The sequence below is a fragment of the Lepus europaeus genome, chromosome 6 (genome assembly GCF_033115175.1).
Source record: "Lepus europaeus isolate LE1 chromosome 6, mLepTim1.pri, whole genome shotgun sequence".
NCBI classification, from domain to species: domain Eukaryota; kingdom Metazoa; phylum Chordata; class Mammalia; order Lagomorpha; family Leporidae; genus Lepus; species Lepus europaeus.
The window spans coordinates 80518537-80588889 of NC_084832.1; the positions used below are offsets into that span (position 1 = coordinate 80518537).

At 48.1% G+C, this 70353-nt stretch overlaps 3 protein-coding genes and 1 long non-coding RNA gene across 4 annotated transcripts; 2 read left to right on the top strand and 2 right to left on the bottom strand.

Annotated features, from left to right (window-relative positions):
• The first annotated feature begins 5938 nt into the window (after positions 1–5938).
• MTIF3 (mitochondrial translational initiation factor 3) lies at positions 5939–18144 on the top strand. Its single transcript, XM_062194442.1, has 4 exons — positions 5939–6041; positions 11752–12212; positions 14996–15153; positions 17893–18144. Exons 2-4 carry the CDS (start codon positions 11753–11755, stop codon positions 18109–18111), a joined length of 837 nt encoding a protein of 278 aa, XP_062050426.1. The 5' UTR covers positions 5939–6041; position 11752; the 3' UTR covers positions 18112–18144.
• Positions 13790–28334, bottom strand: GTF3A (general transcription factor IIIA). Its single transcript, XM_062195187.1, has 10 exons — positions 28195–28334; positions 27756–28062; positions 25845–25945; positions 23251–23347; positions 22499–22587; positions 21478–21551; positions 20261–20341; positions 19473–19702; positions 18575–18628; positions 13790–18344 (listed from the first exon to the last, which is right to left on the bottom strand). The coding sequence occupies exons 1-10, from the start codon at positions 28332–28334 to the stop codon at positions 18186–18188; spliced, it is 1332 nt and encodes a 443-aa protein (XP_062051171.1). The 3' UTR covers positions 13790–18185.
• A 24256-nt stretch (positions 28335–52590) lies between these two features.
• On the top strand, positions 52591–55082 carry LOC133762388 (uncharacterized). The gene is made up of 3 exons (XR_009866274.1): positions 52591–52657; positions 52790–52902; positions 54267–55082. It is a non-coding gene; the product is annotated as an uncharacterized LOC133762388 (long non-coding RNA).
• Positions 55083–58193: 3111 nt separating this feature from the next.
• LOC133762130 (ubiquitin-conjugating enzyme E2 N-like) lies at positions 58194–58904 on the bottom strand. The gene has a single exon (XM_062195188.1). It carries the CDS (start codon positions 58770–58772, stop codon positions 58194–58196), a length of 579 nt encoding a protein of 192 aa, XP_062051172.1. The 5' UTR covers positions 58773–58904.
• Between the last annotated feature and the right edge of the window lie 11449 nt (positions 58905–70353).

A 70353-nucleotide genomic window follows, 5' to 3' on the forward strand; every position in this document is an offset into this window, starting at 1 on the left:
TTCTACTGCTTTCCCAGGCCATAGCAGAGAGCTGGATCGGAAGTGGAGCAGCCGGGATCTGAACAGGCACCCATACGGGCTGCCGGCGCTGCAGGCGGTGGCCCCACCCGCCATGCCACAGCGCTGGCCCCAGTACTTGTTCTGCAGCAGCTGTGAAGCTCTCAAAAACATATTCATTGTGGAGCCAGGGTTGTGGTGTAGTGATTAGTTAAGCTGTGACCCTGGCATCCCACATGAGCTCCTGTTCGAGTTCCAGCTGCTCCACTTCTGATCCAGCTCCCTGTCAATGGCCTGGGAAAAGCAGTAAAAGATGGTCCAAGTCCTTGGGCCTCTGCCACCCATAATGGAGACCTAGCCAAAGCTCTTGGATCCTGGCTTTAGCATGGTCTAGCCTGGCCATTGCGGCCATTTTGGGAGTGAACTAGCAGATGGAAGATCTTTCTGTCTCTCCCTCTCTCTCGGTAACTCTGCCCTTCAAATAAATAAATGTCTTTTAAAAAATATATTCATTATGATGCACCACTCAATTTAGACAAATTTACTTGGCTTGTTCATAACCACTATCCATTTTAATAATTGGTGCCATCATTTTCTGAAGAGAGGAATGGTTAAGCTGGGAGCTAACATGATGGAAAACCCTACTCATGGTAAAGAAACTTATCCTGAATGTGATAACAGTTTGAGAGAGCACGAAGGGTTCTGAGACAGGCATGGTCACCAGGGACCCAGCCCAAGTAGCAACAGGACAGATTTAGGTCCATCCTAAGATCCCCAAGTCTTGTAAAACACTAAGTGAGGAGCTAAATCTGACCTAGAGTTTTTTTGTTCTGTTTCGTTTTACCATGTGTAGACATGTATCTGTAGGGAACGGATTAATCACAATCCCTGCGAAGATAAATGGAGAGTCCAGAGAAGGATCCCAGCTTTCAACAGCTGTGGTACCAGGCACGGAGCACTGGGCTGAGAGCTGGTTCAGGAGGTTCAAGGTCAGTCACTGAGCACTCAGCCAAAGCCCCTCCCACATCTTACTCTGCACATCCCTTTGGACAAACCTGTAAACGTAAACTGAAGACAGCACAGGTCCTCCCAGCTGCTAAGCTCTTGCTGTCAAAAGATGCCGCCATTTAAGGCAATTGCTCTCAGGTGGCTTTAGTGGCCTAACCAGGATCCCACACATAATAGTCTTCAGTTCCCTATTATAGCACATTTGCCCTGATATAACTTTATCACTTTATAGAGGTAGAGTGTATATATAAACATAAACTAACTCTAACCCATGAACATGGACTTATTGTTGAAGAATGTGTTGAATAGTTGGAACCACAGAGGTCTTGCAGCATTTACATTATTTCAAAATAAACCCAAGACTTTGATTAAGGTTAGCTTTAAAAATTGTTACAGTCACCGCAGCATTGTAAGCTGTGCCATAATGTTAGTAGCTTCTCCAAGAACTCACCCCCATGGGAGCAGGCATCCAGCCTAATGGTTAAGATGCCCGCATCCTCCACCAGAGCGCCTGAGTTCAATTCTCAGCTCTGGGTCCTGACTCCAGTTTCCTGATAATGCAGACAGCAGTGGAGTTGGTTCAAGTGACTGGGTTCATGCCAACCTCCTGGCTTCAGCCCTGGCCCAGCCCCAGCCATTGCAGGAAATTGGGGAGTCAACCAGCGGATAAGAGCTCACTCTATCTCCTCTCAAAAAAAAAAAAATCACCCATAGGATAATTCTTCCATGGAACAGACATAATTGTACTTCAGTGACCCAGGGCTAAGCTCTAACTCCCTGTTTTGGAAGGTTCTCTCTGTGTTGTGGAAAATCAAAAGCATTTCGAAAGCTACTGGGGGTGGGGACACACTATAGTGCAGCGATTAATGGCAGCACCTGCACTGCCATCATCCCCTATGGGCACCGGTTCGAGTCCAGCTGCTCTACTACTGATCCAGCTGACAGAAGACCTCTCTCTCTCTCTCTCTGCTTGTCGCTCTCTGTAACTCTGCCTTTAAAATAAATAAATAAATCTTTAAAAAGAAATAAAGAAAGCTAACAGGCAAGGATAGGGACAGAATACTTCCATTAATTTTTACCAGAGCAAAACACCAGTGTATGCATTGAGTGAGAAAGTTCGTGCACCTTTCTTAGGAATTACAACAAGAAGTCTTCAAAAAGCTCATGAAAAATGTGTATGATGAAAATTTCAAAAAATTGCCCCCAAATAAACTAAAAAACCTTTATTTACTTTTTTAAAAAGATTTATTTTACTTATTTGAAAGGCAGGTTACAGAGAGGCAGAGACAGAGAGAGAGGTCTTCCATCTGCTGGTTCACTCCCCAGATGGCTGCAACAGCCGGAGCTGCACTGATCCAAAGGAAGGAGCCAGGAGCTTCTTCTGGGTCTCCCACATGGATGCAAGGGCCCAAGGACTTGGGCCATCTTCTACTGCTTTCCCAGGCATAGCAGAGAGCTGGATTGGAAGTGGAGCAGCAGGGACTCGAACCGGCACTTCAGGCCAGGGCTTTAACCCGCTGTGCCACAGCGTCAGCCCCAAAAACCTTTATTTACTTTCATTTATGTATAAGACAGAGAGACAGAGACAGAAAAATTTTTTCTGTTGATTCATCCTCCAAATGCTCACAACAGGTGAGGCTTGGTCTGGCTGCAGCCAAGAGCTTTGAACTCAATCCGAGTCTCCCATGTCAGGGGCAAGGACTCAACTATTTGACCCATCACTGGCTGCCTCCCAGACTGCATGTCAGTAGGAAGCTGGAGCAGAAGTGGAGGCAGGACTAGAACGTAGGTGTTCCAATATGGAACACAGGCATCCAAGTGGTGTCTTAACTGGTGCACCAAACCACCACCCCCTATAAACCTCTATTTTTTAATTTATTTAAGAGGCAGAAAGAAAAAGCATGTAGAGTAAGAGCTAGAACTAGGAATCAAACCCAAGCACTCCAATATGGGACACAGGTGTCTTTAACTGCTAGGCCCAAAGCCCACTTCTCCATGAATGTTTTGAAGTACTTTCATGTGTGGTACAAAATCTAGACATGTGAGAGCTAGTTGGATTTGTCTTAAATGAACTGTATGAATTTTTGTTTCTGTTTTTGGTAAATTATGGATAGAAATGATCAAAATTGGGAAAACTCCACAGAGGTCTGAGTCCTCGTCTAATGGATCAGTTTACAGATTTATGGCATAGTAACTCCTTCCCCAAACCAAAAAGTGTGCCCCAACAAGTAGAGCCACAAACTCAGGAAGGCAGCCTGAAAACTCTCTTTCTTTACAGGTCTTCAAAATCTGCCACCACCAGACTTAGCCCAAGGTTCTCAATGACTTCTTTTTAATATTTATTTTTTATTAATTTGAAAAACCAGAGTGACGCAGAGGAGGGAAAAGGACAGAGAGAGAAACAGAGGGATCTTCCCTCCACGGATTGACTCCCCAGATAACAGCCAGGGCTGGACCAGTTTGAAGCCAGGAACCTGGAACTCTGTCCAAGTCTCCCACGTGGGAGCAGGAGTCCAAGCACTCGGGATATCTTCCACTGTGTTCGCAGGAGCATTAACAGGGAGCTGAATCAGAATTGGAGCAGCCAGGACTCACTTGGACACTGCATCTAACATGGGATGTTGGCGGTGGCTTAACCCGCCGCACCACACTAGTTCCCTCTTTGACTCTTTAAAAGCTTCCCTGTCCAATATTGGTTCAAGATTAAAGCAGAATTAAATAGACAGGGGAGAGCTGTACCCAGACTCTCCATCTGCGGGTGCACTCCCCAAATGGTTACAACAGCCAGGGCTGGGCCAAGCTGAAGCCAGGAGCTTCATCCAGGTCTTCCACGTGGGAGGCAGTGACCCAAGGACTTGGAACCATCTTCCACTGCCTTCCCAGGCTCACCAACAGAGAGATGGATGGGAAGTGGAGCAGCCAGGACTTGAACTAACACCAATGATGTGCCAGCGTTGTCGGCGGCAGCTGAACCTGATCCACCACACTGCTGGCCCCTAACATTTTCATGGACTGTAACTCTACTGCTTCCCCTGCTATTTTAGTGCATTTATGTAAGGACAAATCTAGGAGTAAAAGCACGTTTTGTACCTGGCTATTTGGGTTTTCTGTTTGTTTTATAACTTCTTGATTCTGTCCCTAGTTGTGTAACTTTCTTTGGAAAAATTCTTTTTCTATGATTCAGTTCCCTCATTGTAAGATGGGTAATACAGTTTGAGTACCCCTTATCTGAAAAGCTTGGGGTCAGTGGTTAGATTTTGGATGTTTTTCAGAATCTGGCAATTTCTGTATACATCATGAAGACTCTTGGGGCCAGAGCCCAAGTCTAAACACCTAATTCTTTGCTGTTTCTTGTATACATAGCTCCGTTTTGACTGCAACCTGTGCCGCGGTCAGGCTGGAATTTTCTATGTGGCATCGCATCACGGCTCAGAAAGATTCAGGTGTTGGAAGTAATAGTAATTAGCTCGCAAAGTTCTCCCGAAGTTGAAACAACTCGATATACATTAAGTGCTTAGCCCGTAGTGTGGCGCATAGCGGACATGCTAATGAATGTGGCCACCTGTGCTTGCTACCACTTCCCAAGATCCGGTTACTCCCTTTATCCCCTTGTCTACACCAAACAAGGATGCCTCTTGGTGCCAGGGGTAATTTTGGTGGAATCAAGTGCACCTTCAATGCATCCTGCTGCTCTTGGACATTGCAAGCGCCGTTTCAGGGCCGACCTCTGTTTCCAACAGCGGCTGCCTCACCTGGGGAAGGCACTCAGTGCCTGTCTTCGCTCTCAACCGGCTGGTTGAGGCCCAGCAAAAAGTTTCCTTTTTGGTAATAACACAGGTCAGATTCAAGGAGTTAATGCGAATTTAGGACAACGTGTTGCAGGGGAGGAAAAAGCGGTGGTAACGCTAGGTTCCCTCCCCAGGAGGAAGGACGGCACGTCCCCGCTCGGCGGCATCTCCACCAGGCCATCGCCTAGGGCTCCCACGCTGCCTCGGGACGTTTCCCACGGAGCTCCAGCGCCGGGGGCCCCAGGAGCACCGCCCGTCCTGCACCTGAGGATGACCCCGACAGAGCCAGAGCAGGTAGGCCTCTTCCTCTGAGTGCGACAGCCTGCAGCCTGCTCCCCTGGGAACCGGAGGCAGTTCTACCAGCCAATGCGCTGCCTCACCTGTAAGTCAAGGCAGTGTTGCCTAGCTCACAGTGATTATAAAGGACGTTTATAAAACATTTCACTAGATTTTAAATTATCTTAGGAGACTGCTGTTAACGTAACGTTCCTGGTGGAAGGGATGCTCTGAAAGCGAACACTTCATCTCACTTCTGGAAGCGGAAGGAACCTTTCCCACCAACTCTGAACTTTTTGTCGGAGGAAAAGCCGCAGCTCCCCTTTCCTTTAAAGAGGCAGCCCGAAGCTCCGCCCAGTACGGAAAGCGAAGGGGCCTGGGGGAGGAGCGTGTTCGCCGGCTCCTTCTGGCATACCTTAGAAATCGCCGACCCCAGTGCAAGTAATGCTAAAGGTGAGGTTCCTGGAGGGGGGACGGGGACCCGCAGCGGGGCACGTGGTCTGAGGGGACGTGCCCGCAGAGGAAGCAGCAGTGCGCTCGGCTGTGTCCCAGGAAGGTCGGCGACACCCTGTCCCGCCAGGCCGGGGGCGGCCCTGCCCTCGCAGACCCTGTGGCGGGGCCTGTGAGGTTCGGCCGTGCAGTAACGCCGCCTTCGGGCTTAAGCCGCGGCCCGAGCTTCCGCAGGCCACCAGACCTAGACGCACCGCCGCTTCCCCGGTGCCCTTCTCCTTCCGCCCCGACTTGCCGACCCGCCGGACGCGCGCGTACGCACGCACGCTGTGCGTCCCGCCGCGCGCTGTGGGCTCCGGCGGCGGGTGGGGCGTGGCCGTCACCGCGGCACGTGACCGGATCAGCCCCGCCCACGAGCGCTGGCCGCGCCGCCGTACCTGTGCCCGCGTGTAGCTGGAGGAGAATGTGCAGGGCGAAGGGCCGGGCAAGCGCGTGTTTCGTATTGCCTGCTGCCGCCTGAGTGTGAGATTTTATTTTATTTATTTACTTTTTACCTCGTTTACCATTATGCAGGGAAACGTGTTTTCTTCCTGAGCAGCCGCAGGTCCCTATCCGTGTTAGGAAAGGCCCCAGGCCACGGGGGTGGAGGGCATGAACTGCCAGCCAGCTGCTGTTGTATTGTTCAGGCCCAGCGCGGTAATGAATAAATGTGGTTTCACAGAGCTTGCTGTGTGGTAGGGGGAGCTGTGGTAATGACATCGTCGTAAAGTTACAATTGTGCCAGGTGGTGTCCAGGAGTGGACCGTGGACGCCTGGGTGTTGGGCGCAGCAATGGGGCAGGAGGCACTGATCTGGCCCCTGGAACACCGAAGGAAGAGGCGTGTGTGTGGTGGCAAGAGATGGCCGCTGTGGCCATGGGTGTGCCGAGAAGTGGTGGGCTCGAGCGGGATTTGGGGAGTCCCACTCGTGAGACTGGGTGTTTGTTCAGCTGGACCATGATGCTGGTGACAGAGAGGGAGTCCAGGACGAGCACGTGACCTGCTGGGCGCCTAAAAGTCCAAGCGCGAACACTGAGTTAGCTCCGAGTGTAAGTGTTTTAAAAAGATTCTTTCTAGATGGTTATGAAGTAATTTTAACTTTGCAGCTGCAGACTGGGCTGAAGGAATTGGCTTCTTTCCAGCGTTCTAAACGGAGTCCTAGCGTGGCCTCACCATGGAGAGCGCCTTGTGCTGAGTGTGGAGGAGCAGAGCCAGAGCCCAGTGAGCGCAGCAGGGAGGCCCGGTGACCCTGGGCTGGTCCTGGGGAGTTGAGGCTGTGCAATTCAGGCCGCAGTGGGGCAAAAGGGACAGTTTGCAGGCAGAAGCAAGGGCTTTAGGAAACTTGTTTGGAAGGTGTGAGAATTCTATAGAGTTATAGGAACTGGCAAAATTAAATTTCACAAGTATTTAGTCTACTAGAATCTTTGTAAACTTTTTGCAGATTTATTTGAGAGGCAGAGAGGTAGATAAATACAAAGTGAGATCCCATCTGCTTGTTCAGTCCCCAATGCCCATGACAGCCAAGGCTGGTGGGGCCAGACAAAACCAGAAGCCAGCTATGCTGTCTACATCGTCCATGTGTGTGGCAGGGACCCAACTACCCGAACATCACCTGCTGCCTCCCAGGGTCTGCATCTGCAGGAAACTGGAGTCAGGAACTGGCCATCAAACCGGATGTTCTAACCCGGAGTGCGGGTGTTTTAGCTTCTAGGCCAAAAGCCTGTCCCAGAGTACCTTTGAGCCAAACTCCCTAGAAAGAATGGCTACCAATATGAGCTTATGACTATCAGCTACAGGAAAGAACAGGGAGTGAATAAATAACAAAAGTTATTTGCATCTCTTCAGTCTACACAGTTTCAAAAAGCATGCAAACAATTTAACTTCTTAAAGGGTGGTGCTCCCTACCTGGTCATGCCTTACGACCATATCCACTGGAGTTCTATAAATCCTCTCCCCGCAAGTTTCCTTACAGACACGTTAGAGTACCATGAAGAAGAGAAAATAATGTATCATGAGCATGCAGCTGTCCTTTGTAGCAGTAACCGAGAAGTCGCTTCCAGGTGGTTTAAGAATGTTCATGGCAGCTTCATTTAAGCCAAAAACTGGGAAACTAGATTTTTAAAACTGTGCTATGTTCATATACTGGTGACACTTTCAGTAATAAAAGGGAACACACTAATGCTACATACAACATGGGTGAATCATGAAAACATGCTGAGATGCCTTACAACCTTTGATTCTGTTTATCTAAAGTCTTAGAACACACAGTGCTAGAAAAAGAACAGTCTCGCGCTTCCTGGTGGAGATAGAGAATGACTTTGGAAAAGGCACGGAGGGAATTTCTGGATCATGGTGTTCTTTGGGTCAGTAGGAGTTTTGATTACAAAAGTGTATGTGCTTTTCACAACTAATCAGTCAAATGCTATGTTTAAGATTTATCTCGTAAGTAGATTTTGCCTCAAAAGAAACAAAGAATCATAAACAACATTGAGCTCTAGCTAATGCTTTGCATTCTAAAGTGTTTGAGGATGAGGGGTGCTGATGTCTGTAACTTGTTCAGAAATGTGTCAGAACAAAAGTAAAATGAACGGAAAGAGGAAAGAATAAGTGGACAAAGCAAGGGGAGCAGTTAGTCCTAGGATCTTGGTGGCAAGTGTCTGTTCACTGTGAAGACTTGCAGTTTATCTATGTGTTTAAACATTTTTGCAATGAAATGTTGGGGGAAACTGTCCCCCAAATAATGTTCGTTCATTTTAGACAGCTGAAGACTAACATGAAAATATAAAACGCGGGGCTGGCACTGTGGCGCAGCAGGTTAACACCCTGGCCTGAAGTGCCGCCATCCTATATGGACACTGGTTCGAGTCCCATCGGCTCCACTTCCTATCCAGCTCTCTGCTGTGGCCTGGGAAAGCAGTGGAAGATGGTCCAAGTCCTTGGGCCCCTGCAACCACATGGGAGACCTGGAAGAAGCTCCTGGCTCCTGGCTTCAGATCGGCACAGCTCTGGCCATTGTGGCCATCTGGGGAGTGAACCAGAGGACGGAAGACCTCTCTCTCTCTGCCTCTCCTCTCTCTGTGTAACTCTGACTTTAAAAAAAAAAAAAAAAAAGAAAAGAAAATATAAACCACACACTCCTAAGCTCACCTGAAATACACAGTATATGAAGATAGACACATATTTCATAATTTCTCACTTTATGACTTAAAATCCTAAATCATTTAAATTTTTATGAAATATGTGGATCAAACAGTAAAACTACTCTTATGTGATCGTGTGCTTTTGGAATAATTCAATTGGCATTTCTTGTTTATCATCCTAGAAAAGTTAGCAGTGATGCCAGAGGGGCGTCTGCATTCCTTTTGGAGATTCTCAGTGATCCAACCTCAGGGAAATAAGGAACAGGTAAAATTGTGTATTTCCTCAGTGTGGCGTCAGCTGCTGAGCCCAACCAGGACATGCAGACTCGGGCGGTGCAGCATGGTTTTGATAGGGTCCGAGTCATCATCAAACAGATATCTCATCAGATCTGTGCATTGTAAGTAATTGGCTCTTGAGATAATCAGCTTTTGGAATATTATGATGCCTCCGAGAATATAGTTGTGGAAGTCAGAATGCAGCGAGTACCCCACTGTTGTGCTAAGAACGCAGCGTCGTTACTGTGGTTGACCCACCGGGCTCTTCAGCCTGACGAGGCCATCAAGACACCCACTGCCTCAGAGCTCATGGCTTCCTAGTTTACAGCAGCCTAGAGAGCATACCGGTACTGTGTGCGAGCGTAAACCATCCGTGAGCCCACTGACAGTGCTTTAATGCTCACTCACTCAGATGTCATTTTTGTTGGTTCCTCCCAGGAGAGGCGCGAGGAGGCACGTGTGTTTGATGCTGAAGGCCCTGGTGGAGACAAGCTAGTGCCTGACTGACCGCTAAGTGGCCGGTCCCACTGCACACCAAAACTGTCCCCGTTTGTGGTGCTGAGACACCTTTAAACTTTGCTTTGATAAAAACCAGGTGGAGAAACAAAGGCAGTATGTGAGTGTATGACCAAAAAATTCAGGATTTTATGTTTATGGAGCTCATTATTTATAGATCACTTAGACATAAGCTTGAAACTAATGCAAGAGATATGTTTTTTAAGATGCACAAAGCCAGAGTGCTGATTTATTAAATTACAGTGAAATACAGGACTTACGTAGACTGGAATACTCACTGGTGTTACTAGTGGATTTTTTTCGTTCTTCCGGGCTATTTATAATTATGAAAAAATGCCAGCTAGTATCAAAGTTTGCTTGCCATAAACTGCCTTTTTTTTTTTTTTTAAAGGAAGGAAGGAAGCAGAAAGCTTTTTTTCTTCCATTTAAAGTACAGCGGGAATGATGGTGAAGGCAGAAGCATAGTGGGTGCAGGCAGGTCACTGAGGAACAGGCCATCCTGTGGGCCTGGCCCTGAGCAGGGGGCGTGGTATAACACAGACGCTTCACAGGTTCTGCTGGGTGCAGCGGCAGAGGCAGAGGCAGAAGTGGGGAGAGTTTGCTGCCTCTGTGATTCATTAATGAGAAACGCTGGTGGTTAACAGCAGGGTGGTGGCGATGGCGCTGGTGAGCAGTGTCTGGGTCCTGGTGTATGTTATAGACTGCTCTGAGCACTGGGATTGCTGATGTGTTGCTGAGGGAACATGAAAGGTCAAGACTTTGAGCAAACAGAAGACTTGCCGTTGTCTGACACAGGGAGGACTGAGAGCAGGTGAAGAGCAGGTTTGGGGTGGAAGGTCAGGCATTGAATTCTGGATGCGTTCACTTCAGGAGGAGAGATTTGCTGGAGCCACACTCCCAAGTGTCGGGTGTTATGCTAGGTAAGGAGGGAAGTGAGAATAGGCACTTCCATCACTGTTCAGTTCACTGTATTTCTTTGTCATATTACTCACCAGCGTGAGTGGTGAGGGGTCAAGATGGGGTAGGATTAGTGGGATCAAAGCCAGAGACGGGGAATTTCCAGTTGCAGACACCACAGGTGACAAAGGGTCCATTCTCAGGCACCGCCTTTTTCCCTCATTCACCTTTGACAAGTCACACCTCTCAGTCTCTGCCTCTCTCAAACTTCTCAGCAGACCCTAGGTGAGATGAGTGGATCATCTTGTCACCCCTGCAGCCTGTGCCTCTGAGATTTGCCAGATGTGTGCACTGAAGGAAAGAAACTTCACTATGATAGTGAAGCAACTGGAGAGTCCAAGTTTCATTTACAGGCTTTGAAATTCAGTCTTAACAAGCATGGAGCAAAGGCAGTATCACCACATATATCTGAGCTCATTTAACATCCCGCTTACCTGAAGTGTGATCTTTATATTTCATGAGGCTGGAAGTTTATTTCAGGGTATCTCTTCTGACAGTCTCAATTAGGTGTGTTTTGTTTGTTTGTTTGTTTGTTTGTTTTTAATTTTTATTTGAAAGGCAGAGTTACAGAGAGGCAGAGGCACTCTGGTTCATTCCCCAAATGGCCACAACTGCTGGAGCTGAGCTCATCCAGAGCCAGGAGCCAGGAGCTTCTTCCAGGTCTCCCCTGTGGGTGCAGGGCCCAAGGATTTGGGCCATCCTCCACTGCATTCCCCAGCCCATAGCAGAGAGCTGGATCAGAACTGAAGCAGCTGGAACTTGAACCGGCGCCCATATAGGATCCAGCACTGGAGGCAGCACCTTTACCCACTGTGCCACAGCACTGGCCCCTCAATTAGTTCTTCCTGTGGGTCATCTTCCTTCCTGGAAAATCCCTTTTCCTATAATAGTGTTCTTTTGTGTAGCATCAGTTATTGATAACTTGGTAGCAGGTAATTGTGTTGGAAGCTTGTGCCTTGGTGTTTATGAACCACCAAGCATTTTGTGTATACTGACTCTTTATAAGTAAACCCTGGGGATGGCATTTGCTTTTGGAGTGGACACTGCAAGATCCTTGGGAAATACAGTTGCACGAGACAAAAATGTGTGCACATCTGGCTGATGGTAGCAACCGCTTGTGCTGGGGACAGTGCCACCACGAACCCGGCTGGCCAGGGTCACCCAGCGTCCACCCTCTGAAGAGCATGTCCATAACCTTCACAGGTGACGTATTCTTCACAGCCTCCTGCATGCCCTGCCATGTACCACAGTACCAGATCATGGGGAGAAATTCATGTTAATTAACTTTTCTCACTGTGTTCCCAGGATGGCTGCTCTTCTCAAGCGGTTGATACTGCAAACCGTGAAATCTGAAAATAATTGCATTAGAAGATGCTTTGGTGAACACTTGATGCAAAAGACAGACCCAGCACAGTTGTCCCTGATTGCTTCTGCCCCAAGACCATCCTACCTACCTCACGCAAAAGCTTTTAGTACCGCTGAAGACACTCAGGCTGAGAGAAAAAAGACAAAAAAGAACGAAACTAGTTTTAGTAATGTTGGAAGAAAAATTAAGGAGCGAATCATCCACGTCCTTGATGAGAAGGGCAATGACTTGGGAAACATGCACCGAGCCGATGTCATCAGGCTCATGGACGAGCGAGACCTGAGGCTGGTACAGAGGGACGCCCACGCCGAGCCCCCCGAGTACCAGCTCATGACGGGCCTCCAGATCCACAAGGAACGCCTGCGGCTCCGCGAGATGGAAAAGGCTCAGCCCAAAGCTGGTAGGTCTCCTGCTGTTTGCACCTGAGCCCTTGACTGCAAGTCAGCAGCTTAAATTCTCTTTGCCCAGGAACCTGTGACAGTGAAGAAATGGAAAACCGGAAATTCAGAAGACACAGGGTTCCACCACCAATCCCAGTGTCTTTTCCTTTCATCCCTCATTTATTTCCTTTCCTGTTTCCCTTGATACCCTTTGTCCATTCTCTCTTCCTTTAAACCTGCAAAAAATGAGGGAGAAACAAGGTGAAGGCACCAGGGTGATGGAAAGTTCCCCCTTGTCTCCAATGCTGCAGCTGGCAGCAGAGCTGAGGGAGTGATGACCTGAGTCGGAAAAGGTGGCTTCAGGCTCCTGTCCCATCTGTGCCACTCACTCACCCTCTTTTTCTTTGTTTCCCGCATGTCTGAAGTTTTGGTCCGTGATATGGAAGCACTTTTTAAACTCTGAAGTGATGCTCAAGTGTTTCATTGCAATATGGGTAGTAATGCTCATTGACATATTTGGTCCATCACCTGATGAGACACTTGTTATTTAAGTCTGTAGAAGTCAGGAATTAGATATGAAATGTTTTTCTTCCATGGTTCCTAAAAAGTGCTGCCTGAGAAAACCACATATGTGGCTCACTCCTCTAATGCCACATCTAACAAGGATACCATCTGAAAAAAAAAGAACTTTTCTTAAGACCAACCAGGGGGATAAGGACAGCAAACTGTGTCATACTAAAACAAGCTGAACAGACTGGAGAGGGTGGAAGGCATTACTTTGTTTTGATGGGGAACTAGGGCCAAGTTGTAGGAGCTCTAAGGAGGCAATAACTGGTTGTCTTTTTTGTTGTTGTTAAAGATTTATTTATTTATTTGAAAAGTAGTTATAGAGGCAGAGAGGTCTTCCATCCACTGGTTCACTCCCCAGATGGCCGCAATGCTGCCAATCTGAAGCCAGGAGTCAGAAGTTTCTTTCAGGTCTCCCATGCAGGTGCAGGAACTCAAGGACTTGGCCATCTTCTACTGCTTTCCCAGGCCATAGTAGAGAGCTGGATTGGAAGTGGAGCAGCCCAGACTTGAACCAGCACCTATATGGGATGCCAACATTGCAGATGGTGGCTTTACCTGCTATGCCACAGCGCTGGCCCCGCAATACCAGTTTTTAAAATTTTTTGTTTACTTTTGAAATTAAAAAACTTATGAAAAAAATACACCCATCATCCAAAATGAACAAGAATTAACACTGTTCTATTTCAAAAAATGTTTGAAGATTCATTTATTTGAAAAGCAGAGTGACAGGAAGAGAGGGAAAGAGAGATCTTCCATCTGCTGGTTCATTCCCCAAATGGCCACAATGGCCAGGGCTGGGAGCGGCTAAAGCCAGGAACCAGGAACTTTGTCTTGGCCTCCTGGATAGGTGGTGGGAACCTAAGTCTCAGACCATCTTCTGCTGCTTGCCCAGGAGCATTAGCAGGAAGCTGGAGTGGGAGCGGGGCAGCCAGAACTTGACCCAGTGCTCTGATGCAGGATGCCTATGTTGCAAGTGACAGCTTTACCATTGCACTACAACACCAGCCCCTTCAGATTTTCTTAAATAAAACATTACAGAAAAGTTATGGTCCCCACCTCCCTCACCCCAAGGGTGTACTTGCTCACTCTCATGGGGTTAAGGGTGTAAATCCAGTCCATCATTAAACTCAGCTATATACAAGTATATTCATAAATGGCACATAGATGTATATATGTGAAACAATACAAATGGCATACTGTTATTTTCAAGATCCATCGGTGTTATAATTACCATATTGCATTTCATCATGAGATTCAGATTTGTTACTCCATCTCCATGGACACTGTTTCTCAATATTATGGACATTTTGTACATACTTTAGCCTCTGTAACTCTAACCTATCAGGTTCAAACTGCTATCAGCAACAGCCTGTGAAATTCCTTGCTCTACATCCTTACCTGTACTTGGTACTGTCAGATTCTAAATTTTTGTCATGCCAGTGGATGAGAAATAATAGCTGTTTTATTTCCTTTTCACTATTTGAAGTTTTTCTTCCAAGTTACCTATTTATGTTGCTTTACTTTTTCTGAGGTGGCTTTTCTTCCTGATTCAAGTATAATGCAAAAAACTAATCAAAAACTTTCTACCTCTCTCTCTGCCTCTCCTCTCTCTGTGTAACTCTTTCAAATAAATAAATAAATCTTAAAAAAAAAGGGGGAGGGGGGGCGGCCGGCGCCATGGCTCACTTGGCTAATCCTCTGCCTGCGGTGCTGGCGCCCTGGGTTCTAGTCCTGGTTGGGGCGCCAGATTCTGTCCCGGTTGCTCCTCTTCCAGTCCAGCTCTAACTGTGGCCTGAGAGTGCAGTGGAGGATGGCCCAAGTGCTTGGGCCCTGCACCCACATGGGAGACCAGGAGAAGCACCTGGCTCCTGGCTTTGGATCAGCGCAGTGCACTGGCCGCAGTGGCCATTGAGGGGTGAACCAATGGAAAAGGAAGACCTTTCTCTCTGTCCACTCTGTCCAAAAAAAAAAAAAAAAACCACAAAACAAACAAACAAAAAACCTTTCAATACCTTTACTTGGTAGGTTAAAAAAAAAAATGGTGCCTTTATGTCTGTCTCCTCAGTTTAAGAAAGCCTTTATTTGAAACTGAAAGTCAGCTGAGGCTAGGGAGAGCCCTGCAGCAAACCTGAGATCTTAGGAGATGGACACAGCATGGGGTTTGCCGGAAGAAGAGTTGATTTCACTGGAAACTAGAAAATGGTCCCAGCATCAAATCTCTGTTTCAAACTAGGACCAATCCTGACAAAAGAGCTGACTTTCTCTTCAAATATTGGACAACATGATTTGGACACAAAGAATAAACAGATTCAGCAGTGGATTGAGAAAAAATACCAAGTTCAAATTACTATAAAGAAGGGGAAAAATGCAGATGAGCCAGAAAACAAAACGGTAAGTGGAAACAGGTATGCCAGTTGCTTGTGTTTCCTGGGAAAACTTAAAACCAAAACAGTGACTGGAAGTTCTGCCATTTAGTAATGGTAATAGCTTACCAATGTGTTTTTCAAAATGCAGGCACATTGTGCATACATTTCTCAAATGGAAACATTCTCTAGTCTGTAATTTAACAATTATATAGTGCTCTGATATACAAACTGAAGAGTAGCCAACCCTCACATGGAAAACTGGAAACTGGACACATCGTGTCTCTTCTAAGTCTTATGGGCATTTCAGAGACTGTCTTCCAGAGAGCATCTATGGGTTTGTAATCCCAGGATGTCCATGGAACACCTACTTTGCTTTTAATTGGGCAACTTATCACTCACTAAAGGTAGCATTAGTCCAGTGGTTTTGAACCGTAATCTATGTTAGAATCACTTCAGCACAGGCCCAGAATTTTTGGAGCACAGGTCTCTTTTCTTAATCACCCCATGTGATTCTGTGTTAGTGTTGCAAGTATTTTGAGAGGTACACTAGCTGACAGTTTCAGGGAATAAGGAGATACTTTGTCAAGGCTCAGCTTTGGGACTTTGTGCTTGTTTTTGCAAGAGCATTCTAGGGCCAAAGATAGCCCCTTTCTGCTGTGACAGTGGAGATTTAGGACCTCAGAGCCTTCTGTGTATTAGTTACATGGAGCTGCTGTACAGAGTCCAATCAACCAGATATGTATGAGTTAATTAGTCACTTAAGTGGCAGCAATTAAAGGCAGTTTTTTTTTAAGGACAAGGGTTTATTGGGGGAAACTCGACAGACCGGAGGCAAGGGGTAAAGAAGGAAAAGAGGAGAAGGAGAGCATGAAAGAGAGATCAAAAGAGAGAATTAGAGAGAGATCGAGAGAATGAGCTATGTGTTCAGGAACAGGTCCTCTTAAAACTTTGGGGGGGGGGGCGAGCGCTAAGGAAGTAGGAGCAGCAAATACTATTAGGATGGGGGTAGAGCAGACACCGGTGGTTAGGCCATGGGGTCACCTGGCTTCCAGCCATGGTGGCAGGGGCTAGAGCCTAGGATGGTGTCCGGGGTGTAGGTTGTGCCACAGTTAATACTCTGCCATTTTACTGACATTCCATCCTTTTGTTTTTTATAAAGCAAGAGTGTATGGGATTATATTAGCTCCAGAAGTCCAGGAAGGGCAGAGGGACGATGATCTGTCTTTAGAGCTACTTCCTGCTGATATGGGGCGATGAAGTACTCTCTGCTGTCATTGGGTGATGTCTCAAGCCACTGTCTCCTGGGTGGGGAACTGAGTATATCCCTGTAGCAGTATTTGGTTGACTGACTGGCTGGTGAAGGCCTTGGTTCATTCCATTATCACCTCCTGTAAACACTTAAACACACGCTGGTATAAAAGGGTGAGAACAGCAACCAACGGTCCTAATAGTGGTATTAACTAAATAATGAGAGGATTTCATAGAGGAGAGGAAATTGGGGGGGGGGGGGGGTCCTCTGGACCCTTGTGAAGACTGATGGATGTAGTTTAAAGCTGATCTCAACCAAGACTGGGAGAAAGGCCATTCATATTTTGCAGGTAGAGGGGTTTGAGGAGAAATTCTGATCACAAAACATTAAGTGGGGGAGAGGACCATCAGTACACACAGGTTGGGAGTAGAGCCATTGATGTAAAAGTAGAGGCTATGATTACAAAGGAATGAGGCCCCAAGTGGGCTAGACAGGGTCTAGCCATTATTAGAGGACCTAAAAAAAGTGCTGTGTAAACCACGAATCAGTTCTCCGATTGAGAGGCAAACAAACTGATAGAAGGGTTGGGGCCGGCACTGTGAGGTAGAGGGTAAAGCTGCCCCCTGCAGTGCTGGCAGCCCATATGGGCACCGGTTCAAGTCCTGGCTGCTCCACTTCTGATCCAGCTCTCTGCTATGGCCTGGGAAAGCAGTAGAAGATGGCCCAAGTTCTTGTGCCCCTGTACCCACATGGGAAACCCGGAGGAAGTTCCTGGCTCCTGGCTTCAGATCAGCGCAGCTCCGGCCATTATGGCCAATTGGGGAATGAGCAAGCAGATGGACGATGTCTCTCTTTCCACCTCTCCTCTCTCTGTGTAACTCTGACTTTCAAATATATAAATACAACTTAAAAAAAAAATAAACTGACAGAAGTAATAATCTGGTGGGCTTTAAGGCCTTGTCAGTTATGAGGCCCAACCTATCTATCTCTTCACATGGGGTACGTCCTAAGGGAGGTATGAGCCTCCTTGGGGAAGGCACCCTGTTTACTTCCATTACCTAGCTGGCCTGGGAGGAGAGCTGGCCAGGTAAAGGCAGGTAGCATCTCTGACAGGAAGAAGGCAGATTTTTTATAAGTACTGGAGTATGAACATTAGAAAGCATCAAAGACACTGGCTTTATTTTTTACTTTTGCTTATTTGAGAGACAAAACTGTAGAGAGAGGGGAAGTGTGCATGCTCCTATCCTCTGGTTCACTCCCCAGATGCCTGCAACGGCCAAGGCTGGGCCAGGAATGCAGTCCAGGGCTCCCAAGAAGGTGACAGGAACTCAACCACTTGAGCCATCAATGCTGCCTCCCAGGCCTTCCTGCATTAGTAGGGAGCTGGATGGGGGCAGGGCTGGGATCCACATCTTGGCACTGTGATATGGAATACAAGCGCCTTATTTGCCAGGCTAAATGCCCACTCCTAGGACAGTGACTTTAAATTCATCTTTGGCTGTTTTCCCTTTTTAGGAGGAGCTATTTAATCAAATACTCCAGACAATGCCTGGAATAGCCACCTTCAAATCCAAGCCACAAGCTGTTAAAGGAGGAAAAGCTGTAATGTGTGTTCTTCGTCATTTGAGCAAAAAGGAAGAGAATACATATAAAGAATCTCAAGGGACCCAGAAAAGAGACACTTTGCACAAAGAAAGTAGAAGTGACAGGGAATCAAATGATCCACATCAGTGACTAATAAAGAAAATATGCTTGGTGTGAAAATAAGCTCACTAGTCCGTGGTCCTTTAAACAACGCAGGGTGCCATTCAGGTGAGGGTAAGCACAGCAACTGTTGAGAGCACCCTGTCTTCAACACAGTCCAGTGACTCTCCGTTTTTAGGCAACTCTCGCTCTTGTTTCCTTTTAGGGGGGATATAGCCACTGAGATGGGAGGCGAGGCTCCGTTTCTCACGAGATCGTTTTACCTGGGGGAATAAGGATGATAAGAATGAGAATTCAAAAGCTGCCGTACCTGAATGAATCTGATAATCGCTGGATGTTCTAACAGATACGACACAGAACATTCCTATATAGGAGAGTCCGCAAACTATGCCGACTCACACCGTGGGGTGTCTGGAAATAGTCCAGACAGGACGTATCTGGCTTTAGGCAATTTGCTTTATAATCAGAGCTCGCCCAGGTATTTTCAACTTACTTTGAGCTTTATCTTGTCAGGGTCGTGCACAACAGCATGCCGTGTGAGACTTTGCTACAATGAAGGAAAAGGGAAAAGTTGTATTTTAAAAATATCACCAGTGCTAGGTGTCTATGACTATGAAAACACCGTCAGTTTTAAACTATTAATCTTCCTTCTATTAAGTGCTAGAAGGATTTGAGGGATTTGACCTCTATCTAACAGCCTTCCCCCACTGAGAGTAAAGAAAGAATCCTTCCTCAAACCCTAGACCTAAATCACTGCCTTTTCCAGAGACAGCCAGGAACTCACACCATCCCAACCACCCGTGGCCCCATCCTTCCTCCGTGGGGCACCTGGTCCAAACTGTTCCACCATCCAGCAGAGTCTGAACCGTGTTCCCAAAAGCCTGGGGGAACCCTGACCAGCTGCTGACCACCGCAGCTCCCTGCTGTTCACTAATGGCCTGCACTGTGCTGAGCGAGCCTCGTTTCCCTCTCTGTAACAGTTCACAGGAACCACAGTGGCAGCCTCAGTGGGATCCCCCGAGCTGTGTGTCCCTTCGCTCCTTGTTGCTCTTCTCCAGCTCCAGGAGGCAGGGATCCAAAAGGACCCTGTGGGACAGGGTACGCTGTATGCTGTACCCATCAGAGTCCCCTGGAGGACTTGTTGCAACACAGATCCCTGCCCCAGTGGGGCCACAGGGGCCTGGGAACCCGCATTCCTGTGCTCCTGATCTAGGGCCATACTTGAGATCCTCTGACCTTGGCAAACCTACAGGCTGTGCAGGTGTTAGTGGGCAGGCGCCCCAGGGGAGCCAGAATAGAAGGTGTGTGGGGCCCTGCTCACCAGCCCTCCTGTCTGCTGCCCCGAGCCACCACCCTGGAACCCAGATCGAATGTGCAGGTTGAGCACTTACTTTCATGGCGAACGTTTTGCCACAGCCCGCGTGCTCACACACAAATGGGCGCATTTCTTCATGGAAGGAGAGGATGTGGCTCTGCAGATTAAACACAGTGGTGTAGGTCCGCCCACAGCCTTCCCGTGGACAGCGACATACGTCCCTCGCTGGGGCGTGAGTCTTCATGTGTTGCTTAAGGTAATCTTTGCGCTTAAACGTTCTCTGGCATACTTCACAGGTTGTTACCTCTGGTGGAGCAGACAGACAGATTTAACCATCTTCCCCATCTGTGACCCTGGAGAAAAAATCAGTACTGAAGAGCTAAGTACCACTCAATGCTTTAAGCCTTGTAACTATACACACACAATACAGGAGCTCTAAACCCACTTATCACTGTGGCCACATCTGTCTTGGGTCTTCAAGGTGCTCACGGGATCCCCAGGCTTCTTGGGTTGCACTTCCCAGGATCTGGGGTTCTCGGCACCGAGGCCGTGGCAAGTGGTGAAAGTGAAATGGATCCGTTTCCCTCCTTGTCTTCCGTATAGAGGGCATTGGTCACCAAACAGCCTCAAAGGACACTCCGGCCTCCCCAGAGCCTTTCCACCTGCCCTGTGTCTGCAACAGCAGCAGCTGAGACACGTGGCACGGCTCTGCTCACCTGTCCGACAGCCGATGCACCTAACACTTCCTGCACGTGAAGCAGAACCCCTCCTACTTTAAAGCTCGCCCTCAGTATTTCACCTTCAAGAGCACTAGCAATGCCACAGAGACGGATGTGTACCCCACGCCGTTCACGGCTGCCTTGCCTTTATGGGCTTCTCTTGTGTGTTTCAGGAGCTCTGTCCATGTTTTGGCCACAAAGGAACATCCCTTTTGACATGTGTAACCTGTTTAAAATAAAAAAAAGTAGGTTGGTGCACTGCCCTTTGTGAGCACTCTATAAAAACTGACCATAATTAGAAAGGAAACTTAAATGCCTACACAGCTTTTCTCCCTCTTCTCTCTACGATTCTAATCTGTTACTCTCGAGATGGGAATAAGAACTAAGAGGTTTCTGTGATGGTGAAACCACGCAATTGTGTAGCACGATGCTTCACCTCAGCCCCCCAGGAAGGATGCCTTTCCTCGCTCCCCACTGCTGCAGGCCCCTCCTGCAGTCTCGAGTTCCCTCCCCTGAGCCCCACCTCCCTGGTGCTTGCCTCCTTCACCCTCAGCAAATGTGTCCCACAGTCCTTTGTCCCAGGGAGACCACCAACACCTATCACAGTAGTTATATGCCCACCCCTCACCTCCTCTAGTCTTGCCATCTTGTACGATTCACACTGAAGGAAAAAAAGAAAAAAAAAAAAAAAAAAAACCACATGTGTAGCTAAGGAAGAAAGAACTAGAAGAACCAGAAAAAACACTGCACTAGAATTTTTTTCCGGATAAAAATACTGAACAAAAATGGACACTGAACAAAGCACTGTCAACCTAACAGCAGGCGGAGGCTCAGCCACCAGAAACTTGGTGGGGCTGCCACTCACTCTCACTCATCTTGTTTTTACAAACCCAAATTCATAAATCCTAAGGGTTGGGAAATTGGAATACAGACAGCAGAAATCCCTCATGAAAACAGGCAATACATTCAAGCAGTTAATGCAATCAAGTGTTTTTTGTTTGTTTGTTTAAGTTGCAGCTTGCTTACTGCTGAAATTCAAACTATCATCCAAGACTTCTGAATGACCAAAAAGGGAAAGAACAGCACAGGTGATTCAAAAGAACTCAAAAAATAAGGCCCCACAAAGTAGCCAGCCTTGGCTAGATAGGGATGTGCAGCTAAGTGTAAAAGCACAGCCAGGCACTGAGCTGTGCGTGGCAGGAACGCAGGAGGGCCGACGTCCACTGCGTCTGGACACAGGGAGACCTGAATAAGCAGAGTGCTGTCCCCCCTGCCTGCCTGCCTGCCTGTGTGACCACAGAGTAGACCAGAACCATTCATCGCATCCTGCGGGGAGAGCACTCATGAGGCGTCTGTACCTACCCTCGTGGACCTTGGCATGCCGCTTCAGCCTGCTAGGGGAGGCGAAGTGTTTCCCACATCCCTCCTGGGCACACCTGGGTTAGCAGTACAGGAAACATTAGCCAATCCATTCTCCCAGAGGATATGCTTAAGGTAAAGGGTACTGTTTCTCACCACCACAACCAAACCAGCCATATGAAAATAAGAATTACAGTGTGGACCTAATCACTGGTGGGATTCAAGTTAGTTGGCCAGCCTTAGGGCAAAACAGAGAAAAAAACCACAATACTTTTTTTTTTGCTTATGTGACCAAAGTAAACGCGTGCTTTCTTCTTTATACCTCTGAAAATACTCCAGCTCCCACAGAGTTGAAAAAGGGATCTGAGCTGGCTCAGGCAACCCAAGCCATCTGGGACCATTAGCACCTGGTCTGTCTGACGGTCCCGTGGATAAGGAGCCAGGCAGCACAGGCAGCACAGGCAGCGGCCTCTGGCGAGCAGTACTCAGCCTGTGCTGCCTCCGTGCTGAAGATGCCATCAGCCCAGCGACAAGCTGCAGAGCCATGAGGCAAGCACTGTCCCTGCAGTGGCTCCAAGGCCAAGGGCGGCCTGAGCGAGCCAGGAGAAAGGCACGGCTGGTGGCGGGGATGCCTGGCACCCTTCCCAGGTGCATCCCTACGTGTCCCCCCCTCACACATTCCTGAGAAACCGCAGGCCGAGCCCAAGGACTACTGTCTCGCTCTACAGAAAAACAGCCTATAATGGCACTTCACGCATCTGACCTAACTGGCTTTGTCTGAACAGTGGAGTCATTTCTTAGTCTTCACACTTAACCACAGCTGTGATAACCTCACAAATGACCTTAAAACAGGAAATGCTTCTTTTAGGAAAGCCAAAGCAAGACTGTGCTTTTGCAATGTCCCAGCACATAAGTGGGCACACACACAGCACACGTGAATGGAAACACTCTGGCTTCCCTACTCTGCATTTGGGTCTGACGCACACCTGGAACTTGGAAGGTTTCGGCCACAAGAAGTACCTACTTGAAGGGTGGCTCATTGGTGTGCTGGCTCTGATGCGTCTTCAGCTGCTGGTGTTTCCTGAAGGCCTTCTGACAGCCCTCAAAGCCGCACTGTGTAGGAAGCGTCTGTTAGTCTTGAGGAAGAATCAGAGACAACAGCTCGTAGCGATCCTCTCAGACAAAACTGTTTTGGAAATTATACAATTCCCACTTCCGCCTAGTTAGTCATGGTAAAATTCAGTTTTATGTCAGAAAGCTTTTACAGGGACCAGCGCCGTGGCTCACTTGGTTAATCCTCCGCCCGTGGTGCTGGCATTCCATATGGGTGCCAGGTTCTAGTCCCGGCTGCTCCTCTTCCAGTCCCGTTCTCTGCTGTGGCCTGGGAAGGCAGTGGAGGATGGCCCAAAGTGCTTGTGCCCTGCACCCACAAAGGAGAACAGGAGGAAACACCTGGCACCTGGCTTCGGATCGGCACAGCTCCAGCCGTTGCGGCCATCTGGAGAGTGAACCAACGGGAGGAAGACCTTTCTCTCTGTCTCTCTTTGTCTGTAACTCTACCTGTCAAATCTAAAAAAAGCTTTTACAGTGAAAGACATTTGAGAAAGCAGAAATGTTTCCACTGGGAGACACTTTAATTCCATCATGTCTTCTCCCCAAGTGTCAGGTTACCTGCAGATACCTCACAGGCAGAATGTCTCATGAAAACTTCAGAAGCATAAGCAGTACGTAGACAAATATTCAGAAAATTGAGGCACATAAAAGCATCATACTTACTACATACTGCTTTTGCTGATTTTCATGTTTGCGTTCAAAATGTTTCTTCAAGTTCGATTTTGTGTTGAATTTCTGATCACAGTCACTAGCTGTGCAGCTGTAAGAAATTGTACAGACCATAAAGAGAAGTTTTCAAATGCATACATCCTCCCAGTTTACAAAAGCCAATGATGCCAAAGAGCATAAAGTGCCTTCAACAAATTCCCAAGTGGCAATCACACCTTGCTTTGCAAGTCTGATGAGACTACCCGGCCGCGAGACCTTCCTGGTGCTGGGCCTTGGAAATAAAGCCCGCCACGTCACACATCCACACACTAGGTAGAAGGGAAAATGAGAAACACTCGTCCCTAAAGCCTAAACCCTGCTCAGGCTTCAGGTAAACTGCTCTCTGGATTCTGATAACCGTCATCCTGCTGTAAACTGGATTCCAGAAAGATCTCCACCTGGTTCAGCTCATTGTTAGAGTGGCACCACTCAGAGCAGAACCATAAGCCCTTTGCCCTCTGGCACATCACCAGGCCATTCCAGTTCCGCTAACCTTGGCATCTCAGCCTTGAATGATCTAAATCTTATGTTAAGTCTTGTGTACAGGGAAGGGAGCCCCTCTTGTGACGAGTCTCCCTAAGCCTGACGGATGGAGCACGGTGTCCTTTCCAGGCCCTGGGCTTGGCCATCACTCACTGATACACTGAGCAATACTCAGGTCAGGAACCATGCAGTCTCCTGAGCGAGGCAGAGAGACCCAGAGACAGAGTGACCGTGACAGGGGGGTATACAGCACAGAGGCACGCAGCAGTCCCCTGACCTCAGGGACACAATGCTGAGTGGTAGCTGGGCAGACGGCCAACACAAAGACTATCCAACCTCCTCCCCTGTTATTAGGAATGGACACATGCAAGGCCAAGCCTGGCCCAAGCTGCTGAATTTCCACAAAGTATCTAAAATGGAGACAAGTCTGTTACCCCTTCCTGCTTCCCGCCGGCTGGAATGCTGATGTAACAGCTAGGGCTCCAAAAGGCATCTTGGACTATGAGGTTGAAGCCCCAAGATGAGGATGAAAAGAAGCCAGTTAGGAGCAGCCCAGGTCCCTCATGATCACCATCCACCTCCACATTTCTGAACTTGCTGTGCAAGAGGAAAAGAGTTCATCTCACGTAAGCCTCTCTCATGCTGGGTTTCCTGTTTCTTGATTTTAAGGCTGCCACAGGCATCTAACTCAGCACAGGTGTGGGGTGAGAGGCCAGGGTGAATCCTGATGGAAACAGCAGGTGCAGGGGCAGAAGGACCCTGACAGGCTGGGAGCAGGGTGCAGGCCTGGCTAGTTAGGCTGTCTGAGGCAAGCAAATGGGTAAGATCAGTGGGAAAGGGCAGGATCACACAGGCCAGGGAAACGGGGCTGGGTCCACATGTGCACAGTGCCCTGAAAGGTGAGGGTTACTCCTGCCACAGCAGCTTGCACTAGCCTAGCCCTCTCTCTACTTGGCTCCAGGTCCCCACAGCCTGCTGCTCACCAGCCAATGCTACCTGGCTGTTCCTGAGGCTTCTGAAGGTGCACCAAAAGGGAGTACGTTTCAGCTTTTCCTCACCTCCCCATCCCACCACACCCAAGACATGGAAAATGTGGAAGCCGGATCACCAAGCAGCAGCCGCTCCTGAGAATCTGATAGAAATGCAGATTTCCAGGCCCCATCCAACAGCCACCAAATCCAAAACTCCAGGGTGGATCCAGCAGTCTGTTTTCACAAGCTCTTCATGTGGTTCCAAAGAGCACCCTAAATTTGAGATTGACTGCATTACAGAAGCAGCTGTTATCAGTATCGTCACTGTTTTAGAAACAGCAGCTCCCAGAACAATAACCTTAAACTTGAACATAAGAGTGCAAAGCCTCTGCTTTCCATCTGTGTCTCTTCTCTCAGCAGCTCACAGAGACCAGGCTGTTCATAAAGTCCTTGATGGGGCCAGCACTGTGATATAGTGGGTTAAGCTGCTGCCTGCTGCGCCAGCATCCCATGTGGGTGCCAGTTTGTCCCTGATGCTCCACTTCTGATCCAGCTCCCTGCTAATGCACCTGGGAAAGCAGTGGAAGATGGCCCAAGTGCTTGGGCCCCTGTACCTACATGGGAGACCTAGAAAAAGCTTCTCCTGGCTCCTGGCTTCAGCCTGGCCCAGCCCCAGGCATTTGAGGAGTGAACCAGTGGATGAAGACCTTTCTCTGACTCTCCCTTTCTTTCTGTAACTCTACCTTTCAAAATAAATTTAAAATAAGCAAAAACAAAAACGTCCCTGAGGAGACTGAACCAAGAATTTTCAGGAAACCATTTCTCACCAAGTTCAACCGTACATTTTTTCAACCTTGATTTCTCCTTTACTCTGTATTTTAAAGGGCTACAAACTCAAGAGAACTTCAGATTAACTCAAACCTGGACTTATTACACACAAATGTCCCCCAAACTCCTATAATACACTCCAAGCCTATTCACTGCCTACATATAAAAAGGAAAGAAACTTCCCATCCCTGATCCCCAGTCTTCTTACCAAGCTTTTGTGCTTGGGGCCACAATCCGCTTCCAATGCTAACATGGCTCTCTACTTACACAAACGGCTTTTCTCCAGTATGAATCAGTGCGTGACGACTCAGATGGTAGTCCCTGATGAAGGCCTTGCCACAGCCCTCATGGTCACAAACAAATGGTCTCTAGTGGGGAAAGAAAAAAAAAATGTTAATCCTGCATGAGGCTGTTAGTTAACTCTGGCATTGTTTGGAAGCCCAAAGTGCCTACTGGTACAAGCTCCAGACTCCCCTCTGCAGAGATGGTTTCCATTCATGAAGTGCACTGAGCACCTGCTACACCCAGGCAAGCTGTAGCTTTCCTACATCACAGCTGTAACTTCTCCCATAGTCACTGCAGATTTTGGTTGTAATGGCATCTGAAATAAGCAGGTGGCCTTCATAGCATTGCTAAGCTGCTCCTGACCTGGCACCAGAGTTCTGCAGCAATGCCCTCCTATTCCTTTGCTGCTGCCACAGCCTGTCTGCACAGATCTCTACCACAGCACAATCTGATGAAAGCTAGGGCAGAGAAACAGCATGGCGCAAGCCTGCCCTGGACGAGTCCACTGTCTGTGCCAACAGAAGGCCAGGCATGGCTACAGGAAAACGTGTCACCCCTTGAAAAAGCTCTCAGGCAAGGCCAGCGCTGTGGCACAGTGGGTTAAAGCCCTGGCCTGAAGCACTGGCATCCCATATAGGCGCCGGTTCGAGTCCTTGCTACTCCACTTCCAATCCTGCTCTCTGCTATGGCCTGGGAAAGCAGTAGAAGATGGCCCAAGTCCTTGGGCCCTGCACCTGTGTGGGAGACCCGGAAGAAGCTCCTGGCTGCTGGCTTCAGATCTGTGCAACTCCAGCAGTTACGGCCATCTGGGGAGTGAACCATTGGATGGAAGACCTCTCTCTCTGTCTCTACCTCTCTAATTCTTTCAAATAAATAAAAGAAATCTTAAAAAAAAAAAAAAAAAGAAAAGAAAAGAAAAAGAAAGAAAAGAAAAAGCTCTCAGGCACCAGGGCAAAGCAAAGCAAACAGCTCTCTGCCCTCCTGCAACCACCATTTAGGGTCCACAAGCTGGGAGGAGAGGGGACTCCATTCTGAACAAAACATGCAGAACCTGTCCCCTCAAACAACCAGGTTTGCGTCTCTACAGCACTGATGCCCAGGGAGCTCCCAAGCCCTCAGTAAGAATGCCAGGAACCAAGCAGTGGACCGATGCAGGACAGTGAGTTGTGTCCATTGTGGGCAGAGCCACAGAACCTTGCACACCTCCAATCAGGGAACAGCCTCAGTAAGTAGTTGTCAAATTTGGGACAACAGAGAGGACTCCAAGTTTCTAACCAATTAGAAGGAAGCTGGTAGTGCAGTACCCAAAATACAGCACAAGGCAACAGGAAAGGCAAGCTCTAATTGGACGTTACCAGCCCCACACAGCGCAGGATGTGGGCGAAACGATGGGTGGGAGAAGCGCCAGGGGGCACAGCGTAACGGGCATCACGAGAGAAGGCGGTTGTTGCACGACAGAGCTGGAGCTGAAGACCTAAGTCCTCGTCTGCATTGCTCGGGGCTCCCTACAGCGCTGTCAGGAGGGAAGGACCAGTGCTGCTCACGGTAACCCAGGAGTTTTCCTCAGTACCCGCTGCCGAGGCCAGCTTTAGGCCAGGTGCGTGCTGCTGACGGGCCACCAAGCCGCGCCCATTTACAGTTAGGGGGCGGTGCCTGACTCCCCGGACGAAGGGGAAAGGGGCTGCTCTGTGAGCCTCCAGCCCGTAGCAAGGGTGCAGCGGTCTCAGAACGAGAGTCGCTAGCACTTCCTGCCCACTTCCCCTGCTCCTTCCAAAAGCCCAGGACGCCAAGGTGAGCACGCCTCGCACAGCGGGGGCCGGACGGGGGCCACGCGCCAGGCCCGGCAGCCCGGCGAGCCAGCGCGCCCCCCGGGCCCGCCTGCGCGCTCCTTACCTCCCCCGTGTGCTTGCACAGGTGCGCGTCTAGCTTCCAGGCCTTGTTGTAATTGGCACTGCACTCGGGGAAGGAGCAGATGAACCTCCTAGGGGGCGGCGCTGAGTTCTCGCCGGCCGCCACGAACGCGTCGGCGATGGTCAGGGACGACACGGCCTCCGTGACCGACACCGGCGGCTCCAGGGCGCCGGGGGGCCAGGCGCGTGGCCACGTGCAGAGGCACGTGCCGCCACGAACCGGCGTGCGCAGCCCACGGCCCCGGACGCGAGCCCCAAGTACTTCCGGGAGTGTGGCTCGGGAGAACGTGCATGTTCAGAAAGGCCCCGCGGCGGCGCCGGAGCTGCGCATGCGCCAGGAGGCTATTCCGCCGCTTGCGCCCCTCCCTCCCTTCTTGGTTCAGAGGCTCGGCCCCGGAGCAAAGCGAATACTGGGGTGCTACCTGCGCCCTGTGGGAAGGACCGAGCGCGCGTCATTTACACGATCCCGTTCCTGGCACGTTGTCGGTTTGTCCCCTCTGTGGATTCCTTTCGTTGCGTGCTGCAAAGCGCTGGGACAGTGGCTCCTAAGCTTGCCTGCCATTTAGAGTCACGTGACGCTCTTTTCTAATTCCAAAGCCCAGGACGCACCTGCACCCCTGAAATCACAACTCCTGGAGGATGGAAAGCAGATGTCGCTAGTGAGGGACACGCCCAGGCGATTCCAGTGTGTGGTGGGGGGCGGGGAGGGGGGTCGCCTTGTCACAGATGGAAGTCGCCGACCTGATTTCAGATTTCGACAGGCACCGGCGGAAGGCCCGAGTGAATGGTGGCGCTGTGTAAGAGAACCCCGTGTTTAATGGACATCCTGGCATGAGGTAGCAGCGACAGGACGCACATCTTCCCGTCCGGCATCATGCCAAGGCGTTAAGGGAGCCCTGTCTGAATTCTACGGACAGGTGCTGTGTTGTGGGAATATGGTCCAAGTCCTTGCCCCAGTAGAGATGAAGACGCCAAGGCAAGGCACAAATACTGCACACGAGGGAGAACAGGATTTATTTTGAAGTGAGCGTGGACCACTCCACAGGGAGAGATACCTATGAAGGCAGTAAAGAACCCAAAAGTAAGGGCAGAAACCAAGAGACAAAGGGGCTGCTCCCACTGTAACCCTCCCCTTTATGGACTGAGGGTGGGGATTAGCGCGAAGGAGGCTTTCTGGAAGTTTCGTGGTATCTCCACGTGGACGTCAACTTCCACAGGACCATAATGGTGTCCCTCTCCTGGTGCTGAGTGAGACACAGGTGCATCAGAGTCAGTGTACTGGCTTAGCAGGTATGGAGAGGGCTGTGCCAAACTTACTTGTTTTTTTTAAAAAAATCTTCCAGCTCACCTATTCCTACCAAGTTTTCTTGCCTGTTTCTTCCACGTCACCTACACGGACCTGCAGCTGTGAAGCAAGCCAGGGCTGGCAGTCCTCAGCTGGACTTGACGCTTCTCACTGTGGAGCCTCGGTTTCCCCATTGTGAAAGTGGGAAAGATGATAATAACACCTACCTCCTGGGGGGGGGGGTGTCTCACGAGAACAGGACAGGGGGAGTCCTGAGACCGGGGTCCACCTGTCGTGTTCCTCCTTTGACTCTGTGGCTGCCCTCCAAAGGAAAAGTCCATGCTCATGCATTGTGGGACTAGGGGGCCTGATACAGTCTCCCCTTCCTGTGCCCTCTGCTTCCAAAGCAGGGCCAGGGTGCAGGTGAGTCTCTGAGAGCCTCCTGACCCCACTGTGTGCCTGTGGCTCTCCTCCCGCCCTCCTGACTTCTCTCTCCTTGGCCAGTTCTTCGGTCTCCTTAGCCTGGGACCCAGACGACTGAGCTCAGTTGTGGCAGAGAGCACTCACTGTCCCCCTCAGTCACCTGACTTTGGATTCTAGTTGTGACCTTAGGGTCAGACCTCAGGTAAGGGTCTGTAAATCACCTCAGAGTCAACCAGAAGTTTTCACGATTTCTTTATCTATTCCAAAGAGTTACAAAGAGAGAAGGACAGAGAGAGAGGTCCTCTGTCCACTGGTTCACTCCCCATGTGGCCTAGTCTCACTGCTCCTCACAGCCAGGTTAACTGAAAAGATTAGTCTGTGCTTTTGCTCACTAATTCAAATTTCTATCATTGTAATTGTCAGCATTGAAAATTTTTTAAAGATTTATTTATTTATTTGAAAGAGATAGAGAGAGGAGAGGCAGAGAGAGAGAGAGAGAGAGGTCTTCCATCTTCTGGTTCACTCCCCAATTGGCTGCAATGGCTGGAGCTGTGCCAATCCGAAGCCAGGAGCCAGGAGTGTGGGTCTCCCACATGGGTGCAGGGGCCCAAGCACTTGGGCCATCTTCTACTGCTTTCCCAGATCACAGCAGAGAGCTGGATAGGAAGTGGAGCAACCAGGACTTGAACCGGCGCCCATATGGGATGCTGGCACTGCAGACTTTACCCGCTGCATCATCATTGAAATTTTAAGTATATTCTTGTGGCTTCCTCTCACTCCGTTCTCAGCCTGAGATGGGCAGCCCCTCAAACTCAACAGATCCGAAGCTGTTCCCCCAGCCATTCTCAGGGTCCTATTGTCACTGGAGCAGTGCACCATCCACCCAGCTGACTCAGCCAGGGCTTCCTCCCTCTCGCACCCTCTGCATCCATTTAAAATTTCCTGTGTTAGTTTCTGCTTCACTACTACAACAGAACGCCCGTGAAGAGCTGTGTAGGAAAGAAAGACGCCTCTTTAGCTCGCAGTTTTGGGAGCTGGATGTTGACACGGTTGTATGCAGGCTCTGGTGGAGGCCCCAGGGCAGACGGTCCAGGGACAGCGTGTGCAGAGGAAGGGTGCTGTGGAAGCAGGGAGAGGGGCGCGGTCCAAACTCAGGCTTTTAACAGCCCTCTCACAGCAACTGCCTGCTGAGGCCGTCAGCACTGCCGCTGGGAAAGCGGCGGAGGACGGCCTCTGGGCATGGTCCCTGCCACCCATGTGGGAGACCTGGGTGGAGCTCCTGGCTCCTGGCTCTGCCTGGCCCACCCTGGCTGTTAGCAGCCATCTGGGTTGTGAACCAACAAATGGAAGATTGATCAATCTCTCTCTCTTCCTCTGCCTTTCAAGTAAATAAAATACTCTTAAAAAAACCTGCCTTCTAGGGGCCTACTGTGAGTGACCTAGGAACCTGCTACCAGGCCCGCCTTCTAAAAGTGTCAGCATCTCCCGATAGAACCAGCCCGGGGACCGAGCCTCTGACACGTGGGCCTTTGGGGGCCGCTCAGCATCCAAACTGATATCCGAACCCTGGCATTCATCCCACCGCTGTCACCAGTGTTCATTGCTGTCATCAGAATACCGGAGGCAGCCTCTTTCTATAAAGAAACCAGGTTTATCTTGGCTCTGGAAGTTCCCAGTCCCTGATTAGATGGGCACCACTGGTTTGGGACATGGTGACAGTGTTCCTGCTGGCAGAGTCCCGAGGTGGCACAGGGTGTCACATGCAAGAGGCAGGGAGCACCAGGAGTCAATCATGGGCACCCTACCCTGATGACCGAATCAAATCTAACTGCTTCCAAAGGTCCCCACCCTGTGCACTATCACTGGGTCACATTTCCTCTCTCAGTATTATTAACATTAAGACTCACATTTAAATCTCTGAATGAGTTTAGGGGTCAAATCCTACTCAAACCATAGCAGCCCATCACTGGTTTTTTTTTTTTTTAGATGTATTTATTTATTTGAAAAAGTTACAGAGAGGCAGAGGCAGAGAGAAAAGAGAAAGAGAGAGAGAGAGAGAGAGAGAGAGAGAGTCATCCATTTGCTGCTTCATTCCCCAAATGGCCGCAACAGCCAAAGCTGCGCCGATCGGAAGCCAGGAGCCAGGAACTTCTTCCAGGTTTCTCACATGGGTGCAGGGGCCCAAGGACTTGATCCATCTTCTACTGCTTTCCCAGGCCAGAGAGCTGGAGTGGAAGTGGAGCAGCCAGGACTCGAACCGGCTTTACCCACTATGGCACAGTATCGGCCCCACTGTTGATTTACATCCCCATCTTCAGGTGTGCCTGAGGAAGGCCTTGGTCCCTTAAATCCTCAGTCAGCTGTGACTACAGGAAGGAGAAAGCTTTTGCACAATGGGGATTGGCTTGGGGGAAGAGGCAATGACGCAGAATCCAGTCATTTAACAAGTCTCTCTCTGTAACATTTATTTGTTTGTTGCAGTGGCTGGGGCTGGGCCAGGTCCAAGCCAGGAGCCAGAAGCTTAGACCAGGTCTTCCATGTGGGTGACAGGGGTCCAAATGCTTGGACCATCTTCTATTGTTTTTCCCAGGCCATTAGCAGGGAGCTGTATCAGAAATGGAGCAGCTAGGACTCGAACTGGCAACCATATGGGATGCTGGAGTCACAGGCGGCAGCTTTACCTGCTACGCCACAATGCCAGTCCCATGTCTCTATTTTTTTAAAAGACTTTATTTATTTATTTGAAAGGCAGAGTGACAGAGAAAGGAAGAAACAGAGAGAGAGAGAGAGAGAGAGAGAGAGAGAGAGATCATCAATCCACTGGTTCACATCCCAAATTGCTGCATTGGCCAGGGCTGGGCCAGCCTGAAGCCAGGAGCCAGGAACACCATCCAGGTCTTGCACACCAGTGAAGGGGCCCAAACACTTGGTGCATCTTCTGCTGCTTTCCCAGGCATATCAGCAGGGAGCTGGGTTAGAAGCAGAGCTACTGGGACTTGTACCAGCAATCCCATATATGATACTGGCCTTGGAGCGGCTTAACCCAGTGTGCCACAACATCAGCCCCTACAAGTCTCTTCCTAAACTGGAGGTATGGTGTGATAAGAGTGGGTGTCATTACAATGGTGACTGCCCAGAATCGTCTCGAATGTGGACTCTACTGGAAAGTCTTCAGTGTGTTATCTGTTTTATCCCACTTGTACTCTCATCTTCTGATGCCAACTTCCAAATTGGTCTGGGATGGCCGAGATAACTAGCGAGGGTCAGGCAAGGAGCCAAGATATCATAGCTGAAGCACACATTTGACATAACGAGGTGGGCTGACCACAGGCTCTACTGCTGCTTTTACAGGCCATCTGGTGTCCTTAAAAGGCCTTGGGTTGGACCTCAGTTGCCACCTCCTGCTCAAGTGTGACTTTGGGGAACTCTTCCCCAACCTGATTGCTTCATCTGCAAAATCCCTGCCATGGGTGTTAGAGCACCGCACGAGATCTTGGCAACCTCTCTCTGTCTCAGCCTCTGCATCAGTCAATGGAGGATAATAGTCCAAAGCAAAAGGCATGGCCAAGCAGAACTGCTCAGCACGTGTTAGCTCTTGGACGGCAGGCATTTGACCCATCAGTTAAGGAGCTGCTCGGGATGTCCACATCCCATATAGGGGAGAGTGCCTGGGTTCCAGTCCTGGCTGTTTCCAGTCCCAGCTTCCTGCTAATACTCATGCTGATGGCCCAAATATTTGTGTCCCTGTCACCCACAGGGAGACCTGGATTGAATTCAGCCTGACTTAGCCCCAGCCCCAGCCATTTCAGGCATTTGGGGAGTAAACCAGTGGGTGAGATTCTCTCTCTCTCTCTCTCTTTTAATGTTAACTCTCATCAACACCATTGCTATGATCTGTGTGAATACCTCTGTCGATCACAAAGAGTTACTCACGTGGAAACTGACCTTATAGTCTCAAATACTGGGCCAGACAAAAAGTGAATGGAGGCATGAGCACAATTACATTGCCCAAGGGCAGCCCAACATGAACTGGAAGACACAGTTAAAATGAGTTTCCTCCATCTTGCTTCTAGATTGAGCAAGGCAGATTCTCACCCCCTCGGCTACATTCTCGCCATGCCGTTGTCTCTCAGGAACACGTGGGGAGTTGCTGAGTGTCTGGCAGGACCCCCAGGCCATCACCTGGGTCTCTATCCCTGAGACTTCTCACCCTCTCTGGCGTCTGTCCTTGGAGCCTCCCCACCCCCTCCCCTGGCTTCACTGGGACGTTTGCGTGTCTGGAATTGCCTGACGGACAATGTTCAGACCCGGTACCACTTTGCCTCCTTGTTTATCAGCTCATCCTGGCTGCTCTAATTAGCCCTCCTCTCACTTGGTGGGACCATCGCATTTTCCTGCAGCCGTAATTGCCCGGCTAGGGTCCCGTCGCAGGCCTGTGCTTAATCACTGCCATCCACTTCAAACCCATTTTAGCCTGCAGTGGCTGGATTCCATCTAGTGAGCGAGGCTTAATTGCTCTCTGATTACCGCAGGGTCAGGCGCGTGAATGTGCACTATTTCCATCCACAGCACAGACAAGACTTTTGTGTTGGCTCATTTTCTCACACAGCTTTTTCTCTCTGAGCCACCGGAGATGCCCCAGAAGAGGGGACCAGGCACCCTCAGGGCGTCCTTGCTCCATTTCTTGATGGCTGCTTGACTGACTTGAGGGCTACAGTACACCCATCTCTCTTCTGTGCTGGAGCCACCAGCCCCAGGCTCAGGGCACTTGTGTGGGCTCTCCCCCCTCCAGCCCCTTTCCCACACTACTGCTAAGGGATCCTTCCCAAGTGCCTCCACGGCAAATGCAGTGGCATCCTGCAGTTCTCTGGAGAAAACCTCAGGGTCTCCTGTACACTGGTGAGGCCGCAGAGGACCAGACATTACCTTCTGGCCTCATTTCTCCCCACTTCCACTCCATGTCCAGGCCCACTGAGCTGAGCTAGCTTGCTTGCTTGCTTGCTTGCTTTTTAAGATGTATTTATTCACTTGAAAGTCAGAGCCATAGAGAGAAAGGTCTGGGGGTGGAGGGGAGATGTCTTCTATCTGATGGTTCACTCCCCAGATGGCCACAACAGCCAGGGTTGGGCCAGGCTGAAGCCAGGAACCAGGAGTCTGGAGGCAGGAGATTCATCTGGTTTCCCATGTGGGTGCAGGGGCCCAAGGCCCATCCTCTGCTGCTTTCCCAGGCCATTAACAGGGAGTGGGATCAGAAGTGGAGCAGCTGGGACTTGAACGGGCGCCCATATGGGATGCCGGGGCTGCAGGCAGCAGTTTTACCCCTACACCACTGCGCCAGCCCCAAGAGGAGCTTTCTTCATTGCTCACACCTGCCCACCCACCCCCGCCCCCGTCCCTTCCTTCCAGATCCTCCCACGTGCAGTCAGCTCTCTATACCCATGGGTTCTGCAGCTACCAGTTCAGCCAATTTTGGATAGAACATAGTTGGGGAAAAAATTGCATATGTACTGAATTTGTAGACATTTTTTTCCTTGTCCTTATTCCCTAACAGTAAGGGAAAACCACTATTTACACAACATTTAGACGGTGTTGGCTATTATAAGCTAGCTAAAGATGATGCAAAGGCTGCAGGAGGATGTGTGCAGGTGCTGTGCATACTACTCCATTATATAAGGGCCTGGAGCGGCTGAAGAGTCTGGTACCAGCAGGGGGTCCTGGACCAATTCCCTGGGGATAGGCGGGCCGGCTGTATTGTCTCCTGGTTTGTGTCTCTCCCTCCTGCCGCCTGCCGGCCCTCAAAGCTTGCAACTGCTTATTCAGCCATTAAGGGGCAGTGTGGGACTCACTTCCCTGGAAGAGCTCGTCAGACCTGCGGCAGTCAGCAGCCAGCTGTGCCCGCCCCTTCTCCTTCTCCTAGGCAGCTCCACACTTCCCTCCTGCGCTGCCCTTGTGTGTTCACTTTCTCTTCCCCGACAGCAGGCTGACTTGTAGAGCCATCTCCAAGCACCTCATGGGGCTTGGGACACTGTAAGTGCCAGCAAATATTCTTGGACAAAACCATTTCTCACCGCTGCTATGAAGCAGTAGAAATAACACTGCAAGTTGCCTGTCATTTCCTTTGATCAAAGTTACTGGTCCAGTTATCTTTGCGTATGAAATGCTCATTCTTGGCGTGGCCCAAAGACTGAAGTGTTGTTTTCCAGCATGTCAGTGGTTCTGGTACTTTCACATATTTCTCAATCCTTTATCTCCTGTGAACTGACCTTGATAGAGCCCTCTCTTTTCTTCTCCTTCACAAAGACCAATTTTTGACCAGTTTCTGTACCGAGTGCTTTAAATATACTGTCTCATTGAGTCCCCTCCCTGGAGTTTGTGAGGCAGAAACTGTTGCTCCCACTTCTGGGCAAGGAACTCCATGTTAGGCTGTGGGCAGGGAGTGCAGTGTCAGCTGGGTGGGGGCCACTCACCTGCTTGTTCATCCCTAAGGTTCCAACTGTTCATGACCTCTTCTTGTCCCACATCTGTGAGCCCCAGACAATCCTGTTGAATATCTCCCTTACAGATATAAGTACAGATGTTTATTTATCAACAACATTATCCCAGGACAGAAAGATAACTTTTTCAAATTAGCCCTCCCAGAGAGAAGGGGGCAGATCCTGCAGGGGCAGGTTCTCCCTCTCTTCAGCCTCCACCTTGATCTGACCAGCAGTGCAACACAAAAGGATCTGATGAAAGCACAGGGTCCTCTCGCTGCAATCCTTTCTTGCTGGCCTCTGGGGCCAGCTTCAGAGACAGGCAGCCTCTCTCTTCAGAAGGAAGCAGCTATGGAGAGGGGATGGGATGGACGGGGTCTCTGTGCTCCTTGCGACCTCTAGGACCTGTCTGGGACCTTGCTGGGTGGATCCTGGAGAAACACTGTTCTCCTTTGCATAGCACAAACTTGCCCCAGCATCTGAAACAGACCTCTATTAACATTCACGTTACCTGTGGAGAAGAGAAAATAGCTGGTCCGAGCAGATATGGGAATGGTTGTCCCTCTCCTGTCTGTGGCCCGGCCGCACTGCCTTCGAGGGAGAAGGGAGTCTAAATAGAAGACGCCTGGCCTCTGTCCATCTGCAAGTGCAATGGAAGGGAATGGTTCTGCGTGGCTTTTTCCTTCGAAAGATCTTCCGTCATTCTTTTTCCCAACGGAGTAAAGGTTAAATAAATGGATTTATAAGGCATTTCCTGTAGCACATGAAGAAAAAACGAAAAACCACACACCGAAAACTCTTCCTCTGTTACTCTGTTACCACTGCATTCTCCTCTTACTCTGTTTTACTTTCCATGGTTTCAGCTATCCGTAGACAAGCAGCAGTCCAAAATACTACATGGAAAATTCCAGAAGTAAACATTTCATAAGTTTTAAATTGTGTGCTGTTCCCCATCATCCAGCTCTATCTCTGCCAGGATGTGCCTCATGCCTCCTCGTCCAGGAGATCCACTCAGTATATGCTACCCTCACATGAGTCCCTTCATGGGCATTCCGGCTTTCAGAGCAACCACTGCAGTATTGCAGTGCTTGTGTTTAAGTAGCTCTGATTTTACTTAATTATGATCCTAAAGGGCAAGGGGAGTGATGCAAAGGAGGCAGAAGAGTGTAAAACAGAATGACAGGTTAAGTCTGGTACCTGGAGGCAATTCTGCAGAGCACAGAGGAACAAGTCCAGTATGTGTGGGGTTCAGCACTCTCTGCAGGTCTGGGAGCCTGTCCTTGAAGGTTAAGCAGGGACTGTTGTGCCCCTGTACAACTGGGAGGAGCAACTCTGGGGTCTTTACCCAGAAAATACCCTAGACAGAGGTAAAAATATTGTAAACAGCTTCATGGAATTTGGACCCCAGGATTAAAATTCCTGCTCCAGACATGAGTAGAAATGGCTTCTGAAGAATAACGCTTGAGGGCCAGCGCTGTGGCGAAACAGGTAAAGCTGCCTCCTGCAATGCCCTTGTCTCCTATGGGCGCCAGGTCAAGGCCCAGCTGTTCACTTCTGATCCAGCTCTCTGCTATGGCCTGAGAAAGCTGTGGGAGATGGCCCAAGCCCTTGGGCCCCTGCACCCACGTGAGAGACCTGGAAGAAGCTCCTGGTTCCCGGCTTCAGATTGACGGAGCTGCAGCCGTTGTGGCCAATTGGGGAGTGAATCAGCAGACAGAAGACCTCTCTCTCTATATGCCTCTCCTTCTCTCTGTGTAACTCTGACTTTCAAATAAATAAATAGATAGAGCATGCTTGGGATGCCTGCTTCCCATGTGACAGCCTGGCTTCGAGTCCCAGCTCTGCTATTGAATCCAGCTTCTTGCTAATGCCCACCCTGGGAGGCAGTGGATGACGGCTCAAGTACTCGGGTCTCTGCCACCCACTCGGAAGACCCAGAATAAGTTACTTGCCCCTGTTTTTCAGCTTATTCCAGTCCTGACTGTTGTGTGCCTTTGGGGAGTAAGCCAGTGAATAGGCAATTTCTCCCTCCCTCTCTCTCTCCCTCTCTCTCTCTCTCTCCCTCTCTTTTTCTCTCTCCCTTTCAAATAAAATGAAAATGCATACGTACCCAACTAACATGTAGGGTAGCTGAGAATACACGGAGTCAGTAACTTCATTTGGAACTTTGGGTCTTTCTGTTGTTCTTTGTTGTCACAATGTGAAGTCCTAGAGCCAGCAGCAGCTCCCTGAGGGTGGGCGGCCAAGGAGAGGCTGCAGTGTCATCTGGAAGGATGCCTGCTCTGCCATGGGGTACTTGTCACAGTGAGTCCTGCGCACAAGCATGTGGCTTACTTCCTGGATCCTTGGCCTCCCACCAAGACTTACCATTTCCCATGTGCCCACTGATTGCTATGGAGACATCTGTTTGTGGTTTCAGTGACAATGAGGATGAATCTGTATATACAGACATTCCTCCAGATCCTTAGGGGATTGGTTACAGAACTCCCTGTGGGTACCAAAATCCATGGATGCTCATATAAAATGACACAATATTTGCATAGAACCTACACAAATCCCCCTCCTATATTCTTTTTTTTAAAAGAGTTATTTATTTATTTGAAAGGCAGAGTTACAGAGAGAGGAGAAACAGATCTTCCATTTGCTGGCTCACTCCCCAAATGGTTGCAATGGCTAGGGGCGGGGCAGGCCAGGCTGAAGCCTGGAGACAGGAGACAGGAGCTTCTTCTAAATCTCCCATGGCCCAGGGACTTGGGCCATCTTCTACTGCTTTTCCAGGTGCACCAGCAGGGAGCTGGATCAGAAGTGGAGCAGCTTGGACTCAAATGGGCATCCTTATGGGATGCTGGTGCTGCATTAACCCTCTGCACTACAGCACCAGCCCTTCTTTTTTTTTAATAATTAGTTTTGAAATTTGATTTACTTATTTTCACTTTATTTGAAAGGCAGGGAGACAGAGACAGAGAGAGAGAGAGAGATCTTCCATATACTGGTTTACTTCCCAAATGTCCACAACAGCAGGGACTGGGCCAGGCCAAAGCCAGGAATCCAGATCTCAACCCAGGTCTCCCATGTGGGTAGCAGGGACCCAACTACCTGAGCAATCAATCACCTGCTGCCTCCCAGGCGGTACAGGAATCAGGAGTGCAGCAGGGACTGAAACCCAGGCACTCCACTTGAGACGCAAGTGCCTCAGGCAGCGTCTCCATCACTGCACCAAATGCCTGCTTTAAGTCATCTTTAGATTAATTATAATGCCTAATGCAATATAAACGTTGTATAAATAGTTGTTACACGGTGTCACTTAGGGAATAGTGACAAGGGAAAGTCTATGCCGGCTCAGTAGGGACTCAGCCATTGTGGATTCAAGAACAGACGTAGTGCACAAGGAGTGGGAGGGAGGTGACCACTGCTGAACAGGACACTGAGGACCTGTGAGTGGCAGGAGGCCACAGCAGGGCGTGCCTGCCCACTCCACACCTAGCTGCCCCATTCACAGAGATCCAGCATCATGCTCAGTGCATGACAAGTTCAATACTTGCTTTTTGGAACTCAGTGCAATTTTTCTCTTTTTTTTAACCTGCAGTTGGTTGAATCTGTAGAATTGGAAACCCTGGACACGGAGGACCAACTGTGACAGCGGTGGTTCTTTTGGAAGTTTATTGGGAATCACCCTGTGATGTGCTGTGCCAGCTCCAAACTGATGCTCGGGGGATGATGCAGAGCCCTTGAGCTGCCACTGTCTGGTAAAGGGGATGAAACAGCAGTGGCCAAGTGACGTTTTAGTGCTAAAAGTTCAAACATGCGCATGCGATCGCTTCTTGCTTATCACTGGGTTGAAGAAGAAGAAAGACCTTATGTGAGCATTACTTATGTCTTCACAAACTTCTCATTAAGCTTCCATGAAGCTTTTTTTTTTTTGCTTAATAAATGGAAGTATTGGGGCTGGTGTTGTGGCGCAGTGGAAGATGGCCCAAGTGCTTAAGCCCCTGCCACCCACATGGGAAACCTGAGTGGAATTCCAGGCTCCTGGCTTCTGCCTGGCCAGTCTCACTCTTGTGGCCATTTGAAGAAGGAACCAGCACATGGAAGATATTTCTCTCTCTCTCTCTCTCTCTCTCTTTCTCTCTCTCTCTCTCTCTCTCTCTGCCTTTCAAATAAATAAATAAATGGGTTTTTAAAAAAGATTTATTTATTATTTATTCAAAAGTCAGAGTTACAGAGCGGAAAGAGAGAGAAAGGCAGAAAGAGAGAGAGAGACCCTCCATCCTCTGGTTCACTCCCCAAATGACTACAATTGTCAGGGCTGGGCCATGCTGAAGCCAGGAGCCAGGAGCTTCATCTGGGTCTCCCACAGGGGTGCAGTCACACCAGCAAGTGAACTGGAAGTGGAGCAGCTGGTACCAGTGCCCATATGGGATGCCAGCATTGCAGGTGGTGGCTTTACCCACTACACCACAGTGCTGGCCCCCAAATAAATCTTTCTAAAAAAAAAAAATCAAAGGATGTAAGTCTTGGAGAAATTTAAGAATGGTATCCTTGAGTGAAAATTAAGAACAGTTATTTTGAGCAACAAAGAATCTTTTATTGCTGGCTATATTTGCAAAATCAAAGTATTCTTTGGCAGTTATAATTGCATTAAAATTGACTACTTATGCACCATTTTTTTTTTTACTTAGAGACCTTGTGTAAGGGTGTGGTAAGAGATTTTCTAAGTATGGGCCCTCCTAACATTCAGGCCCACCTGGAGAGAGTGGCTGACTGCCACCTGGAAGGATTGCAGAGGCTCCTTGCCAGGTGATGGCTCTCCCGCCAGCCGGAAGGCATGCAGGATAGCACGTCACCTGGGGAGGGGTACACCAGCACCCTCCTATGCCAGCAGGGTCTTGCCAAAGACCTCTGGGAGCTCCCTGGGGCTGAACAAGTTGTGTCTGTTGCTCAGACCAATGGGTGTACAAATCTGGGAGAAGCTGGCTGGAGATGCAAAGCGGAGAGTATTGCATGTATTTCTAGGACTTGCAGGTATCCTATCAGGTTTGTAATGCCAGAGCTGATATGCCCTGGTATGCCCTGGGTGGCAGAAGCCTGTCTACCTCTGGACAGGTGCAGAGAGCAAGAGATTCTGAAGGGAGTGGCAAAACCCAGCAGCCTTGCCTGGAGCTGAGCTGGGCAGGGCAGCCCACACCCTCGCCAGATTGCCCCCAGAGCACCTCCTGCATAAGTCACTTGCACGAAAGCCCCTAGCGTCCCAGAGTCTTCTTCTGGGAAAGCTGGAGTCAAAAGACTTGGCACAAAAAACAGCACGCCCTGCCTGCCTGGAGATGGTCTTTAGTCCATTATTCCCAAGAAGCAACCTTTTCTCCTTTTGGGGTGTTATGTTCCTTTACATCTTCAAATGACATTCCTACAGTGCTGATTCAGATTGCTCTGTTTTAGGCATTTTCTATTGATTTTTCTCAAAGAAATATGAAGATTAAGCCTCTCTCCCTTACCCTTGCTCTTTTCTCTTTTTTTATTTTTATGTATTTATTTATTTGAAAGGCAGCCTGACAGAGAGAGGGTGGAGAGAGAGAGATCTTCCATCCAATGATTCACTCCACAAACAGCTACAACACCTGAGGCTGGGCCAGGCCGAATCCAGAAATCTAGAACTCCATCTGGTCTCTTACGAGGATGGCAGGGGCCCAAGTACTTGGGTTGTCTTAACCGGTGCTCTTAATATGGGATGCTGGCATTGCAGGTGTCGGCCTAACTTACTGTGCCACAACTCCACCTCCCCCCTGCCCCACCGCCCACACCCACTCCTTACTTCTCTGTTTCCATTTCCTCATGTATTTACAAAATATCCACAAATAACAACACAAAGTTACTCTTACCTGAAGCTTATCTAAGCATTTTATGTGTATTACTTCAAGTTAATATGCTCCAGAACGCAAGGCAATAGGTTCCACTCTGATCCTTATTTCCTAGATAAGGGCATTGAGTCCCAGAGCTGGTGAACCCAAGAGCAGGCACAAGGCAGTGAGCACTGGCTGCAGACTGGAACAGGAGCAAGGTCTCCTCTCCTGCCCAGAGAGTCCTTTCACTAGGACAACATCCTAATGTTAGAACAATCTTCGGAATTTATACTAAGATGATTATATCAATGCTATCACCCATTGATCCATGTGATAAGCTGTGACTTCTCTTTTTATCTGACCCAGAGTGAGAACTTGCCTGGTGTTTCACTTATCTGGTCTTTTGTGTCCTGTGTACTTATCCAACTTATCTGAATCCTTCTGTTCCTTAGGCTCAAACAAATCAGGTCTTCAGTTTCGCCTTCTTAGGGACATTTCTCCCAGAGCACTACCGACCTGTTCCAACCTGGACTGAGGGCTCCCAGAACCTGCTCCGGAGCCTTCATCCTGGGAACCCCTCTCCTCATTGTCCATGGGGTCCATTTGCCCTACTCCTGGCCCCTACACCCAGCCTCCAGGCTTCTTATTAAAGATGGTGGATTGAACAAGAGTGTTCGCTTCTGCTGCCTTTTACATCATAGTAAAATGACAGTAAGGATCTTAAAAAAAAAAAAAGAAAAAAGAAAAAAAGATAAGGTTGTAGCAGCAAAATATTGGATGTTGGTAAATTGGATAGAAGCTAATTGAGTAGAATCAAAAAGTCACAGGGAGAATTAAATAAGTTGATAAATAAATGTGAAACCATCAGAGCAGTCAGATGTAGCAAAACTATATTGGAGGATTTTAGGCTACTAGAAAAAGAAAATGCTTTTGGAAGCAGGTGTTTGGTGTAGCAGTTAAGATGCCACTTAATTCCCTCTCGTCCCCTACCAGAATGCCTGGCTCCAAGTCCCAGCTTCACTCCCTTTCTAGCTTCCTGCTAATGCTCACCCAGGAGGCAGCTAAGGATGGCTCAAATGCTTGATCCCTGCCACCCATGGAGGAGACCTGGGTGGAGTTTTTTAATCTGGCCCACATGCAGCTATTGCAGATATTTAGGGAATGAACCAGTAGACGGATTTTTGTCTCAGTGTCTCTGCCTTTTGAATACAATGAAAAGAAGTAAATCTTTTTTAAAAGATACTATGGAAAGAATGGATAAATTCACAAACTTCCTGAAAAGAACTGGCAGTAGTTGGTCGTGCCTAGGAGTAGTAGGCGAAGAAATATGAATGAGGCTAACTTACTCTTCATCAAATGCAAGTTTTGAATTACACATGTTTGGGGAGTTGGGAAAGGGAGAATAATAATAATACACATCTCAATACATAATAAATAGCAATGAAATACTTTTAAATATATTGATAATAGATCTATTAAAAGTAGCTAGAACTTGACCACCATTCCATGGGCAGGAGGATTTCAGGTGCGCACCCCAAGCTAGAGGCTGACACCATCTGGAATGGACACAGAGTCAGCCTGCGGTTTTCTGGGGACGCCCACGGCTGCAGCCTCACCAGCCAACCTATAATGTGAGACATGGCTCCAAGCCCTGGGAAGGCAGCCATGGCTAGAATGGGCCACGTCCCTGCCCACGGTGCAGGAACCAGAGGCAGCTTTAACCTTGAATGGAGGGAGGCCAAAGGCACTGGGCGCTTGCGAGAGGGTGGGCAGGAGACAGTTTTCCTCAGCAAGAGAAGGGGGCGGGAGTCACTAGTTTGAAATGCCTGTCCCATTTCTGTATCTTTGCTTGGGACTCCACAACTCCATAATTTGTCCCCCAAGGAGAGGAAACCTCACAGAGCCACCTTGTGGTGGAAGAGGGCCCTGAGCTTCCAACCCAGGTCCCAGATTCTCTATGACATCAGAAGGTGTTGGTCCATCTGCACTTGCGTCGCTCATCCCTCCCACATGGTCGGGCAGCATTTTAAAGTGGCCAGCAAATGTTTACAGCAGTCTACTTGTGCCACTAACACATTTACCACAGGTAATTAACTTAACTACCTGATAAAAATGTAATTGACGTGCCATATGCTTGCGATTGTCTGAAAAGACTTTGACGGACACTTACTGATGTGGGCTTCCCGATTATCTTTATAGGCACATAATCAAATCCAAATCTGATCATTATTTTGTGATTTGATTAAAGTAAACAGCCAACTTGGGTAATCATGACCCAGTAAGATTTATTATTTGCCTCAACGATGTGGTTTGGGGTTTTATATTGTTGGAACGTAATGAGGAATTAGTCTGATTGCTCTCCGATGCTGCCAAAGGCTGCACAGCCACACCCTCCATGGCAAGGATGGGCCTGAGTCAGCAGCTGTGATGCCAGGAGCTGCGGAATGGCAATTTGGCTGCTCCCCAGAGTCATGCTGCTTCTCCTGAAGCCTCCATCATTTCACGTGAGCTCTCAACCACACCGCAACCAGCGACGGCACGCATACTTCAGGAGCCGGTGGAGAGGTGCCCTTCCGGCCCTGGAGGAAAGGGCTTTCACAGCATGGATTGACAAGGTACTGCTGCTGGACTGTGGCTCATCCAGTGCTCCGAGCACCAGTGTCACCGGCGGACACTGGGTTACGATCAACACCCCAGCAGCTGCAAAAAGCTTTGTCAAATTGCTTTGGCAGGGGCTGGCGCTGTGGCACAGCAGGTTAACGCCCTGGCCTGAAGTGCCAGCACCCCATATGGGTGCCTGTTCTAGTCCTGGCTGCTCCACTTCCGATCCAGCTCTCTGCCATGACCTGGGAAGGCAGTAGAAGATGGCCCAAGTCCTTGGGCCCCTGCCCCCACGTGGGAGACCTGGAAGAAGCTCCTGGCTCCTGGCTTTGGATTGGCGCAGTTCCGGCCATTGCAGTCAATTGGGGAGAGAACCATCAGGTGGAAGACCTCTCTCTTCCTCTCCTTTCTCTGTGTAATTCTCTGTGTAACTCTAACTTGAAAATAAATAAATAAATCTTTTTTAAAAATTGCTTTGGCTATGACTGGTGATATGCGTGTGCCTTTCCTACATACAAGCTCTGGTCCTCAACTAAGCTGTCCCCAACAGATGCTCCACAGACCCTCCCACCTTGTACTCACCAGGGTTTGTTTTTTATTTTTATTTATTTTTTATCAGTCCAGACAAGAGCCAGCAGGTGCTTCTCAGCAGCCTGTCTAGCACTGGCGGAGCAGACCTGAGCTGTGTTGATGGAGGCTAAGTCCCAAGACCACAGACAATGGAACCACGGGAATCTCAGCAAGCGGTTACTGTGTCCAGGCACTGAAGAAACAGTCCAGATCCATGTCCCTGGGAAAGGTGTGCTACAGATGGCTTTGGCCATGCCCTTGCAGCTGTTCAAGTTTTAAAACAATTCATTTTTCCTACATCCTCAGGGAAGCCTAGACTGTGTTTCCTGCTGCTTTGCACCTGTCCAGCCCCCGTTCCCATGCCCGGCAGACATGGAGGTGACTGCGCAGCCTCAGCCTTGGGCTCATGAAGGCCTCCGAGTGCTGTCTTGCTCCAGGGCATGCTGGCATGCCCACGTGTTAGTTCCCGGCTCTGCAGTCTTGTGGTTTCACATGTAACGCCCTGTGTGCCCCCAGGGAGACAGCAAGTGCTATGAGGCAATGGGCACAAGGTGCTAGGGCCTGTTTGTTCCATCAGCCAATAGTTATGGATGGAGGGCTTGCCCTGCTGCTCTGTGCCAGGTGCGCTGTAGGCCCTGAAAGACAGTGCTAAACAGAACAAGCCAGGGCTCTGTTCATACACGGTCTCTGCTCTCATGGGGAAGACAGACAACAGGCAAAACATCACATCGGAGTAGCCTGGGTGTCCAGGGAGGGGAATGAGAGCAGAGCGTTCCCCGGTGCCAGTCAGACTCTCAGCCCTGGCTCTTTGCTTTGCTCAGTCTCTGTGGCTCCTGATTAGGGATCCCGCAGTTCTTACAAATTCCGCAACGTTCATTCTGCCAGGGGTACTTGGGGAAGGTAGGCTTCGGGCTCCTGGTACCTGATCTGCCCTGTAACTCTCAGCTCAGCACAGGACCCAGCAGCAAGAGGAAATCAAGGGAGTCATTTGCGCTGCTGACTTCAAATTACCCTTAGCAAATACAGTTTGCTTTATAGAGCAAACAGGATCACCCAGTTCACTAGGGAGCAAGAGAGGAAGAACTTTACCCATCATTAATGTTTTACTACCTTTCTCAGAAAGTGTAACCTTTCACTCCCAAATAAACTCTACCAGGAGGCCAGGGAGGGCAGCACCTGGTTCAGTTCCTGGTGCCAGTGCCCTCCCTGTGCCCACACTGTCTCCACTTGGATCAACACAAGAGATAAGCTCTTTCAAGCATACGAAGAAGCAGGCCCAGGATTTCCAAAGCAGAGCCAGCAGGCCACTGGGCTCTCATTTGCAATGATATATGGCTATCTGCCTACGCACTGCTCTTCCTGTGACAGAGCTGCACCTCTGTAGTGACCAGAGTGACCATGGCAGAAGCTGGGCCCTCTACCTGCAGAACCATGTAGCAAGCGGTGGGCCTGCCTCAGGCTAACTGCAAAAATCCCAGGAGTGAGTCAGCCCCAGCAGTAGCTAATTGACACCTGAACCACAAGCTGATGCTTCCACAAACATGCCAGACTCATCACCACTAACTGCAAGTGAAGATTTGCTAAGCACAAGGATTGTATCGACTACAAAGTCTAAGTTAAACTTGACAGTATTAGAAATGGCCTCAGTGAGGCTGAGCAAGGAAGTCAGCGAAAGACATCAGTGATGCAATCGAACTCTAGAATTCTACCTACCCTGACACCCAGCTGGCCTCCTGCTAAGCAGGGATGCGAACACTCAGGTCCTTCTGAGCATCTCACTGGAAATACCAGGCAATTTCACTTTCCCTTCCTTCCTTTCATTTTAAGTTATGTGAAAGACAGAGTGACAGAAAGAGGAGCAGAAATGGAGAAAGAGATCTTCTATCTGCTGGTTCACTCCCCAAATGGCTAGGCTGGCCAGGCCGGGGCTGAGCCAGGCAGAAACCAGGAGCCCAGAACTCCATCCAGGTCTTCCACATGGGTGGCAGGGCTCCAAGCACTTGGGACATTTTCCATTGCTTTCCCAGGCACATTAGCAGGAAACTGGATCAGAAGCAGAATAGCTGGGACTGAAACTGATGCTCTGATATGGAATGCTGGCATCGCAAGGGGTGGCTTAACTGATGGCTCTGACATTTTCTCTTTTGCAGATAAAGATGCCTAATTATTTGTGATCAAGAAGTGAGTCACTAGGAGCCAGCACAGTTTACTAATCATACGCTAAGCAGGGGTGGGGAATGTCTAGCCCATGGGCCGTAAAGACCCACAGAATTATTTGGTCCGGCCCTGCCAATGCAACTGCAGGTGAGACTTGGAATTCAATTAATCTACAGCAGGCTAATTTTTAAGTTAATTTTGTATGGCCCACAAATGATGCTACAAATATCCAAGTGATCCTTGGGAGAAAAAAGTTTCCCTACCTCTGGTTAGCACAGAATTAGGAATTACCAAGGGTTTGGCTTCAGGTCCTTCTGATACTGTGGCTGCCTGTGTGGCCAACATCTGCAGCATAGCTGGGATTCCTGTCGTCTGGGGAAGGAACACTGTCCTCAGTGCTGGCTTGAGTTGGTCACGCTTTATGGTCGCTGCTTTTCTGGCTTTTAATTAGAATTTACCTTGGGTTTCCCATCTTTACTGTCAACCTCCTTTGTTGTGGGGTTTCTGGCTGGTGTGTTTTGGCATGTCTATAGAGTTCTGGTATCTACACTTTGACACAAAAAGGCACAGAGGAGGTTTAACTACAAACCACCCATGCCCTTGTTGCTGAATCAGAGGTGTACAGAATTCTGCCAGGTGTGTGCAAGGAGCTCTTTCTGTAAACCACGTGGAGATGGACTGAGCTAGCTGGGCCATGAGGTTTTGGGTTTGTCAGCTAGGATGCTGTTAACAACTCTTGCCAATGGCTGGTGCCGTGGCTCACTAGGCTAATCCTCCTCCTGCAGTGCCGGCACCCCGGGTTCTAGTCCCAGTTGGGGTGCCGGATTCTGTCCAGGTTGCTCCTCTTCCAGTCCAGCTCTCAGCTGTGGCCCAAGTGCTTGGGCCCTGTACCCACATGGGAAACCAGGAGGAAGCACCTGGCTCCTGGCTTCAGATCGGCACAGTGCACCAGGCGCAATGTGCCAGCCGTAGCGGCCTCTTGGGGGTGAACCAACAGAAAAAATAAGACATTTCTCTCTCTCTTTCTCTCTCTCTCTCTCTCTCTCTCTCTCTCACTGTCTAACTCTGCCTGTCAAAAAAACAAAACAAAACAAAAGAAAAAAACACTCTTGCCATTGTCTTCTATAGAAGACCGAAGTGTACTGCCCCAGGGTGTGCCGTGGAAGGCTGGGAGAGATTTAGCAACCAGCTCCCAGGGATAAATAAGAATGTGTCAGTGTGCATGTTCACTATTGTTGTGCTTATAGTAACTTTTACTGATGTAAAGATGTGTGCCACAATTTACAAATATATGATACTCTGATCATAAATCTTATATAGCCAGTTGATTTCTCACACAATGCTTTCAGCTGATTTCTTTTTAAATTTTGTATCCATAGCCAAACTCTAGGCGCGACTGATGAGCAAGTGTACTTCCAACATAGATGTTAGGTGGTATTTTTGTTAGTAAGACAAAAGGGAAACAACAAAGACTATGTCAGAACTTCAGCCGTTTATTGATGAAATGTGCGACTTTGTAAATCATGCAATATTTTAAACAACCGAAAGAACAGAGTTATAATTCCTAAACTACTCACACTTTCACAGCTAGACACATGCCACACGTTTATGTTTAATTTGCATTAGTAGCATTTTTTTGTTTCACTTTCTTAAGTCTGGGCAATCAACAGAATACAATCAACCCAGCTCTGATGTCTGCTGATTGCCAATTTCTCTGGTGCACTTAGGTTTCAATCACAGCCAATTCTCAAGCACTGATGTGACATCACTGAAGGTGGTGTTGGGAAGAGGTGCACAGAGAGACACAGTCCTATGTATCTCTACCACCCAGCTAAGTCACTTCAGAGGACACAGATCAGAGTCAAATGCAGAAAGACACAAAGACACAGGTTGGGCAGTGTCAGATTCTAAGTATTAGAACCTTGGCTTCTCATAGACCTGATTTGATTGTGATTTTAGATAATTTAATTATTGATACCAGCTATGCTTCATAACTGACTCAAAATATTCCTAAAGATTCTTACCAGCCTGTCCCAGCCAGCCTCGCCCACCATCCAGTGTGGCTGGGATTTCAGGGGAGGGAGAAGTTTTTAGTGGTTCCCATGTGGGTTTCCCTCAGCTTCTAATTTGTCCAGCACCTAGGGCTGAGCTCAGTCCCTTCAGAGTTGGTCTCAGCCTCACTCCCTTTGTCACGGTGCCTGGGAGATGGGTCCAGGCAGGTCTGCACTTCTGGCAGCACCAGGGAGCCCAGCCCTGCCATAAAGGTGAAGTGCCCAGGGCACTTTGAGAACTAGGGAGAGAAGCCCAGGCAGGCACTGAAAGCTCAGCTCCAAGCCATAAAAATCGGCCCCAGTGGTGTCCTGAAAATAAGGTGTGGGTTTTGAAAGGGTTTCGTTTTGAAAAGGTTTCTAATTATAGGCAGATCATAAAACTCACATTTCAGTATCAAAGGACGCTCCCAAGGACATGTACCATGTGATTCGTACCACGTGTAACGTTTCATCCAATTACCGCCTCTGTGAGGAAGCACACTCACCCCTCTGTTTGTCCAGTGTGAATCCTTGGAAGTTTTCTTTTTTATGTCACCTGATTCTTTTGGGGTCTTATTTAGGTCTTTGAAAAAGAGTCCATTTGCTTAAGAATACAAGACAAAGCAAATTTCCTCCCATTCCCATTTCCCCTGAACCTGGGGGCTCTGGGGGTGAGTGGAGCTGTTACCTTTGCCATACATCCACCTGGGCTGTTCCACACCTGCTCCCGTGCTGTTCCTCCCACGCACATTCCAAAAGAAATGTCTTGTGCACTGAAAATATTCTCTTCTGTGATCTCAGGAGAAAAAGGCTTTGTCCTGTTTTGTTTAATGATTTATTTATTTCACTTGAAAGAGAGAGAGAGAGATCTTCCATCCATTGGTTCACTCCCCCAAATGGCTGAAATGGCCAGAACTGGGCCAAAAGGAAGCCAGGAGCCAGGAGCTTCATTTGAGTCTCCCCTGTGGGTGGCAGGGGCCCAAGCACTTGGACCATACTCTGCTGCTTTCCCAGGTACATTGGCAGGGAGCTGGATCAGAAGTGGAGCAGCCAGGGTACTACTTGAGCTCCTATGGGATGCCGGCATTGCAGACAGCTGCTTAACCCACTGCACTGGCCCCTGGTTTTGCTTTTTTAAGAATTACTAATTAGGAAGCCATCCTAGAGTTTTATAAGTTGTAGTAATTTACTATTTTTAAATTAACACATAAACTTGTTTTATGGGGTAACATATGATATTTCAATCCATGTATACACTATGGAAGTTTCCTATTAAGGTAAGTATATCTTACTTTTTTGAAACACACAGTACACTATCATTCTAATCACTGTGCAATAGGACACTAGAGCTTCTTCCTCTGACTATAACTTAGTGCCTGTTGACCATGCTGGAGTCTTGAACAATCCATGTTCTTCATCATCTACTACAGGAAAAATAGAGTTAAATAAGCGCCTCTTCCTCACGGCAGATAATTATAGGTTTGACAACAACGACAAACTGCCTGTTCTTCTTGACCCAAGAAGCCTGAAAAAGCATAGGCAGACTCCTAACTTCCTTTCCGTAAGTCAAGGGACATGGCAGCCTGGAGAGGCGACAACCTGGTTTCCAAGAGGGGCCTGGAGAAGTGAGAATGCAGGCACACTGGCTGACAGCCGTCACCGACGGTCTGAACAACTCCCAGTACTAACAGCGTTTGTGTACAGTCAAACAGGCGCTTCCTTTTGAGTCCAGATGGTGTATTGACACGACTGCCTTCGTGAAAGGCCTTTCGTGCTAGGCTTCCCTGAGGAGTTTGCAATGTCTCCCGTTTCTCGTGAGCCTCGCTCTCCACTGGACTTGCATTGGTAATGATTGAGTGCACAAGGCAAGGGGCTGATGGTGCCTGGGGTGGCCATTGGCCCTCCTCTCCCAGTGGCTCACAGACCCACCGGCTCTGGGTCGGCTCCCTCTGGACCTTCATGAACACGCGTGCCTTGTCGGTATCCTAGCAGAGCAGCCCCTTCTCTCCTGTGTCTGCAAGCCCAGAGAGACAGGCATGTGAGCCTGCTGTACCTGCTATACCTGGAACCTGCTACTGCCTCAACCCTTGCTCAGACTCCGACCAGGGTCTTGGGTTACTTCTCAGACTCGAAGTGTTGCATGAACACAGGAGAGATGATCTGCCTAAAAATACATGAATCTGTGCTTGAGTTTGGATGGCAACCCAAGGCCCTGGCGAAGCTGTCCTCTGCCACTGCATGGACCTTGGAGGCACCTCCCAAGCAGCCTCCTCCTGAGAACTCCATGGACTGGCAGGGGCTGTCAGAAACACGTTCCTGCCATACCCCTCCCATCTCAACCTCTGCCCAGCAACCTGGCACTCTGTAGCCAGAGGGCGATGAGGTTTGATTTGAGAAAGTATTTGGATTCCTCTGACTCTTCGATAAAGGGAACACACAAAATATTTGTTTTCACAGAGCGAAGACACTGATAATTGTAGGTGAGATAAGGAAGAATTTTACCACTCTTAATGATGGAGAATTATTTGCAAATATTTGTTGTATACACATGAATAATACCTAGTGGAAAGATGAGCATTTGGCTGGTTAAAAAGTCTGGCCCGTAAGGCAGTGCCTGTGTTTGATACCCAGCTTCTGACTACCGATTCCTCAAGGTGGGCATTTGGCCTGGCATGGCAATTAAAACACCCTTGAAATGCCTGCATCCAACATGAGAGTGCCTGGGTTCATGTTCTGGCTCCACTCCCAATTCCAGCTTCCTGCAAAAGTGGACCCTGGGAGGCAAAGGTGTCAGGTCCAGTAGTCAGGTCCCTGTCACCCATGTGGGATACCCAGAATTGAGTTCCTGGCTCCTACCTTCGACCCAGCCCCACCCCAGTGTTGTAGGCATTGGGGACCCAGTATATGAGAGCTCTTGCTTGTTCTCTCTCTCTCTCTCTCTCCCTTCCTCTCTCTCTCTCTCCCTTCCTCTCTCTCTCTTCCTCTCTCTCTCTCCTCATTTCAAAATAAATACATTTATTTAAAGAATCTTTTTAGTTGACTAACAGTAACAATCTCAACAATACAAAATAGTAAAATAACGCAACTGGGTGAGCATTTCCAGGGGACTTTTCTATTGTGGGGTACTGTGCCAGGCTCTGTAAATGATGGCAGGATGATAGGAGGTTTTCTCTGACTTCCTGAAGCTCAGTCTCCCTGGAGAGATCAGTATGTGGGCATCTAATTTGCAACTTAAGCAGAATGAAGTGGAAGCACAGACAGAGGAGCTGGACTAGTGCCCTGGCTGCCAGGGACTCAGGGGCTGCCTCTCTCCCCAGTGCCAGGTCAGCAAAATCAGCCAGGGCGGGAGTGTTTACCCCACGCGGGTGGCAAACACTGCAAACCACTGTTTATTTTCTGTTCCCAGGAGCGGCTTGCTAAACACTTACCAGCACACCAGTAGCACACATAGCCAAGGTAGGAGCCCGGAAAAGATTGTTTGAGACCGAGGGCATCCAGCCCGTGCAGAGGTGAGAAGACGGCTGCACTGGTCCTCAGAAGCCCATGGCGAGGACTGTGCTAGGGCCCCATTTCCTCCCGGACTCCGCCCTCTCGGGGCCACATTGCTGTCCATCACAGATTCTCTTCTCCGCTGGCTGCAGGCCCTGAAAGGGAGAAGCGGCGGCGAGAGACCTCCGCGGAGCACCCGTCCTCTCCCACAGGCCCCCCCAGGGCCAGTGCACAGCGCTGACCCTGCGTGCTGGGATCGAATCGAGTGAGTTAAATGCGAGCCAACCATCTGTAATGTGAGCCCAGTGCAGCCGCAACTTGATGGGAAAAATACAGCAGTGAGGACAGGAAAACCCTACCTGTCCTGGACACTATGTGTTCAACGTAGCCTAAACGATCAAAACCACTAACGTCAGGTTTGTCTTTCAGAGCACTTGGGATGCGTGGCCTCGCACCAGAAGTGTAAGGGGGCGAGTCCACATTCTCCGTTCGTTTATTGTTCTTCTTGCTGCAGTTCTATCAATTGCCTTTAAAACCGTTATGGAGGCTTTAAAGGCTTACGGAGCGACACTTGTCCGAGGAAGACAGCACCGCTTTTTGTGGGTCCATGCTCGGCCTTGGGTATCCTCCCGAGGAAGCCACGGTTACCTCTGCCGAGCGGGAGAGGGACGCGGACTTACTCCACATCCTCTGCCCGAGGATCCTGAGCTAGCCCGAGAGTCCGGTGCGGTTCCTTAAAGAACGTTCGCCGTAATTGCCTGTATTTGATTCTGGCACCTTTTTAAAAGTCCAAAAAGGCATTTGCGAGGAGCCATAAAAAGTCATTACATAAGCACAGCAATCCAGGCCCCCAGCATCTGGGGAAGGCAGCACATCTGTCTTCTGTCCATGTCTTCCCTAAATGTCTCCCTGAATCGACTTTTATGGGAGTGGGGGAGGCAGGAGGGTGTCGTAAATATCCCATTCTATTTGAATCCCAGCGTTAACAATGCCCCCCGTGACTGTAAACACAAGATGGTACGCTCAGGGAAGCAGAGAGCTTTGTGACAGTGGTCCTGGTGTGGGCCACAGGCCGGCTAATCACATTACCATGAGAGCCAAGAGGTGGCCCGCAGACAGCGAAATAAAGACGAGGGAAAGGCAAGACTAATCTCGTTAAATGGAAAGCTCCCATGGACGCTGCTTTTACCCAGCTGCTGCAAACGCCCCGTTTTCCCAGGGCTGCATCACCTGGGTGTCCCCAAGGGCTCCGGGCTGGTCCAGCCAAATGCCGGAGCCTTCTGAGCCCACACAGACTTTGTCTTCAGAGTTTCCTTTAAGAGAAAAAAACAACACCAACAGCAGCCACCGCCACCCCACCCTCCACCCCCAAAGCACTCTGGAGACACTGTCAGCCCTCCTCATCCTATTTTCAATCAAGTGTTTCCTGAGGTTTCCAAAAGCACCAAAGACTCAAACAAAAAGTCCAGCTTTTTGCGACTTCTGTAATCTTAAGGAAAGAAAAACTTGCCCTAAAGCTGAGGAAATCCGTTAGCTTGGCAGTTCTCAGTGTGTGGTCTGAGGGTCTTGTGTGTGAGGGGGGAGGATCCAGAGGCTCTCAGGAGCTCCCTAAAGTTCTCCCTTTTTCAGCTGAAAATCTGTGTGATGCTGAGCTTTCTTCCACACTTCAGCCACAGCAGCAGAGGCGAAGCAGATGAGAGAACCCAGCATGGAGATCTGTTCCAGAGAGGTTTGCAAAGGAGAAAGCAAGACATTAAGGACATTTACAAAAATGAAAAGTAGTGCTTCTCTTTTCACTAAATGTTTTGCTGCTTTGGAAAATAATTTTTAAAATAATCTATATGTCAATACTTGAAAGATTTATTACTCTTATCTTTAAGCTCATAAATCAATATATTAAAAATTTCTCTGTTTTGTCTCTAATACAGTAAAAATGGATGGATGACATACCATGCAAACAAAGCTCCTTGGAGTCTTCAATAACTTGAGTATAAAGGGGTCCAGGACTAAAATATTTCAGAACTTGTGCTTAGAAGAAATGAAAACATTCAGTGGTCAACATAGCTCATTGCTCTAGACTTTAATTTTGAAGTTGGTTGGGTTGGTTTATAACATTGGGTGACAACAAAGATTTTCCTTAATATGTTCATCTAACAAAAGTCTTAAATTTACTTTTGATTGAAGACATGTTTTAGTCAAAGACTGAACCGTAGAACACCATCGAAGCCAGGAAAATGGTAAATAGGCAAGGTAAGTCATTTGCCTAAGAAGCAGCCCTGGGGACAGTGCTGTGGTATAGCAGGTTAAGCCACTGTCTGCAGCGTCGGCATTCCATATGGACACCGGTTCGAGTTCCAGCTGCTCCACTTCTGATCCAGCTCCCTGCTAATGTACCTGGGCCCCTGCACCCACGGGGGAGACCTGGAAGAAGCTGCTGGCTCTTGGCTTTGGTCTCACCCAGCCCTGGCCATTGCAGCCATTTGGGTAGTGAACTAGTAGATGGAACACCTTTCTCTGTAACACTGCCTTTCAAATAAATAAAACAAATCTTAAAAAAAAAATTAGAAGCAGTCTTAATTACCATAACTACTTCCCTCCAGTTCCCAGCCCACCTTCATCCCCAGAACCCACTCATCTGCTCTCCATTTCTAGAATTTCTCATGCAAGAATCCTATGTGAGTGGAATCCCTGTAGCATGAAGCTTTGGGGGATTGGCATCTTTCACTCTGCATAACTGTCTGGTGACTCATCTAAGTTGTTCTGAGTATGAGTAATTTACCCCTTTTTATTGTTGAATATAAATGTACCATGGTTTTACTTGTTCACCCACTGAAGGACATCTACGTTGGTTGCAAAGTTGTTATAAACATTCCTGAACGTTGTGTGTGTGTGTGTGTGTGTGTATAATATAAATCTTCCCTACAGTCCAGGAATACAATTGCTGGGTCACATGGTAGTTGCATATTTTACTTTTTAAGAAACTGCCAAAATGTTTTCCAGGGTGGTGGCACCATTTTACCATCTTCACTGACAACGTGTGAGTAACCCAGCTTCTCTGCATCCATGCCAGCTTTTGGCGTTGGCATTGCTTTTTGCTTTAGTTGTGCTAAAAATCTCACAATTTTGCATTTTATACTTAAAGATCTGACCCATTTGAAATTAAATTTTATATAAGGTGTGAGAGTCATATTGTTCTTTTCAGTTATTGTTCTATGATATCCAATTGCTTTAGCATTATTTTTCAGAAAAGGAGATATCTGCTCCATTGAATTGCACCTTTTTTTTTTTTTTTTGAATTAAGGAGGCAGTATCCTGTTATCATCCAAAGTGATGATGAAAAGTTTGTTGTTGTTTTTAAGATTTGTTTGTTTATTTGAAAGACAAAGTTACAGAGAGATAGAGAAATTGAGATCTTCCATCCACTGGTTCGCTCCTTAAATGACCTCAATAGCTGGGGCTGGGCCAGGGCAAAGCAAGGAGTCAGGAGCTTCATACAGGTCTCCCAAGTAGGTGCAGGGGCCCAAACACTTGGGTCATTTTCCACTGCTTTTCCCAGGCCATTAGTAGGGAACTGGATATGAAATGGAACACCCAGAGCTTGAACCAGCATTGCAGAGGGCAGCTTTACCCAACACACCACAACACCGGCCCCTGAATTGTGCCTTTCTGGAAAAACAGTGGAGCATATTTATATGGGCTCTCTCTTTTGTTCTGCCTCTCTAGGTGTCTACCAGCACAGTAGGCCTCTTTATCCTGGCAGATCCGTTCCAAGACCCCCCCACCTCCCGCCATGCATCATCCTTGAAACTGCAGATAGCACCAACCGTATCTATCCATCTACATAGTGCTTTTCCTATACATATATACCAATGATAAGATTTAATTTAATTATAAATTAGACACAATAAGAGATTAACAATAACTAATAAAAATTGAACAATCATAGCAATATATTATAGTAAAAGTTACTTTAAACCTATGAACTATTTATTTCTGGAACTTTCCATTTAATTTTTTTATGTTGAAAATATAATTTTAATAGATAATTCTTCATATTACATAAGATCACAATAAACTACACTACATTCTGAAGAAATTCCAAACGTTACGAGAATAGGAATGAAGAAAATCCAAATGGGCTACAATATCCATTACCTTAAACTGCAAGAGAAAAAGGTTCCAAGTTTACATATTTATGGCTTGCTATGTTTATGACTTCATACTACCAAGAATGAAGAATTAGATAGGAAGAGAGGTGGGAAAGAACACTTTTGTGAGGGGAAGAACTCGGTTGATGAAGAAAAAGAATCAATGAACTCCAAATTAAAGAATAAAAGTTCCCACAGCAACAACCAGAAAGATGAAAGAATCATTAACTGAGTATCTGATGCTCTCAAACGAAGAAGCCGCCTGATAACACTTATGCAGGTGGTGTGCTTGAGATCTGTGCACCAGGCCTGTCAGGAAGACTCACAAATGCCTCCGCAAACCCCAGATGATTATCAGATTGGTATTTCCCAATAACACACACCAGCAGGCAGTTTTCAGACAAGAATCAAGAAAAAGGTCATAACCCAAATCCAAGGCAAAAATATGTTGTAACACATGAAAACTTTGCTGTGACTGTCCTGTATTGGTAATTTTCAAATATCGTGGCAAGACACCAATGACCTAACTAATCAGACAACACTAACATATTTATTTCAAATTTCTAGGAGGTAAAAAAAAGTCAGATACTGATACTTTATGCATGCTCAGGGCTAGTTTATAAATACTCCATTCGAGAATGCTGTAACAAAATTTGCATCAATGAAAAAAAACTGTCAAAATCTACCTTTTGCCATTCAATTTATCAGATGGTGAAAACCAAAACAGAATGTTCCATCAGAGCTTTAATTTTTAAATACAATTGTCACGTTGGGAAAATGAAATAAACACAGTAAAATAAACTGTACAATGGCAAAGTAGAATAACAAAAAATATTTTACTAAAACATAAGATTTACAGAAGTTTCCAGACAAGCCATACAAAATAGTCACAAGCTGTTTTGAAGGGGGGAAATCTATACTTGACAGCAAAGTCACAATGTTATTAGTGAGGGCTGTGATGTTTGTTTGATGTTTCCATTTTGGTTCAAACAATCAAGCTTGTCCATCTACAGAGTCTAAATTGTTAGACTTGGCTAGAGAGCATATTCTAAAGAATTGGTTAGCTGCTTTTAACCAATGCAATTAGATCACCATAAAAAGGGGGGGAAGAGCCCATAAAATTAAAATAAAACTTACCTCCCCCCTCAAAAATAAAATAAAATAAAATAAAGAAAAACACCCACACCCCTGCAGCTAACCCTGACAACTACCTGCATTCACAGTGCTCTATACTTAATCCATGATAGGGGAAATGAATAAAAGCAGAGGGGCTACTGCTTTTAAACGTTTCCACAACAATCCAGATGATACTTCTAGCCTCTGTTCATGCTTTACAACAGTGAATTAGGACAAGACATAGATTTGCTAATGCGCATTTAATCACCAAAGACTGAAGATGTCTGGGCTCTTATTCTGTAATATTTCTAAGACTGTGTCCGTTAAATGCAAACAAAAAGGAAGAAGTCTTGGCAGAACAGGAGAAGTGATGCATTCGATCAGATCGATTTAAATATTGTTCATGCATATAGCCTAGTCCGTGCTCTGCTGTTTCTATGGCTTGGGCTTCGTTGGTCTTCCACTGCTCTGCTACATCATTTGCTAATGGATCATCTGGACTGGGAGCACTTAACAAAGCCTGGATCCATAGCAGAACTGTGCGGATCTGCAGTGCTGGGGACCACTTATCTTTCAAAATATCTAAACACATTCTTCCCAACTTGTCTACATTAGGATGATAAATTTTGGTCATGAAACATACTTTAGGGGCTGCCATTGGGTATTCTTCTGGAAAGAATAGTTCAAGTTTAAAAGTCCCTCCCTCAAAGGGGAAATCCTGGGGGCCATCAATGACCACATGAAAATAGCGGGCATTGCTCTCATCTGGTTCTGCTTTAATGCCAGGAACTGGTTCTGCCAGCAAACACTGGGTTTCCTTGATGATCCTGCAGGGCAGCCCGGTCATCTTGTCAGATCCCGAGTTCCCCATTTAACATTTTTGGACTGATGTTGACTGTGGGGAACTCAAACCATAGAAAGCAAAATTGTAGAAACAGAGGGCTGCTATAACATACTTGTTCATTATCATAACTATACAGTAAGTCTTAAAATCAGGTGAACCATAATGCATTACATTTTAAATATTTGATTACCTCAGCTAAGTGTTTAGTCTTGATTTAAAATAAATATATTCAGGGGCCGGCGCTGTGGGGTAGTGGGTTAAAGCTCTGGCCTGAAGCGCCAACATCCCATATGGGCTCAGGTTCCAATCTTGTCTGCTCCTCTTCCAATCCAGCTTTCTGCTGTGGCCTGGGAAAGCAGTAGAGCATGGCTCAAGTCCTTGGGCCCCTGCACCCACGTGGGAGACCCGGAAGAAGCTCCCGGCTTCAGATCGGTGCAGCTCCGGCCATCTGGGGAGTGAACCAGTGGATGGAAGACCTCTCTTCTCCACCTCTCTCTGTAACTCTGTCTTTAAAATAAATAAAATAAATCTTTTAAAAAATATATATTCATTAAAGCAGATTTGTTTCCTTGATACTTTGTCTATTATTGCAATTCACATTTTTAAATTAATTTTTCATCTCCACTAATACTTCTTTTTAAAAATTTTTATTCATTTGTTTGTTTAAAAAGCAGAATAACTGGCAGAAAGAAAGAGAGATTCTTCCGTCCACTAGTTTACTCCTCAAACGTCTGCAGGAGCCAAGGCTGGACCAGGCCGGAGCCAGGAGCCAGGAACTCCATCTGGGTGTGTCACGTGGGTGGGCCATCCTCCACTGCCTCCCAGGCGCATTAGCAGAGAGCTGGATCAGAAGCAGAGGTGATACGCAATCGCAGGCACTCTGATATGGCACTGCAAGCATTCTAAACTGTGACCTAATGCTCTCTGCCAGAACGCCTACCCCACAATTCGCAGTTTGGGTTGCAATGAGCACTTTTCCCTGGGTTCTGTGACTTAGTTGCTCAGGTTCCTTTACTGCTCTGAACGCCAGTTTCCTCATCTGTGCCAGAGGACGCAGGCCATCATTCCACGGCTGCCCACGCTATGCCAGTCCTAGCGTATGAGGTTACACGCAAAAGCGGCCAGCCCAGTACGAGTGCTGAAGCCAGTCTACTGTTCCCAGCCCCGTTCGCTCATTCCCTGTCCTCAGTTACTTGTGCTGACAATGCGGTGGTGTGTCTGTGAGCTGCTCTCTTCCCCAGCCCCAGCCCCAAGTACATGACACGTGACTCTCTGCAATTACCCTTGATGTAGAGGCTACAGACTGTATTAATATATGTAAAAACTAGGAACGCGGCCTCCACAGGTTTCCAACTGCATGGTAGCTGGGGCAGTCTGATTCTTGAGAGCGCCTCCAGAGCTACCGGGAGCAGCGCCAACCCAGAGGGGCCTCTGGAGGCCACACCGGCCGTAGCAGTGACTCCACTTCCTCTCCTTACCCAGAAGTCCCCTCTGCTTGCCGTACTACATACACTTACTGAATAAAAGCGGAGTTTCCTTCCAAGCGCAGAGAGCAATATACTTAAGGGTTTTTTAAAAAACTATCTCCCTCTTTCCCCATCAGCTGCTCATTTCTCCATTTTATGTTTTCCCTTCACAAAGAACGATTTAACCCGTACACACCAATGTGTGTTTTCAAACCGTGATTCAGTGCAAAGCCCTGCCACACTCCTGTCTAGCTGTTGCTTCTGCAGCATGTCCTGCTGAAGTGTGAGTTACATGATTCAGCAGTTTGCGATCTGACAAATAATTACACGATATATTTTCATTTAAAGACAACACCAAAAATCATGTTTCCCATAAATTTTTAAAGCCCTTTCATTATCTTTAATGTTTTACTCTTTTGAAACCTGTTAAGCTTTTAACCTTTTAATTCCATTTGGCACAAGAGAGCACCAAATCCAGGTCTCCTGTGTGGGTAGCAGGGACCCCGCCACTCAAGCCATCACTGTGACCGCCCAGGGTCTGCAGTAGCAGGCAGCTGGAGTCAGGAGCCAGAAGCCAGTATTGAACCCAGGCTCTCTGATGTGGGACATGAGAGTCTTGAATGTTAGGCCACATGCCACTCCCTCCCGTTTTGGCTTTTCAAAATGAGAAATGTAGAACACCTGGAAAAACGCATACAGCCAGGGGCTGGTGGTTGTGGTGCGGCAGGCTAGGTTCCCCATCTACGACAATGGCATACCACAGCAGCAGCAGTTTTAGTCCCGGCTGCTCCACTCTCTTTCCAGCTCTCTGCTAATGTGCCAAAGAAAGCAGTGGAATATGATCCAGGTGATTGGGACCCTGAACCCACGTGGGAGACCCAGATGGAGTTCCAGGCTCCTGGCTTTGGCCTGGACGTTGCTGTTGCGGCCATCTGGGGAGTGAATCAGTGGGTGGAAGATCTCTCTCTCTTGCTGTCTCTCTCTCTCTGGCTCTTTCAAATAAATAAATCTTTTTTAAAAGTACATATAACCAATGTTCATTTTAATAAATAATGTTTATTGCATGCCTGTGCGTTCACCATTTAGTTCAACAAATAGAACATTTCCAGACCCAGATATTCCTCCGAGTCTTTTCCCATGTAGCTCCCTGCCCATCACGATAGCCCCCATCCTGTCTTCTATGATGATCACATTCTTTAGAGTTGATTGCAAAGTTCGACACCTTTCTATTTTCCCCTGTGTCTGTGGTAATTTTAACACCTATGAGGCAGCTGGTGCTGTGGTGTATTGGGCTAAGCCTCCAGCTGCGGCACCATATGGATGCCAGTTCAAGTCCCAGCTCTTCCACTTCTGATCCAGCTCTCTGCTACGGCCTGGGAAATCAATAGAAGATGGCCCAGGTTCTTGGGCTTCTGAACCAGTGTGGGAGACCTGGAAGAAGCTCCTGGCTCCTGGCTTCAGACCAGCTCAGCTCCGGCTGTTGCGATCACCCGGGGAGTAAACTAGCAGATAGAAGACTTTTCTCTCTGTCTCTCCCTACCTCTGTCTGTGGCTCTACATCTTGAGTAAATAAAATATTTTTTAAAAACCACCTAGGTATGCATCTTTAGCAGCAATTTATAAATAAAATGGATGTGTTCTTGCCTATCTTGCTTCTTTCTATCCACAGCACTTTGGCAGTACTCATCCATGTTAATGCGCGTAGCTGTGGTTTATTCACCCTCGCTGCTGTGTGTTAGCTGAGACATCACTCTTCACAGCAGAGGTGCACTGAGCTGCTGCTGCACATTTGCATCGCTTGTGGTCCTTGGCTGCTGTGAACAATCTTGTTGACGTACCTTTTGTACTTGTGTCCAGGTGTATGTACTGCGCACACAATTCTCTGAAGCTGGATTTCTGGGTCACAGCACCTGTACCTCTATCTTTGCCTTCAGTCAATATAGGGATGCTTTTTTCAAAATAGCTAAACCTATTAATATTTAACAGGTAATACACGAACCCAGTGTTGAATTTTAAAAGGAGCCCTTCCATAACCCCATCTCCCCAGGCCTATCCATGGGTTTGTTTTTCTCACACAATCTTTTACGCTCTGAAAAGGACTTGGAAAGCCACGACTCCTGATGAGCAAAGCCCCCGCCTCCAGTCCTCAGCCTACAAACTCCCCAGAGTCCACCAGGCAGAAGGCCCAAGCGCTGGTTTCAGTATTCGCCTTACTGAATGCCTGAATATGGATTGGGCAACTTACAGAAGCTATTGTCTGCAACCTAGAAGACACATTGCTTAAGTGAAAAAGAAGTCCACAGGTGACATTGATAGCATATTTCTCTGGAAACACTTAGGAAATTTCGGAGGAGACCTGAAACAAGCAGGGTGGTGTGCTAGCAGTTACGAAACACAAAATCTAAACCCAACTTTTCGGAACTCAGCCGGCACATCAATCTGGGCACACCTAGGTGGGACCTTTAAGTCTGCTTGAAGGATATAGGTCAGTCCCAGGTAAATGTTTAATGGAGAGAAGTGTCAGCAGGTCTCCCTGGCTCTGAGCCAGATTCGTCCTTGGCAACTATGGCAAGGATTTTCTTCCCATTGTGCCCTTGTCTGCCTGCAAAGGTCCTTGTGCAAAGCACCCACTCCTGGCTAAATCTGATAAGAAAAGTCCTCTATTGCTTCATATTCCAAAACCTTCAGAACTTAAATCCCCTTTCTCTTTTTTAAAGCTTTTTATTGTGGGAAATTTTAAATGCACGTGAAGGTAAATAGAATGGTGAGATGAGCCCCAGGTACTCATTACCCAGCTTCAATAATGATCAATTTATGGCCGATCTTGTGTCGTTTGTATCTTCCCCTCAGCCTCCCACCAGGATTACTTAGAAGCAAATGTAAATCATGACTCAATTTGTGACCACTTTGCTATGTGTCTCTAAAAGATAAGGGCTAAACACACACACACACACACACCTCAATGCTATTATCAAACACACCAAAAAATGGCAATTCCTTAATTTCATCAAATAAATGGTCAGTATGGACATTTCTTTGACTTTGATACAAACCTTTATTTTTATTGCTTTAAATATTTATTTATTTGTTTTTTGAAAGGCGGAGAGACAGAGAGAGAGCTCTTGCATTCCACTTGTTTACTCCCCAAATGCCCACTGCAGCCAGGGCTAGGCCAGGCTGAAGCCAGGAGCCAGGAATTACATGTGGGGCTCCCACATGGGTGGAAGGAACCCACATACTTGGGCCATCTTATGATGCCTCACAGGATGTGCATTAGCAAGAAACTGAATCGAAATTCCAAGGACTCTGATATAGGATATGGGTGTCCCAAGCAGTGGCTTTCTCTGTGCCGAATACCTGCCCCTGAACGTTTTCAAAAATGATTGTTTTGAATGAGGATCCAAACAAATTCAGGCTCTACACACTTTTATTGCACTAAGATAAATCCTTCTGAAAACTTAAAAAATATGATTGCACACAAGCACGAACAAGGAAAATCCTGGAAAAGAACAGCAATGGAAGGAATAAGGGATGGTCTCACATTCAAATGTATAACAAAGTTTCTGCAGTTAAAACTGTTGAATATTGACCCAAGGATAGACGAACCAATGCACAGGAAGACAAAAATCCATAAATAGATGCAACTATATTTATTTTTAAAAGATTAATTTATTATTTATTTGAAGGCAGAGTTACAGAGAGAAGGAAGGAGAGAGAGAGAGAGAGAGCGAGCGAGCTTCCAGCCACTGGTTCACTCTCTAAATGGCCACAATGGCTATAGCAAGGCCAGGCTGAAGCCAGGAGCTTCTTCCAGGCCTCTCATGTAGATGCAGGGTCCCAAGGACTTGGGCCATCCTCTGTTGCTTTCCTAGGAGCATTAGCAGAGAGCTGGATTGGAAGTGGAGCAGCCGGGACTCGAACGAACACCCATATGGGATGCCGGAGCTGCAGTCTGGGACTCTAACCCACTGTGCCATGGTGCCGGCCCCCAAAATACTTTTTTCCATGACATTACAAGCTGAGAAAACTGACAAGTTAGGAAAGATCTTTATGCCCATATCAGAGAGTGATTTACAAACTGTAGGAAAATGGATGGTCAATTAAGACACAATACAGAAAGGCAATGCAAATCGTGCTTAATTCCCAGGCGTAATCCATTCTTCTGGAAAGAAATCCAACAAGAAGTCACACCAAGATACACCACCTCTGCTAGCTGCTTGGCAAAGATGAAGTCATTTGACAATATACAAAGCCGGTAAGGACGTGAGGTCACCAGCCTTATCTATGTGCAGTGGGGAGGGAACTGGGCAATGTCTAGAAAAATTAGGAACACATCTACCCTTTGATCCAGCAATTTCCCTTCTACAAATTTGTACCACAGATGCATTGGCCAAAATACTAAAATGTGTATACATTATTTGTAAGAGCAAAAATCTGAAAATGTTCCACATGTGTCCATCAACAGGGCACTGCCTGAACACGTTATGGTACTTTTACGCAATGCAAATGTGCAAATGAATGAGAATGATCTCTATATACTAACGGGGGAATCTTTAGGAACTATTAGTGCAACAAGCAAGATAGAGCAAAGCATTTGTTATATACTGCTGTTTAAGAAGACACACACACACATTATTTATTTATTTACTTTCAATTTGTGAGGCAAACACAGACAGACAGAGAGTTCCAATCTGCTAGTTCACTTCCCAAATGCCCACAACAGCTGGGACTGTGCTGGGGCCAAAGTGGGAGCCTAGAACTCAATCTGGGTCTCCCACAGGGGTGGCAGGGACCCAGCCACTTGAGTCATCCCCGCTGCCTCTCAGAGTCTGCATTAACAGGAAGCGGAAGTCCGAAGCTGGAGCCAGGAATTTAACTGAGGCATTCCAATTGGAATATGGACACTTACACTGCTAGGCCAAATGTTGAGGCCGATCCCCTACACCCACCCCACAACAACCCCCACTGCAAACACACTTTTTTAAAGGATGAATTTTATGATAAGTAAATTTTATCTCAATAAAGCTCTCATAAAAATATATGGAAGTGGGGCATATGACATAGCAGGTAAAGCCGCTGCCTGTGGTGCCAGCATCCTATATGGGCACCGGTTCACATCCCAGCTGCTCCACTTCTAATCCAGCTCCCTGCTAATGGCCTGGGAAAGCAGTGGAAGATGGTCCAAATGCTTGGGTCCCTGCCGCTCGTGTAGGAGACCTGGAAGAAGCTCCTGGATTCTGACTTTGGCCTGGCCCAACCCTGGCCATTGTGGCCATCTGGGTAGTGAAATAGTGGATAGAAGATCTCACTCAATCTCTCTCTCTCTCTCTCTCTCAGCTAACAGACACTGAGGTAACAGACTTTTGAATGTGCCAAGTTTTATAGATTTTATTTGGGAACCAGTAGAATTGTGCATAATTGCAAAGCATAATTGCAAAGCAAAATTAGATCAAAAAACAATGCCTATAATCTGAAAGGGAAAGGAAAGCAATGAGCCCCAGTGTGCAGCCACCCAGACAGGAGGGATTGCAAGTGACTGGACAGCATCATTGTGTGACTGCTGGTGCTCTGTGGTCTAGACTCTAGGGACAGAGAACTGCAAAGCAAGTCTCATGGGGTTTGCAGCCATCATGGTGTTCCTCAATAGTGTTGCTCTGGGATGGTCTTCTGTGCATAGTAGGGCAAATCAAATGAGTAACTGTGTTGATGTATTGGAGAATTTTTCCCTGTGGTTGAGACTGGTAGGTGGAGGAAGCTCAGTATATTTCTGTAATCCTGCGTCTGAACTGAAGCATCAGAGTCCCATTTTTTTTTTTTAATTTGAGAGTCAGAGTTACAGACACAGAGAAGGGGAGAGACAGAGAGGTCTTCCATCTGCTTGTCCACTTCCCAAATGGTTGCAACGGCCAGAGCTGGGCCAATCCGAAGCCAGGAGCCAGGAGTTTCTTCTAGGTCTCCCACTTGGGTGCAGGGCCCAAGCCCTTGGGCCATCTTCTACTGCTTTCCCAGGCCATCAGCAGGGAGCTGGGTAGGAAGTGGAGCAGCTGTTACTCAAATTGGCACCCATATGGGACTCCAGCACCACAGGCAGAGGCTTAACCTACTATGCCACAGCACTGGCCCCCCAGAGTAACATCTTATGATAAGTTTTATCTTTAGTAAAGAATGGGCATTTCCCAGCCTGAAAGCCTTCCAAATGATGATGCACCAGAGGCGCGGCCCAATACTCAGCTCCAGCTATCTACACTGCATTCCCCACTCAAAGCAACCACTCATCCTTGGATGCGGGTCTGGGACAGAAAACCATATTTTCTCATACCAGAAAACAAAAAAGCTAACAAGGTCTCAAGATGCCACTTGGGATGCTGCATCCCATATCAGAACCCACATGAATCCCTGGGTTCAACTCTCGGCTCTGATTCCCATTCCAGTTTCTGGTTAATGCACATCCTGAGAAGCAGCAGATGTGATGGAGTTTCTGCCATGCACATGGGAGACCAGGTTCGCATTCTAGGCTCCTGCCTTCCACCTTGCCCAGCCCTGGCTGCTGTGAGTATCTGGAGAGTGAAGTGGAAGATCTGAGTGCAGTGTGTGTGTTTGTGTGTGTGTGTGTCTGTGAGAGAGAGAGAGAGAGAGAGAGAGAGAGACTGTCTCTCTTTCAAACAAAAATGAAAAATAATTTTTAAAAATTTAAAGATTATTTATTTACTTGAAAAGCAGAGCAAAGGGAGACTTCTGAAGATTCTCTTATTTGATATCTTTGAATGATGCTAAGGAACCAAATCTTTACTAATTTCTGAGCTGGTAAATCAAGGGAAAGGTCAAGCATTTGAGCCTCATTCTCTATATGATCTGGACCCAGGAGTTGAGGATGAGGGAGGCTTTAGTTTGTGTAATTGCAGCTAAGAGATGCAGATGGGGTGAATGAATTAGAGCAGCACTGTTGGCACTTCCACATGAATGGATGGGGCCAGGTCACACAGGCAAACATACTTCCCAGAGTGCAAAGAGGCACCACCTCCAAAGAAGTCTTCCAGTCATGTGCACACACACACACACACTTTTTAAAAACTGGTTGATTGCTTTGAAAGGCAGAGTGACAGAGGGAGAGAGAGAGAAAGAGACAGAGGTCTTCCATTTGTTGGTTCGCTCTCCAAATGCCAGTCATGGCTGGGACTGGATCAGGCTAAAGCCAGGAGCCTGGAACTCCATCCAGGTCTCCCATTGGTATGAAAGGGACCCAAGAACTTGGGCCATCATTTATTGCTTCCCAGGTGCATTAGCAGGGAACTGGGTCAGAAGTGGAGCAGCTAGGACTTAAAAATCTGGGCTCCAATATAGGATGTCGGCATCGCTTTAACCTGTTATACCACAATACCTGCCCTGGGAGAGCATGTCAAAGGTCACCACAGGAACCCCATCAGCGAAGCCCACCTGTGAGGGACACTAAGGGAGAAGCAACTCAGTTTCTGAGAGCCAGAATGAGAGGCATGGCGAGGAGACTCTGTAGCTTTCAAGATACTCAAGGCACATATCCCAGTGCATGGACCTTATGCTGATCCCTACTCAAGTAAGCAAACTGCAATCAGCAAATGTGAACATGGACTGGGTGTGGAATGCTATTGGAGGATTATTGCTCATTTTCAGGCAAGACAATGCATGGCTCCTTTCTAAGCATCTTTATTGCTTTGAATCACTATTGAAGTATTTACAAATGATGAGCTGTCTGGGTAGGGGTGGGATGGGAGCACCAGAGAAGATGAAGCAAACCTGACAACTGAGGAAGCTGGGGTCATCCTATTCTCTCTGATCAAGACACTCTAGGGTCTCAGGAACTCAAGCGAGGCAGAGAGCAGTACTAGCTCCATGGCAGAGGAGGCCAGGGTTGGAAGCAGGGGGCTCTCTAGCTCGCCAGCACTGTACCTGGGGCTTGGCACAGAACTTGGCCCATGCAAGGATCCTGCAAAAATAGATGGGTCCCAGGGCTGAGCAAGCCCTGCAAGGCAACCAGGCGGGTCTCTGGCCTCCTTTCATCAGGAGATAACGCAGTCTTAAATCACTGGCAGCCAGCTTAACGTGGGAGATCCTGAGAAGCCTGGCCTAGAACCATAGCAGGCCACAGGCCAGGCAAAGAGGGTCTGGCTAGCCTTAAGGACCAAGAGAGCCCGGAAAACTCCATGTGCAGATGTTATCTGGCACTTTCCCTCTCTGCCTCCCACCCCTCCTCCTCCAACTCTCCCTCTTCCATCCTCTCCCTCCCCTCTCAGCCAGCGAAAAGGCTGCAGCCGGAACACGCACATGACAAATTTCCAGAGAAGCAGACTCAGGAAAGTTGCTCTGCAGCGCTTCAAAGACTTGAGCGCTAGACTGCAGGTGCCGACTGCTCCTGATGCTTGTCTCTCTTTGGTCCCTGCAACCCCTGTGGCCACAAGCCTATTGGGCCCAGGGGGATAACGCCAGCCAGGAGAGGACATACAATAGCCAGGAAAATAGCACCCAGCTCCTCCGACCATCACACTCTGGCGGGTGCGACCAGAAGAGTAGAGCCACTACCTACACATGAACTTGAAGGAAACATGCAGCAAGCTAATGGCTTGGCATATAATTCAATGTACATTAAAAGAAAGTCTAAATGCACCCAGCTGCCTTCCCCCATCCTGTCCAGCCACCTGCTCACAGAGCGAGGAGGTGTGAGTAACCCATGAAGGGCTGGGTCATCATGACAACACGCATACAATCACACCTGCACTTTCATCACTAATGTGGGAGTCCCACAGCTGCAGGACTAGAAAGTGGTGCAGCCAAGGCTTGGCTCAGGCTGTGTGTTACAGAGTTTGTGCCCCTAACCCTTTGCTCCTACATGGCTGGGTCTCCGTGGCTCCCCACTGCCTCCCCCAGGAATTGTGCCATGAGCAGTTCAGCTCCTTCCCAGCAGTCCTCTCCCCAGTCTCCTCCTGGGGTCCACACGCTGCACAGCAGGGCGGCCACCGTCAGCTCCCAGGGCTCTCTGAGTGCCCCCACTCTCCCTTGCCTCCTCTTTGAGTCACTCCCTGGCAAACGTAAGCTGACCTTGAACACTGTTTATTCTTAGCATCCACAAACACATTGCATTGTACGCCAGGACACATCTGTGTTGGATTGAGTATAAAGCTGAAGCTTACACCACGTGCCATCATGAGTAGAGAATGGCTGATACTCACCTTTCACTGGCTGGCTGATTTCTCAGGCATTGAATACAGGTGCACAGAAAGCAGAGTGTGTGAGTGGAGTCCAGCCTTGATTCCAGCCACAGATTCCTCCAAGCCCCAGTTTCCCCAGATGGAAGAAAGATCACGCCAAACTCCAGGGTCCCTGTCACCATTCAACATGACATGCCTGGCTTCCAGCAGGTGCTCACTAAATGTGGGATTTCTTCACTTCCCTCTTTCCCTCTGGAGCAAATCTCCCATGCAATATCAACCTGGGATTTCACAGGAGGCTGAGGAAAGAAAGCCCATGCAGAAGTTGAGGGGGACGGAGGGATGGAGCCCACCTGAGAAGTTACTTCTGCACCCGAAACCTCCTTCCACACATCCACCGTTCTCCCGCAAACTGCCCAGCCTGGACCCACTGCCCAGGCAATGCTCTGGACAGCACCGCACTCCTCTGTTGAGCACTGTTACAAGCTTCACAAAGAGACTTGTCAATGGCACCCATCAAAGAGCAGATTTCGCAGTCCCAGTATTCCATGTATAGGGTCGGGAAGGCAACACAGACCTTCTAAGAAGGGAGACCACTCAGATGATTTAGTGGCTCAAAACCAAGAAGCTTATACAAGAGGGGCCACGCAGTTTCCGTATACCCTTCGTGTAGGAGTCCTGCCAGCATAGTGTCACCTACTGTGATCAGAGTTTGGCTTGCCTATTAGAATTCAAGATAGTTGGAGGAAGAAATCCTTTCTTGTCCATTTTTAGGCATTGAATCTCCTCATCTGTGGAGTTTCACAAATAGACACTTCAAAAATGTCTAGAGAACTTATGCAAAGCGTTATTAGCATTGAACCCACCACCAATTATCTCTAAGTTACTTTGTTGATATACAATTTTCATGTGTTGATATTTTAATATTCACTCACTACAGAAGGCACCACTTTCTCTAGAAGA

Excerpts from the sequence above, each read along its gene's own strand:
- GTF3A (XM_062195187.1), bottom strand. The coding sequence starts at position 28,334 with ATGGCAGGCAAGCTTAGGAGCCACTGTCCCAGCGCTTTGCAGCACGCA. Across the intron at positions 25,946-27,755 it reads TGTGCAAGCACACGGGGGAG|AGACCATTTGTTTGTGACCA; the intron begins GTAAGGAGCGCG and ends TTTCCCCACTAG. Across the intron at positions 18,629-19,472 it reads GCAAAACGTTCGCCATGAAA|CAAAGTCTCACACGGCATGC; the intron begins GTAAGTGCTCAA and ends CCTTCATTGTAG.
- MTIF3 (XM_062194442.1), top strand. The coding sequence starts at position 11,753 with ATGGCTGCTCTTCTCAAGCGGTTGATACTGCAAACCGTGAAATCTGAA. Across the intron at positions 12,213-14,995 it reads AAAGGCTCAGCCCAAAGCTG|GACCAATCCTGACAAAAGAG; the intron begins GTAGGTCTCCTG and ends GTTTCAAACTAG. Across the intron at positions 15,154-17,892 it reads ATGAGCCAGAAAACAAAACG|GAGGAGCTATTTAATCAAAT; the intron begins GTAAGTGGAAAC and ends TTCCCTTTTTAG.
- LOC133762130 (XM_062195188.1), bottom strand. The coding sequence starts at position 58,772 with ATGGGGAACTCGGGATCTGACAAGATGACCGGGCTGCCCTGCAGGATC.